Genomic DNA, 72089 nt, shown 5'->3' on the forward strand with positions numbered 1-72089 from the left:
CCGCGATCAGGGAATTCCCCGATATGTTCCGAACATCGTTGCAACGATACGTGACGGAACGGGTGTTTCCTGACACGTGGAAACGGCAGAAACTTGTTCTTCTGCCAAAGCCGGGTAAGCGTCCAGGAGACCCATCGGCATATCGGCCGATCTGTCTACTGGATACAGCGGGTAAGGTCCTGGAGAAGGTGATTCAGAACCGACTTCAGAGATACACGGAAAGTGAGGGCGGACTCTCGGGGAAACAGTTTGGTTTCCGTCGAGGTCGCAGCACCGTAGATGCCATCCGCTCGGTCATCGAGGTAGCGGACAGAGCCAGGCTGACCAAGAGGAGAGGGCTCCGCTTTTGCGCGGTTGTCACTCTGGATGTGAAGAACGCCTTCAACAGTGTCAGTTGGACAGCGATTGCGTCGTCGCTCATCCAAATGAGGATCCCGGCATATCTGTATAGGCTTGTGGAAAGTTACTTCCACAATCGCAAACTGCAGTATATGACCGGCGAGGGTTTGCGAACACAAGAGGTTTCGGCGGGTGTTCCACAGGGGTCAATTCTCGGCCCGGTTCTGTGGAACATCACTTACGACGAACTCCTACGAACGAGCCTCCCATCGGGAGCCGAACTCGTAGGATTTGCAGATGATGTAGTCCTCTTGGCGAGGGGCTCCTCAACAGCGGAGGTTGAGCTACTGGCCACGGTAGCTATCCAGGAAGTGGAACGCTGGATGCACTCCAAGTGCCTGCGTCTAGCCCACCACAAAACCGAGATGGTGCTTATCACCAACCTGTAATCACCCCAAACTGGTACCATTGCCGTTGGACCGTGCAACATCGTGTCTAAACGCGCAATTAAGTACCTAGGGGTGATGATTGACGACAGGCTCAGCTTCACGAGCCATGTCGAACACGTGTGCAAGAGAGCGGCAATGGCCACGGCCGCACTCACACGAATGATGCCGAACTCCTCGGCTATCCAAAGCAGCAAAAGGCGGATCATTGCAAGTGTGACCACTTCGATCTTGCGGTACGGAGCAGTGGCCTGGAGGCAGGCCCTGGGAGGAAGCTGTAACCTGCAGCGACTTAGCAGCGTTCAGCGGCTGATGAACCTGCGGGTTATCAGCGGATACCGGACCATGTCGTCCGAAGCCGCCTGTGTAGTAGCGGGTGTTATGCCCATCTCGGTTTTGCTAGAGGAGGATGTCTATTGCTACGACAACAGAGACACGCCCAACGTTCGAGATCTCGCCAATGAGGACTCGATGTCCAACTGGCAGCAGCTGTGGGACAGCTCAACGAGAGGAAGGTGGACCCATCGTCTGATCCCGCACATCGGGAGCTGGATCGGAAGAAGGCACGGTGAAGTGGACTTCTATATGACGCAATTCCTGACTGGTCATGGATGCTTCATGAAGTACCACTACCGGTTTGGACATGTGGCTTCGCCATATTGCCCAGATTGTGGTGACGTAGAGGAAACACCCGAACATGTGGTGTTTGTCTGTCCGAGGTTTGCGGCGGTACGTACTTCCATATTTGCCGCCTGTGGGCCTGACACGACAGCAGATAACGTTGTACAGAGGATGTGTGCGGATTCCAACACTTGGCACGCGGTCAGCGATGGGTTCACCCGGATCATGACTGCCCTGCAGAGGAGCTGGAACCAACGGCAGTCCGCGAACGGTGTAGGATGACTCCATCGGCGGGGAGCATCTGAGTAGTGTGCGTCCGATCCCTTGATCGAAGCTACAAAGATAAGGCAAGATCTTCTGCGTAGCGGAGGTCAGGGGTGCGCCGCGAACGTGTGTAGGATACCCCAATGTCGGGGGGTATCCGAGTAGTTCCGCTTCCTAAGAGGGAAACTGCGGGGATAAGAATTTACCTTCCTCGTAGCGGATCTCGAGGGAAGAGGGTTAACCACTGTCGGGCGATACCCACGGGTAGAGAGGCTCTCGACGCCGGGCGAGCCTCTCGAGTCGGTGTAGGATGTCGTCACCGTCGGGAAACATCCGAGTCGTAGCGTTCCAAGTCCCGAATGTGTGCCGTGACAGGCGCGAGTCTAGGATAAGCTGCTCTCGATTTGGCACACAACGGGCAGGAAAATCCGCGGGCCAAAAATCCTAGGGTTGCCAACCAAGGGGGATAAAGAAGACCGGACAACAGTCGGAGTAGACTGACCCCATCGACGGGGGGCTGTCGAGTAGAGTGCGTCCGACCCCACGGTTTGAAGTTACAAAGATAAGACAATACCTTCTGCGTAGCGGATGCCGTGGGTGCGCCGCGTTCGTGTGTAGGATGCTCCACCTTCGGGGAGTATCCGAGTAGAGCGGTTCTCAACGACAGAAGCTGCGGGGATAAGACTTGACCTTCTTCGCAGTGGAAATCGTTGGGAAAGGGTTATTCCACGTTCGGGGAATACCCACGGGTAGAGTGGCTCTCGACGCCGGGCGAGCCATTCGAGTCGGTGTAGGATGACGTCTTCGTCGGGAATCATCCGAGTCGTTGCGTTAAGTCCCGCGCGTGTGCCGTGACAGGCGCGAGTCCAGGATAAGCTGCTCTCGATCTGGCACACGACGGGCAAGGTGGCAAACTTCGAACCCTGAAGATAAGAGGTCGGGCTTCGAGTCGTTAGAGGAGAGGTCAGGCCTCAAACCTTCAGGCGGAGAGGTTTGTGTGGTCAACCCCGAGTCTTTATGATAGGAGGTCGGGTCCCGAGTCGTAAGAGGAGGGATCAGGCCCCTTACCAACAAGAGGAGGGGTACAAGTGGTCACCTCGAGTCATTACGAGGAGAGGTCAGATTTCAAGTCGTTAGAGGAGAGATCGGGCCTTGAATCGTGCAGAGGAGAGGTAAACCTCGAGTCGATGCGAGGAGGGGTCGGATCTCAAGTCGTTAGAGGAGAGATCAGGCCTCAAGTCGCGAAGAGGAGAGGTTTGTGTGGGAATCTCGAGTCATTGCGAGGAGATGTCGGTTCGCAAGTCGTTAGAGGAGAGTTCAGGCGTCGAGTCGTAAGGATGAGAGGTTTTGCTGAAAGTGGTCTCGTTAATGAGTATTGCCTTTGAGCGCATTAGCGCGAATAGACCTCCCACTATTGAAGCATAGTGTACTAAACAGTTCGAGGTGGGAACCAGGTCAGCGGCCCCAGGTGGAGTTTAGGGAGTAGGGGGTATACACGGAGTATATCATGAGTCTGCCCATTGTACCCATGGACCCAGAGTAGCAAACTGGGGGGACGCGGTGGCTCGCCGTGCCTTGGAATACAATCCGTAAACCGGGATTTACCACCTGTGGTTACCAACTAAAAAAAAAAACCTTAAGACCTGACGACCTTAAGACCTGACGACCTTAAGACCTGACGACCTTAAGACCTGACGACCTTAAGACCTGACGACCTTAAGACCTGACGACCTTAAGACCTGACGACCTTAAGACCTGACGACCTTAAGACCTGACGACCTTAAGACCTGACGACCTTAAGACCTGACGACCTTAAGACCTGACGACCTTAAGACCTGACGACCTTAAGACCTGACGACCTTAAGACCTGACGACCTTAAGACCTGACGACCTTAAGACCTGACGACCTTAAGGCCTGACGACCTTTTTTTAGGGGACGATAAAAAAAGTCTAACGATGGATTTTGATTCAAAGTTTAAAGATATTTATGTGACTTATTTTGCCCAATTCCCATGATTGCACTATATGTACTCATTAATGATCTTCAAAGTAGCAAAAGTGATTTATATGTACGTTGTGAGGAGTTTAATAGGGTTCAAATAAAGAGCACAAAAGTGCTCAAAACGGGATTGGTCTTGTGGTAGCGTGATCTATTCTCACCACGAAGGCCGATTTTTTTCAAGCTACATATCTCTGTTATTTTTCAACGAAAAGCATTAAATAGCACACCAAAACGCATCGAAATTTAACCAGCATTGAAGAATGTTTACACCATAACTGATTTATATGTTAAAGGTTTAAACTTTATTTTAAATATATTTTTAATTTGAAAAGCTGGTTGAGTTTCGATGCGTTCTGAAGTACAATTTTATTCGTTGAAAAATAACAGAGTTATGTAGCTTTGAAATATTGTTTTTTTTTTACATAAAAGTCTAACCAAATCTAACTCAAAAAATAAAATTTTAAAAATTCGTCAAAAATACATGTGTTTTTAGTCGTAAAAATGAACTTCATTATCTAATTAGGGAAGATTCAAAGACTCCCGGCGTCTGAAAAAAAAATCCCTAAACTGAAGAAATATATTTAAAAGTTGATTTTAGGAAAATTTGGCTTTCAGCTTTTGATTGAAATCAGGAAAAAGGGTTTTGATTTTCTTTGGCTATATAAACCCCTTGAATAAGGCCCTCAACCTTTTTTTAAAAAAATAAGCACGTGTGACGAAAAAGATAATAACTGGGGAATGATAAAAAAAATTACAAAAAAATATTTTGAAAGCGACTCCCCGTTTTCCATTTAAGATTATATTAACTTAAATGAACGAATTTTTGTTGTCTCTTAATTTTATGTATTTCTCAAAAAATCAGCCCACTTGGAGGGAGAGCCAAAAAAAGTGTTTAAAAATCGATTAAACTGGAAATCTGGACAGCCAGATTTTATTTTTTAATTAGTTTCATTCAAATCCATAAAATAAACCATCTGAAACTAAATGGGAGCGGAAAAAGCTGGATTTGAAACAAATATCACGCAAACAGTCCAAAACTGTCCCATAATACGGTACCTTAAGGTTGCCAGAATTTTTCCTGGTCGATTCCGGACCGGTCAAATCCGGGCAACTTTACCATAAAATTCAGCACAATCAGAGCATTTTATTTTATATTTTTCGTCAAAAATCCGAGCTACATCCGGGAATATTTGATCAAACCCACAGAATTATTTAATAAAAATCACTTAAAAATTTCTTCTCTCCATAAAATCACATCAGCAGATTAAAATTAAGACTTCCAACAAAACCATGATTCTTAAGATGAAACTAGTCAAAATAACGTTTTGGAACGTAAACATCCAAAATTATAATTGATAACTCAATTGTTGAGTTTTTCAAATCAAGTAAATAAATCCTGACAAAATCTGGACATTTTTAAAGAAATTCTGGGCAACCAGGTCGGATAGGACTTTCAATTTTTTTTTGTCAAATATCCGGGGAAAACCGATAAATCTGACAACCTTACGGTACCTACTTCGATTGCGATGCTTTTTATGTGAGTGTAAGTAATTACTGTATTACTCCAAAGAAGGTTTATAATTTTCACCTGATAATAAACAAAAAACCCCGACTCACTCTTTTTAGGGAATGTTATCTGTTTGGTTTGAGAGACAAGTTGTCCCCTTTTCAGATATTTCGTTGTTGCCCAAATAGAAGCGAATTCCGTTACCCTTTTTGGTAAATTGAAGCTTCCCCAGCTATTCCAGTAATCAACTAAATTAAATAACTTTTTGACCAACTCCCAATTGTTTCGGCTTTCGATAAATGGAAATGGAAAAGTTCTACTCCCCCTACTATTCATACAGTTGGAGTGGTAGAACATTTGTACAACACACATGTGCATCACCGAATCGTGTACAACTAAATAAATATGTATCTATACGTTCAGGACGTTTGCCAGCTAGCAAAATCATGCAATCCACAAACTCATCAGCATTTACAGCTGTCACCGGAGCGTTTCCATAAGTTGAGTAACTCCCCCTGATGATTCGTACAATCTCTACTTTACTCTTCTACCTTTGAAAAGGTTAAGTCAACCACCACCCAATTGGAAGATGGGTGAGGCATCTTCGGTTCCTCCCTTCCGCCTGGATGTAGACAAACTGAACAACCGCAACCCAAAAACCTCGAATTTCTCGACAACCACCTTAATGTTTAATTTACAGTAACGACTATTGATAGTTGGTTTAGCTCGAAGGTTTTGGTGCCCAGGTGCCCAAGTTAGATGGCTTGAGGGTGGCTGTGGGATGAAGTTGCTGAGTGTGTTACGTATTTAGTTTGCCGGTATGCATGTGCTCGTTCTGATACATAGATGCAATCAAGGGAGTCACTTTGCAGAATATGGAATTTTATCTCGCATCTTCGCACCTTCCACAGTGTTAAGATTAGCCCAGTAAAATGCAAGAAACTTGATAGATGAGTTTCATAAATATTCAGTGTTCTAAGCTATTTTGAACGCCTGTCATATTATTTTAATTTTCTTTTTCTTTGTAACTTCTATGCTTAAAATTTCGAATAAAAGTTTGGCATTTACGAGAAACCGTCAATCTGACATCGTAATGTCGATACGCCCTGCCTTAATTCCATGCATGGCAAATTCATGTTCCGGCATCATGCATTTTTTTAGAGGTTTCATTTGGATTCTTCAGATATCTATGAAAAGTCGTCATCAAGGTTGCCAAAAAAATGTTGTGTTTTGGCGATAATAAATTCTGACTATCGGTGAGTTAACCCAAAAATTATGACTATCTGTAATTTTACTTAAAAATTCTGTGAAAGGTTTCTGAGTTAATATTTCCTTAAACTTCATTGAAAGTTCATGAAAAATATGATTTTTTTTAAACATTTTACTTAAGGGGGGAGGGGGGGGGGGGGGGTTTAGGGTTTAACACTTTCAAAAAATAGATTTTTTTTAATTTTATTATTGTAAAACATTTCAAGAATGTTGTGTCAAATTTTCAAGTCAATTGAAGCAAAACTGTAGAAATTATAGTCCTTTATCTCCTTCTATCTAATACTGCAAGAAAGCAAGAGCAGAAACTTCAAACGAGTTTTTCTCGAAAGCACATTTTTAAAGTCCGCGGACATCGTCATTTGAAAACTACTTATCCGATTCTTTTCAAATTGGGAACATATTTTCTACATATAAAATACCAGACCCCAACGTTTTTCTTTTTCTTTTTTACTTTGGGGAGATTTTACAGATGAACAATGGTGGATTTTTTCGTGAAAAATCGTAGTTTTTACTTCAAACAACCACAAAAATTTCATAAAAAATTTTTTAAGTTAAATAAAAACGTTGGGGTCCAGAAAAACATCTATTAAAAATATTTTGCTCTGATTTTTTGTCTTCAGATGATTCTGTGCTGAGATACAGTGTCCACCGTAAATCCTGTTTTCTAAAAGGCATCCTCGAAAGTGCTCCGTCACCGGCTCATTTTTCAATATTTTTCTACGAAAAAATTACTATATGTTCTTTCAACAATGCTTTATATAATGCAAAAAATTTGAATACATTTGTTTGAACGATAGCTCTAGAAAAAGTCGTAAAAATGGTGTTTTTTTTACCCGTTAGACCCTAACCACCCCCCCCCCCCTTAGCAAACCATTACTTCTTATCAAATTTTTTCAATCTAAACTTAAAATCGAAATTTTGAAATTGTTGATATTGTGATATTCTTGGTTTTGTAACACAGATTCAGTGCAACAAATTTGCTCAAAATTTTGTGAAATTATAGATTTTTCTGTGTGTATTTTTCACCATCAATATGAAGTAATAGTTTTTACCTTTATTTCCCCCTGTTTTCTTGAATTTTATGACTATGCGAGAGTGTTTAACCCTTATTCGCTCTTGAGTGTAAATATGAAAATATTGGAAATTTGGCAGCTTGCTTCTTTATTCCGGCGCATCCGAATCAATTAAAAAAAATTCTGGAACTCTCAATGAATTCATGAAATCCTTTATTTTGCAACATTACATTTTTTACGTGGACAAACCACAGTGGTTCAAATCCCTAAAAAGCTGGAAAATAGTCCATTTCAAAAGTCAGCGCCAACAATGTTTTTTATTCAGGATTCGAGTTTTCGAAATTCAAGAAACGTTTTGCTGTAACTAGATATTTTCTAGAATATTCTTTACACCTTGGAACAAGCTTGAATCACATACGAAACACAAACATAAAAAATTGGATTTTTTTATTTTCAACTCCAAACAATTCAAAAGATATCTATATTTTTAATTTTTTTTTCAAAGAATTTTAACTACCATCGTGTTTCTTTCCTAATCTAAATTTTTGAACATTTATAAATGTCTGACATTTAAGCTTCCATTCCTCAGCGAAGTTCCATTTGAGTCATAATATTTTGCGCACTAAAATTATCACCACATGCAATCAGATGATGGAAAAATTTTAAACATCATTATCTAGTCAAAAAAAAGTTAATCACATTTTTTTTAAGAAAAAGCACTAACTACTTTCTGGGAATCATGTTAGGACACAATAGGAATAAAATTATGGTTTGAATATTATATGATGCTTGGCGGTGAAGGATTCGTTGTCGATGCTTATCTAGGTTTTTTTTTTTCAATTTTTCTCACTTATACCCAGGGTTGCCAACAATTTTTCCCAAATTCAGGGAGCCTTGAGAAGAAAATCAGGCCAACATTAAATAGTCAAACTTAACGAGCCTATAGTAAACAAACAGACGAAATGTCACGATTGGAATTTTCGATTTTCTGCCAGTGTCATTCCAATCGAGCAAAATCAAGCAGTCTTAAAGGCAGCCCCAGCAGAGTTGCAAGCTTATCATTTCAAAAGGGACCAGACTGCGCCTCTTTGTATGGAGTCTCTTCAGTCAACTGATGACGATCATAAAATCACCAATAATGAGTTTGAGACCTTATTTTATAGGTAGGATTGTATGATTCAAAAAAAAAAAGCTATAAAAAAGTCATCACCTATAAAGTTCGTAATTCAGACTTTTCCAGATAAGCTCCATTTTTTGGAGCCATCATGAGTACTTACTATTGAGGAGGTATTGGCATAAAGAGCACCCGGGGAATAATAAGCACTCCACTTTCTATAAAAGTAAGAATTTTCTTTAAAAAAAATCATGATTTCCGTTCCTCCTATAGTATTAATTTTTCATCAATAAAAAAATCTCCTTATCATTTTTACAGATTTTTTTTAGAAAAACCAACTCGGTTCTCAAGTGACGAAAATGTTATAATTTTTGAGCACTGGAAAATAAGCTTTTATGATCGTTAAATAATCTTAATCTATAATGTACGCACTGCAACACGATGAACACATTGTCCCTCAATTTTCACCATCATTAAATTTTTGGTATTTCACTATAATCAATTTTCAAACACGTTTTTACTTTAACTTGTTGACTCGGGGCGAACAGAGCACAATTATTTGAGGCACGATAAGCGTTTTCTGCCGTAGCATCTAGCTGCGAATTCAACTCGATGTAGTCAACTGAATGATAGAGCTTAAGCTTCACCATTTTACATCTGACGGTTTGGCCTATTGGTTAGATGTCGAGAAGGTAATCAGTAGGCTCGAGTTTGATTCCTGTTCGAGGAATTTTTTTTTTCATTTACCGTTCATGATCGATTATTTTGATTGTTGCATTTTATGACTAATACCATCTTGGCGGGTGATGCAGAGTACCAAACACATAATGTATGAGTGTATGAATTGCTTATATTCTACAAAAAATCATACACTGCCGACCAAAAGTTTGGGATCACCTACTAAAAAACATGCAAATTTTGATCGTTCATATCCCAGCCGCTATTTCGGAGGTATTTTGCCCAGATATAATGTTTTAGTTTTGTACTTTAAACTCAACCTAAAGTTAGAAAATTTTCAAAAAATCGCACTCAATGTTCAAAGCCGATCATCTCGGGATAGGGTGGACCAAATTCCAAAATTTGAGTTGGATTAGAATCCTTATTCTTTACTTCTCAAAACACTATTAAAAAATTGTGCATAAATTTAAGAATGTACTTTCAATAAATAAAATAGGAACTTAAGTTATCGTCCAAAAGTTTGGGATCACCCCTTAGTATTGTGTATCGGCCAGAAGTTTGGCATCATTCTTTTAAAAACATGCAAATTTATCTCATTCATATCTTTCTCATCTAACATCGTATTGCAGATCTGAAGAGTTCATTTAGCAGCTTAAAAATTGTTGTTTTTACATAAATTCATTCAAAAATATATTTCATAGTGAAATGAGATAAATTTGAATGTTTTTTAAAGAATGATCACTTAATCGAGATGAATTCGCAGCTAGATTCCCGGCAGAAATCGCTCATCATGCCCCATAAAATGGTGCTTGTACTGCCCCAGGGGTGTTCTCATTATGCCCCTACAATGACTGGTTTTCAGCTTTAGGCAAAAAATTTTAAATTGTGTGAGTGTCTGAACACGAAATGTAATTCGCATATTATAGCTGCTCTCTATGAATAAATAAGGGTTTTCCTTAAGGTGGCCATTACGCTCTTGGCCCTTATTCTGCGCCTCGCGTGACGTGACGATTGTAGAGTCACCCAAGTCACTCTATTCCAGCAGTCGGTTTAGGTGAGGAACGTCACTTTGGATGAACTTTGTGAGTTCTTACCCTATTCTCGTAGTCACCGTGAGTGAGAATCGTCGCATTCGGGTGACGATTTTAGGTGACAATTGTCGGTACCTTTTCAGGTGGCGACAAGATAGAAATTCAATGAAAAATTTATGAAACAGGGAATAATTTGGCTCTAAAAGTTCAGCACCATTAAATTATGACCATTTTAAAAACAATTTTCACGAACAAATCCATAGATTCGCTGAACTAATCGATGAGGATTGTCGGTACCTTTTCAGGTGGTGACGAAAAAGAAATTTAACAGAAAATTTATGTACATGGGAATGAAAGGCTCTAAATAGTTAATTGAATGATAAAAAATGATAGTTTTGAAAAGATGGAAGCAAAAATGTATGGTTTTTTTTTAGCAAAATCCGGCTTATTTCCGTTCTTGTGTCATGGCCTTTTCTTATCGGAAAGTTTCATTTGGTCGGTCGGTAGTTTGGGGATGTGGAAGGAAGTGATGCCTTCTAAGATACAGAAAAAAGGCTTCGATCGGGTTCTATAATAAAAAAAATCGGCTGAAGGCTTTTTCCACGGAATACCACGACTTTCCTGTGGCGCAGCCTCGAAGATGACGAAGTCATGTTGTAAGTTCTTATTCAGTTGCGACCACTTTTCCAAATCTAAAAAATAACAATAAAATCCATTAGTAAAGAATCAGTACGCCACAATCAATTAACGGTTCGGATCGGCAATTTCCGGCTTGCCACGGTGGTAACCTCGGTTGGGGAAAATATATAAACCGGCACATTCGGAGCCGTCGGCATCTGATTTTTTTTCGGCAATAATACCCAGATCCGAACCCAGCTTTAATGAGCGAAATTTCTACTTACGTCGCACAAATCGTCCGTTTATCATCCTCAAGCAGCTTGCTGTGACCGTACAATCCGATGATGGCCATTTTCGAACCGAAATTCTAACCCGTTACACAAAAAACTAATTCGGAAAATCCGAAGCGAGAGCAAAATCAAAACAGCACCAGCTTAATTCTACCGTTTTGACAGATGTGTTCATTCGGCCACTCACCTAGAATGAATCTCTGTCACTTTACCCACATCGACTCCGGGAATAAGGTGACAAATCTCACGGTGACTCCGAGGTGAGGTGACAATCATCACGTCACGCGCGGCGCAGAATAAGGGCCCTTATCTCCCCTATACATTATCAATGCCAGACACCATTGTGGAAATGTCGAAAGTAATAAGTTCTATGCTTCATTCTCTGCTTTACATCCTTCTTCGTAGAGCTCCTCACTTTTCAATTACTTATTCGAACCATTTTCCATAATTTTTTCACGGAAATTCCATATTTTTACTGTTTTGTGAAAAATGTCATGTCCAAACTCAAAAGTCTGGAAGAAAAATCAAAAGTCTGGAAGTCTGGAAACCTTTAAAAACTGTCTGACGAAAGTCCAAATAGTTATTAATGTAGATATAGATCAGCTACGGGATTCTAAAAAAAATCATGTTGTTCTAAGAAAATTGAAGTTAGAATTGTTATATTTTGCACAGAAGGGTATTTAATTTTTTGAATAAAAAATATAAAAAAGAAAAATGTACAAACACCGTACTTTTAAATCAATGATCCGTCAAAATTGTTTATTTTTGAGTCGTTTTTGCCACCCAATCCCACTCAATTTCAGAATCAACAAGCAGCTGATAGCGTTAGTTTGCGCTTACTTATGCAAGCACACAATATTATTTTTCATATTTTGTAAGGTATCGCAGCGCTAATGTTATTAAACCACTAGAATCAGTAGGAAATTGACTTTCTGGTGAGTATAAATTTATTATGGAAATCTCATGTTAATGTACTCAAAATCCTATGCAAAATTGAATTTAGATGCAAGAATATCAGATAAACTGCAAATTGACAAAGAGTTCAAAAACAGCTATCTTTAAAATTTCGTCAAAAATCTGTGTTTTGTATTTTAAAAATCTAAAAATGTTAAAAAATGTGTCAAATTAGGTCAGTTTTCCAATCCTCTTTTCAAATTTTTTTTTGTTGTGAATAAGAAAATTTTGCGATTCATTTATTGAAAAGTATGGTTTTTACATCACTTTTTACATTTTTTAGCTTTCTGTAGCTGATCTACAGTCTATTTTTCCAATGGATGTTTTTCCGGATTGTTTTCTTGGACTTTATGTAGCAGAAATTTAAAGCATTATAACTGGATTTTGTCTGAAAAACATATTTGTGTTACGTTACGAGATTTACCAAGCTACGAATTTAGGAAAAAAAAATTGTTAGGAAACTAGAGAGATATATTGGTTTTAGTAAGTTTGGAAATGTCCAGTTTTTTTAATTTTTCATTAATTTTTTCCATATTCAAACCTTTAACATCAAGGTCAGATTATTTTTCACATTTTCCCAAAAAAACTTTTCTTCGCATTTCGTTTGCTTGTCCAAGACATACCTTTTCGATAGACTCATTTTTTCACATAAAGAAACTTTTTTACGATTTCTACGCATTTAAATCACTTAATTCTTAAAAAAAACCAGAAATTACTTGTCGCTGAATGCATTCCACAATCTTTTCGAATGTTTAGATGAAGGAATGAGATTGATTACAATTAAAAGACAAATATCTGAATTGAATACATTCATCATCTTTTTGAAATGCTAGTAGGGGAGAGGCGGGCTATATGCGCATATTAAAGAAAGCACTCATTTTCTCGCATATTCCAATAGAAAGGAGTCTAAAAACTTTATACACATAAGCGGACATCTGTTTTATATACATTAGAGCAAATTTTCTGTTAAAATCTCTTACACTTTTTGTGAAAATAATTTATAATAAAAGAAGTCAAAATAGTCGATTTCCGAAACTGGCGGGCTAAATGTTTTATGTTTTTAGCTATATTTCATTAACACTTGCAATATTTTCAAATTATTTAATTGAAAATGGTAAAAACGGATGTTAAGCATACGTCAAGGCTGAAATTTTGGTGAAATTTTTTACATCACTAGTTCTTTTGCATGAAACATAGTTAGTTATGCCATATGGCCATATTTCATGGTGATATTTTGTTCTTATCGTATTTTAATCGAATCAGTATGAAGTTCTTCTTTTTTCGCTGTAAGATCGTGATTTGAGCGTAGATTTAATATTTCAATGATAAAAAGTAAAAAATTTATAAAACAAATCTATTTTTCTTGATATGGGCATTTAACCTGCCTTGATATGGGCATTCAGAACCTGTCTCTTATTCCAATATCTTATCATTTACAACTATGCTAAAAGCTTCAATTTGTTGAATTTCCGATTTCCAGATGAATAAGAAAGAAAAACCACTAAAATTTTTGTTTACAGAATCTGTACGCACGATAATTAAAGTTCAATATCTTATATATATAAAAATGAATTTCTGTCTGTCTGTCTGTCTGTCTGTCTGTTCCCTATAGACTCGGAAACTACTGAACCGATTTGCGTGAAACTTGGTAGGTGGGGGTATTGGAGGCAGGGGAAGGTTCCTATTGTGGTTTGGGACCCCTCCCTCTCTCATGAAGGGGGAGAGGGGCCTCCCAAACAAAAGACAATTTTTTGCATAACTCGAGAACCCATCAAGCAAATGGTATCGTATTTGGCATGGGGTGGTATTTGGGAACGAGGAATATTTCTATGAATATTTGGTACCCCTCCGTCCTTTCAGTGGAGTGATAGGAAGAGGCGAGGGGGGCCACCTTACAATTTTTCATGTAACTCGAGAACTAATCAAGATATTGGATCCAAATTTGGCATGGGAAGGTATTTGGATACGAAAAATATTTCAATGATTATTTGAGACCCCTCCCTCTTTTCAGTTGAAAGGGGGAGTGGCCTCTTTCATTTTTTTTTATATAGTTCAAAAACTAATAAAGGAAATGGAACCAAATTTGGCATGGGAGGGTATTTGGATACGAAAAATATTTCTATGATTATTTGAGACCCCTCCCTCTTTCCAGTAGGGAGATATAAAGGGGGGAGGGGCCTCTTTTATAGTTTTCAACATAACTAAGAAAGTAATTAAGCAAATGGAACCAAACTTGGCATGGGCGGGTATTTGGGAACGTGACATGTTCTAATGATTGTTTGAGACCCCTTCCTTCTTACAGCGGGGAGGAAGGAAAGAGGAAGGGTAGTTTCATACAATTTTACTGCATAACTCAAGAACTACAACAGCAAATGGAACCAAATTTGGCATGGAACGATATTTGGGTACGAGAAATGCTTCTATGAATATTTGGTATCCCTCACTCTTTCGAAGAGGTGGATGAAAAGGGGGAGGCGTGGTCTCCCTTACAATTTTCAGTATAACTGGAGAGCTGATCAAGCAAATTGAACCATATTTGACATGTGAGTGTATTTGGATACGAGAAATGTTTCTATTATAAATTGAAGCCGTACCTTTTAAGCGGTAAGATATAAAGGAAGAAGGGGGGTTTCCATTTTACTACTTAAATAAAACCAAATTTGGCATGGCATGGAATATAGGAAGGGAAGAGGGAAGCTTACATTTAACTTTTATTTTACAAAATGGACAGTACTTAACATGGAAAATCATTTTGGTATGACTCTATGATTATTTGACACATCATCCTCCTTTCAGTGAGAAGGTACATGGGAGGAGGGAAGTGAGCCCAATACAATTTTGTAAGCATATGTTCTCAATTTATGCTTACGAAGCCATCAAATGGAAACAAATATGGCATGGAAAGGTACTTGGTTACGTGATATGTTTCTACGATTGTTATAGACTCTTATGCTTTACAGTGTTGAGAGGGAAAGAAAGAAAGGGGCTCCATACAATTTTTGTTGTAAAGCTTAAATACAACCAATGGAACTATATTTGATATGAAAGGATTTTTGGGAACGAAAAAATGTTTATTAAAGATTACAATCTCCATTCAGCAGGGAGTTAAGGGAAGGACAGGGGGGGCTCTCTAATCAGTTTTTTAGCATAAATCCAGAAAATATCAAGCAAAAACAACCATACTTTAAAAGTTAGATTATTTGCGAACGATTAATTTGGGACCCTTCTTTTTTAGGGCGAAACTTAAGGGAACAGATGAAAATTATCAGATCTTTAAAACAAATTTCTAAATCAAGATTCAGAATATAAGTTATGGTTTGTGTTGCAATTTCTCATTTTATAGTGGTTGCTTATTAATTTCGTCATAATTTGATTTAAAATAATACCAAAAACAATAAAAATTTGAATGATTTCTGAAAATATCATTTGATTCTGAAAGGTGTAGCAAAGCACACCGGGTCAGCTAGTATTATAATAAAACTGACAAAAATATCGTTTGAATTTTTGATTTTTTTTGTCTTTATATAACCATCAAATTTCTTCATGCCATGTGTTAAAAGCGTACTACCCTCAAACTGCACTGATTAGATACGTTGAATCTCCAGCCATATCGTCATTCGGCTGTATGCGCATATTACCCAACATGCGCATTTAGGAACACTTCCCCCTACATTGGCCGACGTGTGTCGGAAGTGTGAATTTTCATGTTTCAAATAATGTCATAATGCATGCATTCAAATAAACAAACAAACATATGTACATAGTAATTTTACTATTTAAATCAAGCTCCTCGCTCCTCCTAATCTTTATCATAACACATACTAGTTTCATCATGAAACATATTTATTTTACTAGGCACGAAGTAAAACCATGCATCATTTCATTGACAATTTTACTAAAACGCAGTCGAATTTACTATGCGCAGCCAAATTGAGCACATGGTAAAATAGCTATGCGTAAGGGCATCCGCAGCAATCGCGAGCAAAGTGAAAATGCTCACGAGTTTAATCACTTTGATACCGCACCGGGGGTTAGTATCATGGTAAGTAAAATAGGGCCGTTGCCGTCGGGACCGACAAAATCACCAAATTTGCTCACAAGAAAGGGGCGAGAGCAAACATGCACTGAAAAAATTCTACCTTTTAATGCTGAGTTAACGAACTACGTTCAGCGTGTAGAATTTGTTGACATTCAGTTTAGTTCAGTTTGCCACGGATTAATTTTATAATTTTGAATCGTCGGCCGACGGACCGGTGCATTCAGGGCAAAAACGCTACTCTACCGATCGAACTTGGCCCGCCCAAGCTTCCCCCGCTTCCGAGTGGTGCCTCGGTCGAGAACGACGACAGCAGCAGCAGCTCATCGTCGAGAAGAGAAAAGTGAAAAATTTCCCATCACCGCAGCAGCATGACCACCAAGCACTGTACTGTTAAACGATCCGTCAGCTCACACAGTGCTCCGGTGCACCAAGAGTTCCCGGCGACAAGTACTGCAAAGAACCCCTACATATGCTCCAAGAGTCGAACGACACCTTCGAACAGTCGGGCTCGTTTTGCCTTCATCCGCCTCCCAATGTTTGCCGTTCAAACGAAAACGCCTGGTAGAAACTCCCCTACCTGGACACGCTCATGAAAAAAGCCGCAATTTGCTGGAGTGGATATCCGATGGTGGCTTTCTTCCGGCTAAGGTCAATGACACGAAACAGTGACCAACTTCAACACAGGCTTAGAAACCGCAGCCAGTCATACCGGACAAAAAAGGAGCTGGGTAAGGATGTTTCTTGTCTATTTTCAACTAAAAATGACGACATTGTTCTTTTTCAGGAAACGTTCGCTGACCAAACATACTACCACCGGAAGCGGTGATGTTTTTGAGGATGAAAGTCGAAAAGACTTCCACCGACTCAGCTGGCACCGCGGTCTCATTCATGGGAGTTAGTCTTCGAGCTTTATCCGCCCGCTACGAAAAGCTCAGAGTTGTTGTTTTTAACAAAAATGTAAATTCTATTGACAAAAGCAAAGCAAAACACTTATTCATTCTTCCTTTTTTCCAGATTCAATTACACGGATACCTCCCAGCATTGGCACTACGTTAGCTGCAGCAGTAATTTACAAATAGAAGTGTCAAGAGAAAAAAGCTTCAATTATAGACGAAAACTTTTAGAATAAAAATGGTGTGTTATCGTATGAATAAATAATCAAAAAATTGATATAAATATTTATTTTTATTGTTGGTTACAAGTTAAAATGTAGCTTGACTCGAAGTGTTTCTTTTTTTAGAATAGATACGATTCGAATAATCTAACCCGGGCCGGTGGTGAAGATTCACAATCCGGTATTAAGTCGTTCCACACTTTATCTGTTTCTGACAGAGACCGTATGAGTAACGTTTTGCACTTATCGGTCGTCAATTCGCTGAAACTGTTGCTAGGTCTATGAGCAGTATCTTTAGCAAATAGGTTTGACCGAGGCAATGGCGCATACAATCCTCCTCGCTGCGCTGCACTAGGGCAAACGGTTCCGACTCACTGAGGCCGAAGTCTTGGGACCAGCGGCGGCTCCTGCTTGATGGTGGAACTTCACAGCAGCTGGCATATTTCGCGCAAGTTCCGCTGACTTTCGGATGATTCCGGCTGTTACTGCCCAGAAGTTCTTGCTGCATCCACCACCGGACCCGATTGCTGGTCGCTCGAAGCTGCTTGGACCTGTTGCTGCTGTATGGCATGTTCAACCAGCATGTCAACTTTGACGTCATGTAACGGATTGCAGTCAACCCGTCGAATAACCGCCATCAATCACCATGCATTATAATAATTATTAATAATAATGATAATAATCAAAATTAAAGTGAAAAAACTATCGACTCTAACAATTTACTCGATCAGTAAAATTTAATTTAAGATTTTCTGCAAAAAAATTTCTCGGTGTACTGCACAATTTAAAAATATAATGCTTCCGCCCGGTGCGCAAAAGAGTGCGTATACCAAAATCGGTCCGCTGAAATGAGCAAAATCGGGCCGCGTATACTCCCGTGTTGGTGCGTTTGCTCTAAGGTATTATAAACAACAAAACATATTGACTCAAAAATATGGTCGCCTGTTGTTCGTTTAAACCACGAATTTAGTAATTTTACTATGTTTTTTTTGTGTGTACACAGAAAAAATGACAGCTATGGCAGCACAACAACGTACACTCCCCTATCCACAGATCCAACAGAAAAGATTCTCAAACGTATCAACACTATGTTGGATTCGAAGAAGGAGAATAAATACATTATCACTTACACCAAAAACAAACTAAAATTGTTCAACTGCCCTCCGCCGAGAATTTACGGTCTTCCTAAAATTCATAAACGTACGCTCCGACTCAGTAATCGAACGTCATGTGCGCTTCGATTTTTCGTCGGAAATCACGAATGTTCAGGTACCCGAAGGTTGTATTATCTACTCACTGGACGTCGTGTCGCTTTACACGACCTACCAGTACAGAATGTGTTCGACATAATAGAGCAAAAGTGGCGGGAAATCAGCGCATACACGCCGATACCTTGGACTGAATTCAAACGTGCCTTAACCACAATCCTTGGGGCGTCGTTTTTTCAGTACGGCGGTAGAATCTTTGAGCAGACTTTTGGCACACCGATGGGCTCCCCTTTATCTCCTGTAATAGCGTCTCTCTTAATGGAACAACTCGAAGAAAAAGCTATCCAGAACCTACGAGATAAAGGCATCACCCTCATGATGTACAAACGGTATGTTAATGACTGTTTGATTATAGGCAATGAAAGTGAAATAGACTGCGTACTGGCCGAATTCAACAGCCAATGCCCTAGCATAAAATTCACTTTAGATAAAGAAACTGAAAACTCATTACGTTTCTTAGATCTTAAACTTTTCAGGTGTCAGGGAAAAGGAATATTTAGACTTTTTTTTCAGAAAATCCATATGTTCATAAAAAGAACACAGCAATTGCGCTGATTGATCGAGCCTTAAAACTCAGCGACGTGGAAAAAGGTGAAATGAGTATCAGTAAAGTGAAAAAAATACTGCACCAAAATAACTACCCGGCTAAATTCGTTAAAAATGTTTAAAAAAACAGGGTAAATGCCATTTATAATTCACTCAGCAATCAAACCATGGAAAAAGAAGGAAAGTACGTTTCACTTACTTACATTCCAGGTTTGAGCGAAAAGGTCAGCAGACTACTTAGAAAACATGACCTGATTGTGTCTTCGAGACCAATCAACAAAATCAAAACTTGCCTATTTACCAAAACTAAAGACCAAATACCAAAATTCAAACAAACAAGTGTGGTTTGTTCAATCCCATGTGAATGCGGCAAGGAATACTGTGGCCAAACATCACAAACTCTGAAGAAAGGGATTAAAAACCATAAAACAAGCCTCAAACAAAGCGCCAGAGCCACAGGACTAACACAACATGCCCTAGAACAAAATCACAAATTTAACTTCGAGAGAGCATATATTTTTGAAAGAGTAAATGAAGAAGGGAAAAGGAAAACAGCTGAATCATTACACATAAAACTTGTAACTGATAGAAAAGCAGCGGCTAGACCAGCCAAGGCAAGGTACTCTAAAAGTACGGAACCTCAGGGCCGGCTGGCTACTGGGTAACCAAGGACTATTCGGGTAAAATACAACAAATCGGGAAATTCATGTTACTATGTTTGCTTTTATTAATGTTTTTATGTGGTGTGTTGTCTGTGTGTATAAAACAATGTTTTGTGTCTTGTGTGGCGTGTAAATTCTCACTAACCGTGGTTGTGCTGCTGGCGATTGCTGCGTCGCGACGTCGTGGCTCCGGAAATCCAGTTCCGGAAGTAGGAGGGCCGTTGATTTTTGGCGTATCAACGGGATGCCGAAACTGTCGGCGCCAGCGGGCGTTGCTGGACTCAGTTGTTGCAGGCGTCTTCCTTCATTGGCGTTTAATCGGCCTGCCCACGAGAGTGCCCCGTATCCGGACAGGCCGAGAAGGGAAGTCCTCCTTGAGAGTTAGGGATCCGCAGAACCCGAGGACGAAGATGCTGATCCTTTACGTTAAGGCGCGAGATCACAAGGATCTGCGGGCCGAGCCGTGGGGAAGCCAACCGGCGTTTCCGGGCGAATTCCTTGGAACTTCACAACACTAAACGGGGACTAGACTTCACACACGGACGCCTGATATAGAAGAGCTCGAATTTTTCTGAAGCAAGCTTCCTTTTCGCCTTCCATGTTCTCTTTTTCTTTCCTCCTTTTCCTCCTCTGTGAATTGACAGCAGCCAGCAGTAAAATGTAGCCTACTGTGGTGCTATCTTGTTGTGAGACTCGACAAGGAACATGAATTTTCTAGAGCTAAATATACAATACTACAAAAATGAAAACAAAAATCAAACGATTTGTAACCAACCGGTTACACTATCCACCACTCCAATGAAAAAATGTGAAAATACGAAGTGTTTTGCATTTTTTTGTTTCCAGAACAATCCTTCGCATTTATCGAATTGTGGCAGACATATTACATTTAAAACGACAAAGCATAATTAAATTTTTCATATTTGCAATGCATCTTAAGGGCTAAACATGCATAAAATAATAAATAAAAACAAACTTTAATTCAACGTGCACTGGAAATTAAAATTATTTTAAGACTATGGTGAATAAATAAATAAATAAATAAATGATAAACAGGCCAAATTATAAATAAACGTGCACGCATCATTAAAAGTAACTTACAACTAGAGAATAATAAATTAACATGAATATCACAGATCATATTTGAAAACGCACATTAAATAAAAATCCAAACGTGGTAATAAATAACACACAACAGGTTAAATTCATTTAAACGTGCATCACAAATATAATCTAAAACTATTCACTTAACTTATATCACTATTGTAATTACATGCACAATCAAACTTTCAATTTCCACTTTATTTGTTTCACCAAAATCAACATATTTTTAATTCAACAAGCACTAGTGTTAAAAAAAAACAATTTAAAATAAACTAAAATACTTATCACTATGTTGCGCAACACTTAAACGATCGATCGTACTAAATGACTGTTACGACAAAAATAATTTAATAAACTAATAATTACAGTACCCTATAAATAATAAGTATATACAGCACCCTATTCGAAGATCAGATCACTTTTAAAATGATCCTCACGAGCGGGCAAATCGTTGGCGGGCAATATCTCACTGATCGGATTTTGACCGATCTGTCAGTCAGAATATCCCAATGCGTGTTTGTTTATCTACTAGCATATTTTTGTTGAAACCTTTATTTTAAGTAGGTGGTTTATGCTTTTACAAGCTGTATTGCATCGCTATGCTGAGGTGAGTTTTTCTATTTGATTAGGACGTGTCAGGGTACGATTTTTTTTTCTAATTTTAGGTTGACGATCATCTTCAAAGTTGGTGGCATTTACTGCTGCCCAATAAACTCTTTTGTCCCCAAAAGAGATATGCAGCTAAATGTAAAATTTTACCAGAACACCGTTTTAATATCTTTGCAGCGAAAGATGAAATAGGTGAGTACATTAAATATTCAATTACCATCTTAGAATGGTTAAAGTGATTATTCTTTTGATCAGTTTCAGAGCTGGCCAGTGCTCGTAGGGTAATCCCTTCACGCTCACACTACCTACCACCGCACCATGGAAGAGCCACGACGGGTTTCCTCTTCCATCGTCGACGGTTGCCTGTGCCGTTATGAGTTCCCGGATTGATTCTCCAGGTAATGTAATTTAGCAATTTTAATAACATTTTCTTTATTGTGTGACTTGACACCCGCTTTGACTTAACGACTAGCTAAGTTCTCTAAACTCTAGTCTCATGCGTGGGTGTGTCAAGGCCTAGATAGCCGATTCCTTATTAATTTGTTTGTGTTTTTCTTTTTCACAGGATTTCTATGAAGTCGCGCCACCGACTCAACGTTGACTTTACAATTCTTGCAGGCCGTGGCGTACAAAGCCATAAAGCCACTCGAATTAAAAGCCAAGTTGGTCCGTGCTTTTTCAACTTCAATGAAAAACCCTTTGAACCTAAAAAGAACAAACATGTATAAAATTTAATAAATATCACAAAATAAATAAACATTTATATCACAGCATTTTTTTATATCACATTCCGAATTCAATAAACCTATTCCAAGCCGTTTTTTTTTAAATTTAATTAATGAAGTGTGCATAAGTGCTTAAGCATGTTATGATTTCTTTCGAACTTTGGAAGATTTGGCCTTTTTGAAGTAGGGTTCCAAGCGAGCATCTACAAGACACTCAATCATTCGCATCATTTCTTCCTCTAACTTGTTGTAGCTCTCAGGCTCTATGGTTCTGTAACCGGAAGTGCTTGAATCGTAATGGTTTTTGTTGGGAGGGTTATGTTTCAGGTAACACCCTTCACTTCCGGATCCCGATCTTGAATTCGACTTATTGTGTTGGGTTAATTTACTAGAGGGTTCAGATAAATCAGAATAGGAGTCATAATTTAGCGAATTGGAATCATAATGTGAATGTGTAAGTTTGGGGTAATTAACCGAAGGTTCATGTTTCTGGTACTTACAAGTGGCGATGATAGGCAGATGTCTAGTTTCTGCATCTTTGCACAGGACCTGAAGATCCTGATGTAAAGCTTGTATGAGCTTCCGACTTCTTACCAGATCGATCGGCCAAAGTTTTCCCTGGGATTTCATCGCGCTCCATATGGCCAGTGATGATTCCAAGTCGGCAGCTAACGATCCAACCGGGTAATTGGGATGCGATGAGTTTACCGGACACGGCATTTCCGCAGACTCATCGCTGTCCGAATCATCAGCGTCGTAGTCCGTCGATTGAAATTCCACCGGCACATATTTCACTTTAACTTTAATTCTTTTTCGTTTCACCATTCTTGTTTTTTTTATGTGATCGGCAGTTTGACAATTTGCTATGTGCTGCAAAGACTACAGGTGTGGGTTAAAAGTGTTGCCATAATATTCGATTAAAAAAAAACATGTAAAATAAAATTATGCTCTGCTACAACATTAACACTCAACATAGATTTTATCTAAGCACGCGAACAACCAAAACCATCGAATTCTTCGATGAGAAAAATGGTTTTAGAAACGGATTAAAGTCCTTCTTCTGGTCGGGACCTTGTACAAACACAAAACATCGTATCAAGCACTTTTTAACACTAAATTGATGGGTGTACGGCGACAGCCATTCGTGGATCGCACGAATCCCTGCCACCTCCCGTCAGAAAAAATCCTTAGATTTTTGTATTCTACGCGGTCGTCTCTTGGTTACCTTTCGCGGACTTTTAGTTGGGCGCCATTTGTAACGGTTACTTGAGCAGCGGCTAGACCAGCCAAGGCAAGGTACTCTAAGAGTACGGAACCTCAGAGCCGGCTGACTACTGGGTAACCAAGGACTTTTCGGGTAAAATACAACAAATCGGGAAATTTCAAGTTTCTATGTTTTCTTTATTAAAGTTTTCTTGTGGCGTGTTGTCTGTGCGTATAAACAATGTTCTGTGTCTTGTGTGGCGTGTAAACTCTCACTAACCGTGGGTTTGCTGCTGCTGATGCTGTTGCGTCGCGACGTTGTTGTTCCGGAAACCCCGTTCCGGAATCAGGAGGGCCGTCGATGTAATGGCGTATCGACGGGGTGCCGAAACCGTCGGCGCCAGCGGGCGTTGCTGGACTCAGTTGTTGCAGGCGTCTTCCTTCATTGGCGTTTAATCGGCCTGCCCACGAGAGTGCCCCGTATCCGGACAGGCCGAGAAGGGAAGTCCTCCTTGAGAGTTAGGGATCCGCAGAACCCGAGGACGAAGATGCTGATCCTTTACGTTAAGGCGCGAGATCACAAGGATCTGCGGGCCGAGCCGTGGGGAAGCCAACCGGCGTTTCCGGGCGAATTCCTTGGAACTTCACAACACTAAACGGGGACTAGACTTCACACACGGACGCCTGATATAGAAGAGCTCGAATTTTTCTGAAGCAAGCTTCCTTTTCGCCTTCCATGTTCTCTTTTTCTTTCCTCCTTTTCCTCCTCTGTGAATTGACAGCAGCCAGCAGTAAAATGTAGCCTACTGTGGTGCTATCTTGTTGTGAGACTCGACAAGGAACATGAATTTTCTAGAGCTAAATATACAATACTACAAAAATGAAAACAAAAATCAAACGATTTATAACCAACCGGTTACAAACTAAAGAAAGGAAATGCAGTAAACATCAAACAAGATTCCAGTAAAATTTCGAAAATATATAGCTCAATAATAAAAAAAACTAAGAGAGACGCCTCAATTCAAAAAGAAAGCGACTAATTCAAACACGACGACCTCAAACACGAGGATTCCAGCTGATATCACGACGACGACGACAACAACGCCGAGAATGCTGGACACCAGCTGTTAGAAGCAGTTAAAGTTTTGGATTCAAATTAAATAAGACAGCCGTAACGGAAGCACGCGGCGATATAATTTGTAAGTGCAGAAAAGTGAAGTAATTTTAAGACATATTGTGAAAATTAAGTGTGTTAATTTAAATTTTGTATATTTTTTACCTGAATACAGTTTTTCTGAAGATGGCTGAAATTGTCCAGTAGGCCGAAACGTTAAGAAATTGTAATTACTTTGGCTCAACAATCACCGAAAAATATCAACTTAAAAAGATAACAACAGCTGGCGGCATGCGCGGATCTACGGGGGGGGTGATGGGGGTGATCACCCCCCCCAAGCGGAAAAAATAAATCATCAGTAAAATGATCACAAATTTTTTAACTCAATTTAGATGAAATATAACTTTTTCATGTGTCAAAATATCTTAACATTGACATTACCATTTTTACGCGTGACTAAAAATTCAATAGCTGTTTAAAAATATGCTTGAATTGAGTATGCGCTACATAACTTTGTGTTGGCGTGCGAAAAGGATAAAGCTTGCATGACAGCAAATTGTTTTTTTTTTATTAACCGATATCCAGAGTTGTTGTAAGCGCCTGTACCAGAAACGTCGGTTGTTAGTGACTAATTCTGAATGATTTCTTGAAAAGTCCTGGAAAAAGATAATATTTATTTTCAAAGTGATCATAAAGTGATTTCTTATTTATGCATGTTTACCATACTTGATGGTTTTCTTAAAAAAAAAAAAATATTGTGCCCACAGACGAAAATTTTTAATAATTGTTCTATTTACGGCTAGAAATATTCGTGACCTGACCTTTTCAGTAACGCTTTTTAGCTGTGGGAAAGTAACCTCAGAAGCGATCATGTCCTTGAACGAACATTGAAGTTTTGTTAACTAAAATTTGGGAGACGTTCACATCTACTGCAGACCCACTAGTCTATGAAATAGATATACATAGGTGCTGTTTTAAAGGCTCATCCTAAACCTTACTCAACTATTGATGATATCACAAAGCTTAACGTTTTAACTACACACTGGGTACCTCCACCACAATTTTTGTTTCCATACTCCGAGCATTTGAAAAGTCGAAGTGCTCAAAAAGAAAAACGATACGCAAGTGCAATGCATTTGGAAACATTCAAAAGTTGGCTAGTTTTTTTTCAAAACTGAGCAAGGTTATTTTTGTAAAGTCTGTCCACTCTTTGAAGTCAACCTCACTGGTGGAGTTAAAAAAACTGTTCAAATGTTAAATCTTGTTACTAAGCCACTGACTTATTTTTCAAAACTCACTGAAAAAAAGCTGTAAGTATTCGATAAGATATAAAGAGACGAATCTATTCAGCAGACCTCTATAAAAAAATTAAATATAATGATTAGCAATCTATATTTTATTTGTCTAGATTCTTGATTATTTGTGTTTTTAATGGAACTTCAAGAGAAAAATATGTAAAATAATTATTAAATAAATACATTGACGGGTTTCGATAAGCAATGAAGCAGCATACGGGTTAAAATTGGAACTCAAAAGATAAAAATTTTCGATTCGATATAATTGAAACTAGTGTAAATGGCTTTTTACCCGAATATTGTAGTAGTCAAAATTGATAAGACGTAGTTTTAACCGTAAAACCCGAGATGCTCATTGGCATTAGTTGAAATCATACAACAGATTTATTTTTGACTGAAAATAAATAAAGTACGATTTTCAAAATTAAATTGCTTACGGATTTCTTATCTGATAACAATAAACAAATGGTCATTCCATATCCCCAACTTGATAAATAAACGTAAATTCAACTTCATACCAGTGAAAAAAAACATTTGTCTGTTTTTTGCCTAAGACTAAGCCAGCCACAAACAGATGTACAGAATTCTTTGAACAATTTTTCTAATTGTCTTTAACATTATTTACATAATGCTGAATTTTCTTCATCTTTATCAGCAACATTTTTCCTGTCACAGTTTTTATTTTTCCCAATCACTCAAAAAATGTTGGCCATATTTTTCGAAAATTTACTAAATCACCCCCCCTAAGAGCAATCTCTAGATCCGCGCCTGGCTGGCGGTGAACAAAACTCGTAAACATAAAAAAATTGGCTTGTGATATAGCTTAGTTGGCAAGTCTGTTGTCTCCTGAGCCGATGTCCGCGAGTTCGAGCTCAAGAGTAAACATCGAACACAGTTGTACCGGATAAGTTTTTCAATAACGATCCGCCAACTGTAACGTTGATAAAGTCGCGAGTGCCATAATGATGGTGAAACGACTATAATCGAAACAAAAAAAAAAAATTTAAAAATCGTGCCATAGATTTTCAATTTTTTACATTTTTCAATGCCGTTAAAAAGCTTTACCCAGTAAGACGGATTGGCCTAATGATATCACCTACAAACTTTCTATTGCTTTTATTTTTCTATACCAACACTGTTGGTGTAAAAATATTTTTCGGACAATCATCATTTTTTTTAATTATTTTTTTTTATAATTCAGTAATCAGTCTTGGCTATACTGCATCAAAATGCAAATTAAAGATGCACCTTTTAAAAACTCGTTTTCATATGCTGGAAAATGATTGTATTGTATCATGTGTTTGTAAATTTCAAAATTTTATCTATCCAAACATTAGTTTTTATGATTCCAGCTAGAATAATAGTATGTTTTATATTTGTTTGTATGCAGCACCCTTATGATTTTTCTTAGAAAATAGTTTTGACAAAAAATGTTAAATTAAGTTCGAACACAACCGAAATTTACTTCAATTGGTTCTTATACGTTATGATATCACGAATATATCAAAAACTTGTAATTTTCAAACGTTTTCATTAAAACCAAAGTTTGTTTTTCTTAGTAGGGCGAAACACGCATTTTTTTAATTTAAAAATAACTGGAAATACAAATAATTGTTCTGACAACTACAATCAACTTTAAAACTTTTGATGTACAACTGGTTTGATTATCTGTGGACATTAAGTTTTTAAGAGCCATTGAAATTGAAAAGTGTTGCAAGATTCCCCAGTTGACGATATGTGTATTGTATACTTTCAGCATTCAGAACTATTTTCACATGAGTGTTTCGAAATCTTGATTCTCGTCGTATGATTTTGAAAGTTTAATTTGTAAAGGAAACTTAAATGTTTGATATAATATGTAGGAAAGCTCAATCTCCAGCAATGTAAGCACAAGAAGAATTTTAAGAGCACTTAGACTGAAATAGACAATTGGAAAGGCACCTTCTTCTTGCTTCCATCAACAGAAGTAAAACACAATCTCAATATATCCCCAGTAAAAGGGGGGTGTGAACAAATAAAAGTAACTGATTCCCGCTCTCCTTATATCTAGTCTTGTAGCAGCAGAATGCAAAAGTGAATTCCCGAAAGAAAGCTTATCACTATATTCTGTTCCGGGAAAATTCGCAGAAGAAGTGTGGCGGTTAAGAAAGATCCGCACCTCGTCTTGGCCCGTCGACCAAGACCGAAACCAAGATTGTTGGTTGGTTAACTTGCTTCTACTGTGAGTTTTCTGCCACTAACAACGACACGCGTGGGTGGATGGATGGGTGAATGGAAGGTGGAAATCCGTAAGACAGAACTCAGCGCAGAGTGGTTTAAAAATAAATATCTGAGCAATAAAAATAAAGCTAATGGCGATGTTCAACACGATTGTTTGCGAAAAGTAAAGTCTTGCGGAAGTGACAGAGCAATGAGTGGAAGTTAAATTGATGCAGATCAAGATGTTACCGTTAAGTGCAGGAGTTGGGAAGCGGTTTTTTGGAGAGTCGCTTCGATGTCAGTTTAGTGGATATGTTCCGGCGAAAAGGAAAATTGTTTCCGACGAACCTGAGCTATCATTTATGAAAAGTTTTTCAAGTTTCACTCGATGTGTGGCATGAAATAAATTGATTTTTCCTATCGATCATCAAATGAACCGAAAAGCTATCAGATCTTTAAAAAAAGTATATCTACTAAAAACAAGGTACTCGAATGAACGATACAATATTACTCACACTCAACAAGCAGCAGTAAATTTTCCACTTCAATTTTCCATAACGTTTATTTTCCACCCAAGAAGAGCGAATCGAGAACATGGCGAATTTGTGCAGAAAAAAAAACACCATGGTGCATTTTTCCAATATTGTTCGCATCAAACGCAATCGAAATGGAACACACACACAATTCAGAGAACCATAAGTGTAACTACAGATTGTCTCCTTTTGAAGCATTTTTCTGCTTTTTATCTTATTCCTTCTCTTGCAGTTACATGGACTCGATGGAAATGGTGCTTAGTATTTTCCTTTCAAACCTTGAGGCGCTCTATGGAACAACAGAACATTTATGGAGAAAGAAAAAATTTGCTACAAAGAATTCAATAGATTTGAAAGTGGTTAAATCGTTCGAACATCATAGAATAACAGTTTTAAAATGGTTAGGGTTTTCCTCATCCTGTAAAATTTTGATAATATTCGTTGCGTATTTTTTGAGGTTTTGCATTTGGAAATATCAAAAAAGGTCCGATGTTGATAGAGTTTATGTATCTCAGGTCACAAATATATTTATTACAAACTTCAAATTTCGTATAGGACAATAGTATGACTGTGTGTCTACCGTTCGTAGAAAAGTGCGTGGCAGTGAGCAAGTGTCTCATTTTGTCCAGAATTATGAGCGAAACTGTACATTCGTGTGGTGCGGATCGCTGCTGTTAGGAATTGGCCGCGATTGTTAAAGAATTCGGCCTCGGTGTAGAGCTGTATACTACTCTGGACCACCTTCTCTAGCACCTTGCCAGCAGTATCTAGGAGACATATCGTCACATGATGGCTTTCTCGGATTGGCAAGACCACACTGCCGCTTCCAAACGTCTTGGAAGACCCTCTCATCCACATACGTTAGGGATGCCATCCGAACCAAGAGCTTTGTTCAACTGGAGAGGCTTAGCAATGTCCCTGAGTTCATGCAGCGAAATCTGCTCCTTCTCACGCGTATCACAGTCATATGGGAGAATTCGTTGACGATTTCGCGTAGTTTGTTCGGGCACGTTTTCTGCGACTCATCCCCGCTCCGCGTCTTGGCGATCCTGTAAGCATCGCCCCAGGGGTTGTCGTTGGCGTCCTCGCAGAAGTGCCTGAAACGTACCTTTTTTCGCATTGATTTCCCTGCAGAGGGCAGACCTCACACTTGCGTAGGGAACTCTTCGCTCCTCCCTCGTTCTTCGCATATATCGCCTAGCCCGTAGGCAGCTAGTACGAGGATCCGCAACTTCCATCGCCTCCCAGTAGACGGGTTGCCAAGTGTCTTTCCGCCCTCCTCGTCATCGCAGCGTCCGCGGACAGGTTTTCCAAGTTCCGCTCCCAATTCAACACTTTGAGAAGGACGTTTCGGTCGAATTGGGTTATTTTCCAGAGGCGTGCTCCTGTTGTTGTACCTCTTCTACTTGTCCGCGTACTTGTGCCCACACGATAACGGATCGCAAAGTAGTCGCTATTGATGAACGAATCGCTCACCCTCCAGTCACTCGCTTAGACCGGACTACAGAAAGTGACGTCTATGATGGACTCGCTTTATTCCTGTGGTAGGCCCTTGTATCACCTAAATTCTCTAGGTAAACGTTCAGTCTTGCTAGGGCTTCCAGTTGAAGTTGACACGTGGGGTCTATAAGACGACTATCCCATTCTACGGCTTCTACCCGTGAGACCTTCAACGATTATGTCCATCATAATGCCGAACCTCTCCAGGGAGCTGCTACAGATGCAGATCCCTTTGACTTTGGCTATCACGAAGCCTTTCTCTCTAGCCGACGCCATCTCTTGTATGGAGTATCTTCTTGAAACCCATATCGCAGCCAGTTTGGTATCGGTTACCCAATTATTCCCATCCAAGGTCCTGCGACACGGGTCTGCCATAACCGAAAGTTTCCCGAACGCCACCTGTGTTCCGGATTTGAGAGGACCTTCCCGCATTCCGATCGAAATCTGGTCCGTTTCGATCTTGCAGGTCCTTCAACGCGTTTTGACCTCTACCTTTGTGGCTATTTCGTCAAGATTCTTAATCCTGACGGTAACCGTGGTGCTCAAGGCACAGATTCCCGCCGTCTCCCCGAGTATCTCCTGCGAGAGCACACCATACTCTGCACTTTTGGTGGTTGAGCCACGTCTGGGCTCAGGAATCATCTTGCCGGCACGTGTGCGGCGGATTTTCCTTACGTGCTCTCCTAGGCCCTCCAGCCTATCACTCGCCCTCATTTGGCGAAAAACATCGACGTAGGTTCTTTCCGGTGACTTTACCACCAATGTTTTCCCCTTGCCCCAGATCTGGTTTGGTTTTGGGTTTGGAATTGAGTTTGACTTTCGTGACCTTTCTTCTTTCTCGCTCAACTGTCTGCCACCACTGGGTGGCACCACTGGTGCTTCGGGAACTTGGCCTCTCTCCTTGTCCTCTTTTTTGGCCGAATTCTGCTGGACCTTAGGAGATTCGGATGGTTCACAAATTTGATTAGATTTGTCATCTGTTTTAAAGTAACCCTTTTTTCAAACTGTAATCTTGATAGAAATGCTCACTACAAAAGTTTAATGTATCTCTTGATTTATATAGAAAGATTTAGGTATTTAGTGTTTTAAATTTATTAAATGAAAAAAAAAAGTTCAATTAGATTCACTCTACATTTTTGAATACTTGATATCTTTGATTGATGATAACTTATCCCAGTCTAATTATTATGATTTTTTTTTAAATCGCTTTTAGCTGACTGTGTATTGACAGTACACAGTCCAACTGGCCTGCTGTGTTTAGGAATGTGTTGATCAAAAGTCGATCACGCTTCCTATACAGAGTAGTCTGTTGTACGGCAAAGGCGTACCACCACACTTTCATGCTTTCCAATAAAAATGCCCTAGACTTACAGTTTCAACACCTATCCAAACTTTATCCTACGAAGCTCATCTGATGCTTGCCTATCCGCCTATTCTTCATGCCTTTACAAATTCTTCTACCTAGCGTTTCATCTCGCCGCACGTGTCAATGAACATATAAAATTAATAAATTTATCGGCGATTAAAACTTATCATCAATTTTTGTATTGAGAAACATGCAGAATATATTCGTACAGGTCGACGTATATTATAGGATAGCTCGTACTAGACTAACTTGCCGCCAGGCGAATTCTATCTCTCTGACCTACAATTCGGGCTATTCTAAAATTTCTCCTAGCTTCCATAATTTTATCATTCTTTTGTGACAGCATTATCAATTTGGTGGTAATGAATCTAAAAAGGGGTGTTCAATTATTTGATTATACCAGTTGGGGAGAAGTGAAAAAGCCCAACAAATAGTTTTCGATAACAGAGGGGTCACCACATCCTCTTCACTTGCCTTCCTCCGGCGCCACCGCTCAATTCGCCATGACGAAAAGTACCATCACGTTGGCGATCTTCTCGCGGACCTCCGTGTGGATCAGATTACCTCCTAACGCATTCCACCAGGTCCTGAATGCCCGCAACCGCTAATTCGGCAGGACCTTCAGGGTCCTGATGCTTCGGGGAGCTTTGGAGTTCCTCGCTCGCTCTTTTTGTTTAACCCAAAATTAAGTATGACCGGGGTTCAACACATAGTTCGATTCTATGAACTTAAAGTTGAGTACCCTTTTTCCTCCTTGCGATGGTTCAAAACGGAGTTCGAACTGCGAACTCATAATTGATCCCTTTTTTTTCCTTCGACGAGGGAGCAAAGCTGAGTTCGACCTTATGAACTAAAAATTGAACTCTCTTTGTTGAACTGAAAACACTTTGCGAGTTCACTTCGAACCGGAACAGCAACCAACGAGCACGTTGCAAAATTTTGTCACTCTGGAACAATTACCGGAAGACTGTATGAAGGAACGTCATAATGGAATGTCCACCGTGTCAGCATGAAATTCTGTCCGTCATTGTCATCATATGGTGAGCGGCTTGGAATATCCGGAAACTTCCGGATGTTATTTACTTCCCGTGGGAAGTAACATCCGGAAGTTTTCTTTGACCAGGAGTGTCAAAACTTTCCACTGCTCTGTTATTGCAATGCAATGTAACGGAACAGCAACATCCGGGTACAAAAAAATTTAACCATCCTTTAATTCCCTGAAAATAAACAACCCTCGTAAAAAAGGGTAAATTTTAGTTCGGCTGCCGAACTTAGTATTTAGTATGCCTATCAGAACTTAATTTTGCTATTGCCCAGTCGTACTCAAAGTTGAGGGCTGCCACTGAAGTGCTGTTTTAAACCAAAATTACTTAATTTTGAGTTTAAATAAAGGAGCGTGCGACTGCCTGCTGGACTTCAACGAAGGGGTTCGCGGTGTATGTCGAATGTCTCAGTAGATAAGTAAGCAATCATGCCAAAACTGCGGCAATGATGCCAGTTTTTTTTTTTCAATGAAAATCAATAAAGAAAAGACATAAAAAATATTCAGTATTCTTTGAATCATGTGTAGCATTCTGTGTAATCTATATATATAAAAAGTAATTTCCGTTTGTTTGTTTGTTTGTATGTTTGTCTTCAATAGGCTCAGCTGCCTTAAGAGCTAAAGAGCTGAAATTTGGCATGCGTGCTCATTAGGACCAGGAATGATGAAAAATGTTTTTAGATTATCGGATGACCCCTTTTGAAGGGGGTCGTCCATACAACAACGGTTTTATTCCCATGAACCAAAAGTCATGGCACCCATTTTTTTAACCGACTTTCGTTTCCGTTTGTTTCTTTGGCGGGATTATTTTCACCATCACTATGGGCAGGCTATTAGAAACGACCATCCAGAGCTCACATGTACTGGATAGCAAATCGAAGCTTGCTGAGCATTAAAAATTCGAAAGTGAAAATTTTGGCGGGTGTTTTTGTACCTTCTACTGTTCAAAGCACATGCTACCGGTTCGAGATATTTGGAAACAATTATAAGCCTACATTTTGATTGAAAAATACAACAAGGAATATATTGACTAGAATAGTAGTGGCTTTCAAAGTGCTGGGGGGCTTTGAAGGTCAACAATTTTTATATTTTTGGAATTCCTCAAAGAGAAAGAAAAATTTTTTAGATTCAAAGTTTATAAGTTCAAGGCTGCGATTTTAACGCTTCAATTGGAATTTTAATGGGGGATTAGAAAATTGATAAGATAATGAAATATGAGGTTTTGAGTTTTTTTTTTATACAATTCGATTTCACTGACCAATTTCTAACGTTTGAGTGACCATAGATGACCAATGTGGTCGATTCTACCATCTATTAATGGGATGTTTGTGCCCATGAAAAAAAAGAACTCATAAAAAACCTTTTTCATAATATAAAAATGGTGTTTTCGAGATGATTTGTTTTCGATATCTTCAAAAAACTATTAGTAGAACTTCCAACATTTAAGAAAAACTAATAATAAAACAGTGCGAAATTGAAAAGCGAAAAAAATACACACATGCAATTGAAAACATGCAAAGTGTGTTTCCAACATGCTCATCAAAATCATCCATATTAAAAAGTGGGATAATCTTCAACAGATATTTTCATTAGATAAGGGATGGAAAAGATAAAAAAGCAGTTTAATCTTATGAAGATAAAACTATTAGGCCACATCTATTCAAGCTTCCCAAGAAATTATGTTTGTAAAAAAATGAGGTATCAAATTCAAACTAAGGGGCCGGCTAAAGGGGTCCTCTATATAAAATTTTCAATAACTTAGTCATCTTGCCGTTTTTATACATCGGATTGGGTTGAAAATAGGCACAAAGGAGTTATTTGGGACAAACAATTGAATTCACTTATCCGATCAATCGATTTCAGGTATTGAATTCAGCATAAGGAGCCGGCAATGGGGTCGTCCATATTAACCTATCAATATTTTTTAAATATCGTCGTTATTATGCATCGGATTGGGATGAAAATTTGCAAACGGTAGTTTTCAGAGACGGACAATCGACTTCAGATATCAAAGATTGTATAAGAGGCCACCAAAAGGAGTTAAACTTTTTGGCAATAATTACGTTGTTATGCGACAATCGACTCGAAATTTTTACACGGTTTTTTTTCGGCACGGGCAATCAATTTCTGATTTCAAATGAAGTAGCAGACAACAGAAGAGGTGTTCGTCAAATATTTTTGCAATTATTACTTTACAATTAATTCGGAAATGCATCTGGAAAATATTTGGCTATTGACTTTCATACAAACTGTTCGTGACATATTCCAAGTTGAAAGCGAAACGAAGTTCGTATGGGATCAGCTAGTCTATATATATAAAAAGTAATTTCCGTTTGTTCGTTTGTATGTTTGTCTTCAATAGGCTCAGACGCCTTAAGAGCTAGAGAGCAGAAATTTGGCATGCGTGCTCATTAGGACCAGGAATGATGAAAAATGTTTTTAGATTTTCGGATGACCCCTTTTGAAGGGGGTCGTCCATACAACAACGGGTTTATTCCCACGAACCAAAAGTCATGGCACCCATTTTGCGAACCGATTTTCATTTCCGTTCGTTTCGTTGGCGGGATTATTATCACCATCACCATGAGCCGGGTATTAGAAACAACGACCATCCAGAGCTCACATGTAGGTATTGGATAGCAAAGCTTGCTGAGCATTAAAAATTTGGAAGTGAAAATTTAGGCGGGTGTTTTTGTACCTTCTACTGTTCAAAGCACGTGCTACCGGTACGAGATATTTGGATACAATTATAAGCCTACATTTTTATTGAAAAGTACAACTAGCCTGTTATGAATATATTGTCAAGAATAATAGTGGCTTTCAAAGTGCCCTTTATCGCCGCTGGGGGGCTTTGAGGGTCAACCATTTTTATATTTTTGGAATTCCTCATAGAGAAAGAAAAACTTTTTAGATTCAGAGTTATAAGGTCAAGGCTGCGATTTTAACGCTTCAATTGGGATTTTAATAGGGGATTAGAAAATTGATTAGATAATAAAATTTGAGATTTTGAGTTTTATACAATTCGATTTCACTGACCAATTTATAACTTTTGAGATATCATTGATGGGCAATGTGATCGATTCTACCATCCATTAATGGGATATTTGTGCCCATGGAGAAAAATAAACAGAACTAAAAAAAACCTTTTTCATAATATAAAAATGGTGTTTTCGAGATGATTTGTTCTCGATAACTTCAAAAAGCTATTAGCAGAACTTTCAACATTTAAGGTAAACTAATAATAAAACAGTGCGAAATTGAAAAGCGAAAAAAATTCACACATGCAAAGTGAGTTTTCAACAGGCTTCAACAAAGTTCGGATGTTTTTTTAAGAAATTTCCAAGTAAATGAAACTTAATAATACCATATTACAGGGATATCATCCATATTGAAAAATGGGATAATCTTTAACAGATATTTTCATTAGATAGGGATGGAAAAGATATAAAAAGCAGTTTAATCTTTTGAAGATAAAATTATTAGGCCAAATCTATCAAGCTTCCTAAGAAATATTGATTGTAAAAAATGTTTTTCATGAAAGGATGGGTTAGCATACCAGGATTTTTTTTTAATTCCCATTAATAAAAATCTTATAACTATAAATTTTTCGATAATACGAAAACGATGAACAGTGAATATTCTCAATAAAAAACTTTCAAAAGACTAACAAAACTAATATGGCCAAACTTGGGCCAAATTTCTTATAATGATGAATATAAAACTTCCAAAATTTGGAAAAGTCAAACGATTCATTTTGATTTATATTTTATGTGAACCCGAGCAAGGCCGGGTAAAATCAGCTAGTACATTATAAAGGCTAGAGGGGAGTGGAGTGATACATGACATTTAAGGCAGCATTTAACGCTACCACGTTCAAAGTTACACGCTGGGCCACGTTGAACCATAAATGTTTGAAAAATAACCATAATGGCAGTTTTGTGGGTTAAGTCATCTTATAAGTTTTTAGCGAAAATTCATAAAATGAGATTTCAAGGAGAACTCGCATTATGGGTTTTTTTCAACCGCGTTCTACAAATCTTGAAAAGTAGTCAGATTTGTACGATTTTTCTCAACTTGACAATGAGACCAAACAACCTCAAATTTTGATCATTTATAGAGAAAGGCTTTTCTGTGACTGCAGTGAGCAGGAAGACCATTCCTTTAACTCTCCTGAACGAGCCCAATCAGATCAATTTTGGCTGGCTTGAAACTCTCTTAAAGTGTTTATAGGAAGCGTCGAGTTTAAAGCTTCCGAGTACAATAGTCGCGTAGAGTACATCCTAGGACGGTGGTAAATAGCTTTCAAACAGCGGTTTTGAGCAGCTTGAAGCTTTTTCAAATGACTTTTTGCTGATGCACCCCAAAGAAAAACTTGATACTGCAGCTTCGACTGAAGGAATGCTTGGTACATCAATGACAGTTGTTTTCTTGGGACAAACCTCTTCACTTTCCACAGTAAACAACATGTAGCACTTATTTCTGAATGCAGCTTCTTTATGTGATTGACCCATTTCAGTTTGCTATCGATTGTCAGCCCAAGATATGTATAGTTCTCCACTTTTTCTATAGGTATCGATTCTAATATAAGATCTTCGTGCGGCTGCTGAGATCTATTGGATGTAGTTCTAATCATATACTTGGACTTTTCGAGATTTAGTGACAAGAGGTTTTCGTCAAAGTATTTCCGCAATACTTCTAAATCTTGACGCATGCTTTCCTCTATTGAGTGAGCGCTTCTTCCAGTCAGCAAACAAACGTGGCTTACCAATTAGATTGAGATTAGACAAGTCATTGATGTACACCAGGAAAAGAAGAAGACCAAGGTTGCTGCCCTGAGGAATCCCAACTCTCAGTGATTGATTGCAGCTTTAACTCCATTTACAGACACATATTGGCTCCTATCGGTGAGAAAGCTTTCCAGTATTTCTAACGGCTTACCTCTGATCCCATAGAATGCAAGTTTTTCGATCAACATTTCGTGGTCGATGGTATCGAAAGCTTTCTTAAGGTCGAGAAATAGGAGTGGAATGGAACCAAATTTGGCGTGGGCGGATATTTGGGAACGTGACATGTTCTAATGATTGTTTGAGACCCCTTCCTTCTTCCAGCGGGGAGAAAGGAAAGAGGGAGGGAAGTTCCATTAAATTTATGCATAAAGAGAAATGGACAAAACTTAACATGGAAAACCATTTTTGTATGATTCTATGTTTATCTGACTCACTCCCTCTTTCCTTTCTCCCCGCTGGAAGAAGGAAGGGGTCTCAAACAATCATTAGAACATATCACGTTCCCAAATATCCGCCCACGCCAAATTTGGTTCCATTTGCTTGATTAGTGTTTGAGTTATGTAAAAATTAAAAAGAGGGCCTCCCCCCTCTTTATATCTCCCTACTGTAAAGAGGGAGGGGTCTCAAATAATCATAGAAATATTTTTCGTATCCAAATACCTTCTCATGCCAAATTTGGTTCCAATATCTTGAATAGTTTTCGAGTTATATGAAAAATTGTAAGGTAGCCCCCCTCTCCCCTTTCTATCACCCCACTGAGAGGAAAGAGGGGTACCTAATATTCATTGAAATATTCTCCGTTCACAAATACCACCCCATGCCAAATTTGATACCATTTGCTTGATTGGTTCTCGAGTTATGCAAAAAATTGTCTTTTGTTTGGGAGGCCCCTCCCCCCATTCCTGTTAGGGAGGGGGTCCCAAACCATAATAGGAACCTTCCCGGCCTCCAATACCCCCACCTGCCAAGTTTCACGTAAATCGGTTAAGTAGTTTCTGAGTCTATAGGGAACAGACAGAAAGACAGACAGACAGATATTCATTTATATATATAAAGATTGGTTTTTTTGACCTAAAAACTTCAAATCAAGATTTCTCGAAAATTCGACTAGGGATTTTTTTAAAAATTTGCCCAGAGGTGTAGAATTACCTAAGAAATCGAGCCCTATACTTGGTTTTTCTAGTATGAAAACTTGCCTTATACTCTTTGGAAACATCTTGAAATTGATATCCCACGTAAGGGGATTTTCACTACATTGATACTCACGTTTTTCCGATGGAGCCGACAACTCAAATTTTCCTTTATTTTATGATTGGAACCAGTATACAGAAAAAAAAAAACTGGGAAAACCTACCCCGAAAAAAATGAAGCGCTGCAAAATTATCGAAGAATACAAAAACAAAGTATTTTTTTCAATTATTTGATTGCTAAAATTTAACAACTTTTCCAATTTTCTGAAGAACGTTCTAAATGGTAGAAATATAACGATTGGCCATGGTTGAAAAACAACAATTTCCGAAGTTCTAACAAAAAAACCATAAAACGGCTGAAAAAAACTCGAAAATAGTTATAATAAAACGAGCGTGCAAATCCGCTTTGCGCGATTCTTCCGAATCCGCTTTGCGCAGAGATACCAATATGCCTGATTTTTCAAGATTTGCCTAGTTTATCGATTTTCAGCCTGACAACCTGCTAAGTCATTTAATTTCCCTGAATTTTGAAAATATGCCTGAATTTGCATGATTTGTCTGAATGTGATGAAAAATGGGTAGTAAGGATCTGGATAAGGTAAAAAAAGGTCATACCTTTAAGCAAAATTTGCGTTACTTTGACGTAGATAAAATTTAATGCTTCATGAAAAATTATTAACAGTTTCTTCAAATAGTTACAGCCATTCAGGGTCGATTTTCGAGGAAACAATATACTTGGTTAGAAAGAAGAGACGAAATAAAAACCCCATCTAAAGAAGGGTTTGGAAAAAGCGACTACACAAATCGGCAAATATGCAACGAGTTTAGATTTTGTGACAGTTGAAATATCTCAGTTAATAAATTAAAAAAAATAAAAAATAAATAAATTATATCTATCTGTTTTTAAAATTGGGATAAAAATTTAAATGTGTAAAAATTACAAGTGAAAAAGTACTAAACATCGTGGTTTTAAGCCCCTGTGGTTATGCAATTTAAAAAAAACTGTTGAAAAATTAACTTCAACGATACTTTTTTTCCTAGAAAAAAAGTATAAAACAAATTAAAACTGAATTATTGTGAATTTTTCAGCGAAAAAAAATCGGACACATTTTTATCTTTTTGAATCTATGAAGAACTAAAGCCAAACCAAATCCATTAAGGTTTTAGAAATCAAAATGCATCAATTGATGTCGCGGAGTTGATAATGTCAGACTTTCTTAACCTATCATTTGGACACCTGAAGAAGATTTGCTTTCTGAAAATTGGTCCTCAAGATAGGCCCACTGGCCAGTAGTTAACACTGCAGAACAAACTTCGTCAAGATTGCAGTGTGCTATCAGAATTTTTAAATCATTTGAAAGGCACTCTATTCTTATCAAACAAACAAAACTTGACCACAGGAAAAAAACGAGATTTACTGAGTTATTCACATAATTGCGCATCAATCGCTGTCGTAAATATAGCAAAATTATGAAAAAAAACTTATTAGTTTAACGGTGGTCCAAAATAGAAACCTGGTGGTCCAAAATACCGACCAGAATAATGATCGAAGAAACGCGTTTTAGGCTTAAATCTGACTACATTGCATTAAACGACGTTAAGTTTCTTGAGAATAAATCTTTGATCTTCGATTTGAACGGATAAAGCAGGAAAAATTGTAACATGTACATTTTTATTTCAGAAAACTGCAAAGCCACTTCCCAAAGCGGTCCAAAATAGGTCCGTAACCCTAGAAGTTTTCTTATTGCTTATTTTTCCAGTTCTGCAAAATACAGGGATTTTGACGATATTTTTAAGAACTTTTATACCCAACTAGCTGACCCGGTAAACTTCGTTTTAAATTCAAATAAAAGGTTTATTTCATCTACACGTACTTAATTTCATCGTGCTCGCGAAACGATTTTTGTGAAAATCGTAACAAAATTGTACGGCTCGTGTCCCATTTAAAGTTGATTTGAAAGTTGTTGAAAAACCCTCGGACACCAAATTTCACTTAATTCCAACCGACCGTTAATGCGTGGTGGTGTTACAAAGAAAACGCCTTTTTTATATACAAGATTAAATCTTTAATATTTCTTATAGCATAAGTGAAATCTTTTCGCAGCCTTCAACAAAGATTAAAATCTTTAATATGGGCTTGTGATATAGCTCAGCTGGCAAGTCAGTTGCTTTCTGAGCCGATGTCCGTGAGTTCGAGCCCAAGAGTAAACATCGATCACAGTTGTACCGGATAAGTTTTTCAATGACTTGTCCACCAACTTCATCGTTGATATAAGTCGCGAATGACATAAAGATGTTAAAACGACTATAATCGAAACAAAAAAAAATCTTTAATATCAAATACTCAAAAACTTTCTCCAGTGATGTCAAAAAAAGTTTGATTGTTATGAATAAAAGTTTTGAGACAATGTAGAAATTATTTTTTCAAGGCGTTGTATCTCTGAAACAAGAATATCGAGGCCAAATATTGGTCCTTGATTGAATGTAAGATGATAAAAGGATTCAGTTGTTGGTTCATCGAATTTAAATGATCAATTTTATTTGAAATCTTTTAATTGGAAAATTTCCACACGCCATATAACCAAAACAAAATCCGACAAATGCATCGAGTTCAGGACGCCAAAATCTTTCAAAAACAGTCATTAAAAGATAGGAACAAAAATGCTGTTCCTTAGTGTAATCTGTACACTATTGATTACCTCGACAGGCTTAGTTTGAGTTCCTGAAACAAGTTCTTGTAAACAGTGCTGAATTTTTCATTTCTGGAGAACTTGAGTAACCTAAAGACTCTCAAAAATTTAAAATTTGAACGGCACTTCTCTTGATGTACAAATTGAAATCAAACCCCCTGTCAACAGAAGCAGCCAGTAGCATAATCAAGATTTCACATTCCCAGGGCAAACAATTTGCCACCGAACATAACCTTCTACATCCCTTTTGGAAATTAGAGTTTGCAAAAGATTTCACTTTTCAACAAAACATAAATGTTGAAGCCAGACCATAGTGTGTATCTGGGGGGAATATGTGCTGCACTACTGTACAAGTACTTACAGAAGAAGACAGTTTACTTTTCCATCTGTTTGTATCCTTTTGATTTTTTTTTCTTGCGTTGGCTACACTTTTGATCCCCTGAAACACGTCGAACAAAGTCGAAACATCTTTTACTGTACAAACGATTTTTGGGGGTAGGGCCCGATCCCATTTCATTCACCCATCTCAGCCCATCCATCCACCCACTCGGCCGAAAGACGATTCGCAGCACAGACAAAAGTGCAACTGGGGATTTGAACTTGTCACTTTTGGTCTTTTGGCTGCAAACGATAAGATTGTGTAAATGTGTACCCAACGATGGGATTCGAAGAATTCCAGTTTGGGGAGCACATTTAGAACTCGCTGTTGTTCAATTGGACGTTTGCTGAATTTTATGCGATCGTTTGTTTACAGTTTTAGTGCCACAGATTTATTTTAAATTTTTTGAACAATTTTTATTAAATCAATTTAAAAAAGTATCCAAACACTCAACAATCCTCAACATTTAAAAATCTCTTGTCTACGCGTTAGATGTTAAATTATTACCACCCACCGATATCAATCAGCATAGTTTTTCACCTCTCGAAATTCATCAAAACGGTAATTGGAATAAACTCTCGAGCTTCTGTGAGTCAAGCACCTGCACTGAATCAGACAAACATTCAAATAAAAACATAACTGCAAATTTGTCGCAATATTAATGAATCCGATAGACTGGTGCTTCAAAAATGTCGTAAGCTGCAAAAAAGAAACAAATTGAACGGATCCAAAAAGCAACAGTCGTAGTTTCAGGGAAGACTAGGGCTCCGGTGTGAATGAAATGATTTTTTTTTTTTTTTTACAATGCATTTATTTGAAACGGCTCGTACCGTAGGTTTCAAAGAGCCAATGTCTGGTTTGTGTAATTACATTTTAAAGTATCCAAAGATTTAGATAAAGTGAAAAAGAAAGTAGTAGTTATAAACGGAGATCAATAGCTTTTAGAAAGAGGTAGATTTCGAGCATGTAATCAATGTCTATCGCAGCTAATACATGAAATGATTATAACGATTGTAAAAAAAAATACAAACCAACAAATTCAACTGAATATCTGGATTCCCAAAAATAGCTGCAAAACATTTGCCTAGGCCGCGTGCTGGCTCCAATCGAATCGAATCCCCCCTCCGGGTTTCCAGTCGAGTGGAAGAAAAGTTTGCATCGATGAATTCATCAGCTATCCGAAATCATGAGCCGCCGCCGCCGCCAGCAACGACGGACACAGTGGTCCAAAAAGGCCTGAAATGGAACTTTTTTCCTGGTGACTTTGTCTTTCATTTTAGCTACTAGATGTCTTCAGAACATTTACTAGTAAGATTGTTTCCCATAACGTGAAAGTATCAAAAATTAGTCACAGCCTACTACGATAAAAATAAAAACACTAACTTTTTTGTTTGAAGACATAGAGACCAAATTTGTTCTACAAAGTTGTAGATATCATCAAAATATGAAACTTTGCTGAAATAACAAAAGCTTTATCTCTATTCAGTGCAGAGTTATAAAGCTTTTAGTTTAAAACATACTCAAAATTTGTTTTTTGTACTTAACTATTGTAAATTTTGAACTTACATAAATATGATGTTCACAACATTTATTGCGATACTCAATACGCACATTTTGCACTAGATCTCAAGTCTTTACGACCTTGTCTTCCGAAGTTATCGCAATTTAAAGTTTTATTTTTGCTTAATTTCACGAATTTCTAGGGTAAAATGGGGCAAGTGGATCCAAAAACTAAATACCACATCTTGAAGTATAATTCAAGTTCTACAAACTCAGCCAAAAACTACTTGTCTCCACGCGCCCGTTTTTGAGTGCGGTCGGCATAAATTTGATAAACTCTTAGATTTTAACGAGAAAATAGAGTTTTATTGTCATCGTTGAAATAAAAACATGCTTAAAATGCACATAACTTTATCAGTTTTCAACTAAAATCATCAAATAGCACATCAAAACGCATTGAAATTTTATCACCTTTTCAAATTTAATATTTTAAAAAAAATTAACAAAAAGCATTTCCAGTTAAAACCGTAAAAACGCTTTAAAAATTGTTTAAAGGTACAAACGGTATCATCAAAAATTCTCTAAAAAATACCATTCAATAGCTCGTTTGTTGTTGCAACTTTCATTTGAAAACATCAAAACAGATAGTTCATTCCTTGAGAAGATATGACAGAAATATTAACAATCAATCTCTATTTTCTCGTTAAAATCTAAGAATTCAACAAATTTATGCCGACCGTACTCAAAAACGGGCGCGTGGAGACAAGTAGTTTTTGGCTGAGTTTGTAGAACTTGAATTATACTTCAAGATGTGGTATTTAGTTTTTGGATCCACTTGCCCCATTTTACCCTAGAAATTCGTGAAATTAAGCAAAAATAAAACTTGAAATTGCGATAACTTCGGAAGACAAGGTCGTAGAGACTTAAGATCTAGTGCAAAATGTGCGTATTGAGTATCGCAATAAATGTTGTGAACATCATATTTATGTAAGTTCAAAATTTACAATAGTTAAGTACAAAAAACAAATTTTAAGTATGTTTAAAACTAAAAGCTTTATAACTCTGCACTGAATAGAGATAAAGCTTTTGTTATTTCAGCAAAGTTTCATATTTTGATGATATCTACAACTTTGTAGAACAAATTTGGTCTCTATGTCTTCAAACAAAAAAGTTAGTGTTTTTATTTTTATCGTAGTAGGCTGTGACTAATTTTTGATACTTTCACGTTATGGGAAACAATCTTACTAGTAAATGTTCTGAAGACATCTAGTAGCTAAAATGAAAGACAAAAGCACCAGGAATAAAATTCCATTTCAGACCCTTTTGGACCACTGTGGGATGGTTTCCAATCTGTTCGAATATTCGAGCCCCCGGGCCAAAATTTGTCAAGAGCGGGATGCAACTGCAGTAACTCGAAACAGCAAAAAGCCTTCTCCTTGTTTGGAAAAAAGAGGGAAAAATAAAAATCCTCCTTTTTGCAAACTCCAGTTATGCAACTAATTGGAAAATATCGATGGGGTGTCAATTTGAACAAGGCCCTTCTCCGTTGCAAATTTGACATGGCTGCCGAATGCGAACTGATGTTTCGACACAGTTTGCTCGTTGGCTTGTTTGTTACATCGACAGCGGAATGTGCCAGGCAGGAGAGTAAGATTTGGAATCTGGGTTTCACATAATTTTATTTGTTTGGTTTGGTATGCTGAAATAACTTTTAACGAAGCCACGTAAGGTACAAATCCAATTTCATAATCCCTGTTAGTCACTATTCTTTTGACGCAAAATTCACAGAAGTTAATATTTTTATGAGAATCCTTTCTAAAACTAAATTAAACACATAATTTTGTTTAAAGTCTTTTCATGTCATTCGTTTGAACCATGAATGATGATTACACCTAGTATATTTGCAAATTTAACTACAGGACCATTTTTATTTTGAACTAGCTGACCCAGTGTGCTACACCTTCCAAAAATTATTGAAATTTTTGGTACCTAGTCATTTACTTTTCATTTACCTATGACACATTCCACGCGCTTGTACCGCTCAAAAGTGATTTTTCTCCCTTAGCGTATCAAAAAATCTCTAAACTGTCTATAATTTTGATAATTAAAATCACACAAAACCAACGGAAAAAAGAGAAAAAAGTTTTTTTACACATGTTTTAGATGATTTTGAAAATCAGTTTTTTTGTTGAAAAAAGTGGTGTTTTTGACAACTTTTACAAAATCATTAATTTTAATATATGGATGATTTTTTTTTTTGGAAATATTTTAGTATGTTCAGAAGCCAAAAAACACGGCTTCATTTTGTAGAAAAAAGAATTTGTTTATATCCAATGTAGTTGGTTTGAAAAGCGAACAAAAACAGTCGCAAATGAGTGAATTCACGTCACAAAATATGTTTTTTGTTAAATTTTATACGAAAAATGTGCTGTGAAAGCTGTTTTGACCCTCCAGATGGTCGGATTTTTACAAATCGGACATAATTTAGTTGATTTTTTTTAATAAGTTCATTATTTCGAAATAAAAATTCAAAAAGATTGAAAAAAAAATTTTTTTTTTGTGAATCTTTATATGAAGACAGTAGTAATTTTAACATATGATCCCTCAATATGTTGCTTTTTTAGTGCTAATCAAAATAAGGAAAATGTTAGGTGCAGATACTGAAATTTAATGATTGTTAAAGTCGGAACAACAGAATATCGTTTTTGAAAGTGTACATAAAATTTGAAGGCTCCAAATAATGGTTCAGTATAACCACAGGTATAACTTTATATACGTGACGTGAATTCAGTCAACTACCCTATTCTGTTTGAACTGAGTGAATTCACGTCACAACTTCAAATAAGCACAACTTCGGTCTTTGTTGTTCAATCAAAAAGCTACGTATATCAAATTGTGGGTAATTGTTTTCTTTACAACTCATTTGAAAACATCGATATTCTATTTCCACTGAGAGAACAGAAAATCAATGATGTACCGTCAACTGGGGCAACATGCAACAATTTTCAACGACAATGGCTTCTAAAAAACTTATATTCACAGTCTATCGTATCCTTTATGCATCAAAAGTTTTAAGGATGCTGAGGCATCAAATTGGCGTAGTTAAAGAAATTATTGGTTTCTTCAGTTATTTTTAATTTTCAAAAAACATGCGATTTTCACCCTCCTTAGAAAATGGGGTAACTTGCAACAAACTTTGTTTTTAATGAAAAATCTTATGAACACGTACGAAAATTCATAGTTTTTAATATATTTGCGATGCCTTAAAGACCATTACGCATGACAACACCAATTGCAGTAGTTTTTGGGTCTGTAAAAACAAATTTTCACATTTTTTTCTGAAAATAAGGATGCTGCATACATTTAGGGGCTAAATAATACTACGAAAAATTCTGCAAGCTGAAATCATAAAAATAAATGTTTGGATGAATGAAATTTAAATGTTTACAAACGCGTGATGCAAAACATTCATATTCCAACACATGGAAACGAGATTTACAAGGTATTTCTTTGATTTGCATTTTGTTGCATTTAACCCCAGACACCTAACTGAATTTTAAAAATATTCATTTAAAAAAATTGGGTGATTGTTCGAAAAATTTTTTTACACCAACAATGTTGGAATAACATGAGGAAACCTGTAAAAAGTTTTAGGCAATTTTATCAAGCCGATCCGTCATACTGGGTAAAGTTTTTTTCGACTTCAAAACATGTTAAAATTTGTACATTTATTGCTCGATTTTTCAAATTTTACATAAAAATAAAAAACTTTAGACAACTAGCTTAAGATGCGAGAAATTATGTCATCATCATTTTGTTATCATTTAAAGATAACTTTATTACAATACATTAAATTAAAAACTGATTCAATGTAGTGTTATATAAGTGTTGCATCGAACCCCGCTGTTGCATGATGCCCCGTTTGACGGTATGTACTAAGAGCACCTGCAACGGTTCAGGCGTAAATATTGGTTTTAAGTATACCAGTTTTAGCACAATTTGAAATTTTAGGATCGGCTAAAACACCCACTCCCCACCGGTGTAGGAGCAAATTTAAAACGGAAACACTTTCATTGCAGACACTCAATAATTTAGAAGAAAAAAACCATTTTATTAGAAAAATTGCATAAGTTTTGAGTTTCACGGTTAATTGTCTTAAAATTAATTCTACGAATATTCTTTTTGACAGAACAATGATTTCAACTACTCTACCAGGATTTCATTAATTTAAAAGCAAAAATGACTACACAACGAGGGAAAAAGGTCAATTGAAACAATTCTTCAATTAATTCAATCAAATTGCTTTGAATCAATGGAATAAGGTTTTGTTAGAACGAAATGAAAAAGCAATTTTTTTTCAAGTTATTGCTGACATTGATAAAGGAAACGAGAAATGTTCATCCCAAAGTCAAAGGAAATTTTCTTTTGATTTGTCGACATTTTTGTTTGACAAAAACATGTTTCACTATTTGTAAATTTATGTATGGATACAGAAAAATATGCTGATATTGACGAAAACTCCGGGCAATCCATACGAAACTAAAAATCTCTCAATATCTCAAATAAAACAAAAATTATAGAACAAAACAATAAACATTTATTTTACTTCATCGAAGAAGTATTAAAATTTTCTTTTCGTTTATTTTTTTCAAATTTTAGAACGCTGACTGGATTCACTAATTCGCCGAGCCCAAATGAAAAGCTTTTTTTAAATTATATTAAATCGAGAATAATGTGACATCTATTATTTATACTTGATATGGTTTTTATTAACATCTATTCTCAATTTATGTTACGTATAGGGTGGTTGAAGCGAAAAAAACATTCAAATAATATCTCAAAAAGAAACTATTATCACACCAAATGTTACCCAAACATGTGTGAAAGAAATCATTGTTGGCTGAAATTTTCTCACCGTGAACTAAATCGGTCTGTCGTATATTTTGAAATCCTGTTCCAAATTTGCATGAATTTGGAACAAAGGCGTATAACTGTTGGGAATTTTGAAATCGATAACTGTGCTAAAACAGCAATATACGCCACCGGTGCCAGCCGAAATGTTTTAGCGTGGTCGAAAACCGTGTTTTGCATCTACCGTTGGGACAGCCCTAAAGTCGGAAATGGGTAATTCTAGTGTGAATTCACGTCAAAAAAGTAATTAATCACAACAAAAACAACTTAAATTTTAAAATTACCAAATTATATTCATTTTGAAGGAAATTCAATTTGCGACCGTTTGCTACAATTTTTTTCATTTTCAAGTAAATTGGTTGACTTCTAGAATGATAACAGTGCAGAAAAGTCCGGAAAAGCGATTTCACGTCATGGTGGAATGTGTCCTATGCGTCTAAAACGAAATTTTTTGAACAGGTTTTATAAAAATTACCATGAGAAGATTTTTGAAAGCGTAAAATACGATTTAAAAACTGCTGACGAAAAAAAATAGTTTTTCGTGTTTTTTCCTTGATTTGTATTTAGTAATTCTTGGATTTGGACCAGTTTTGCCCGGATATTGCCCGGAATTTTGGTCGACATTTTGGAATCAAATGCCCGGATTTTGCCAGGTTTTTAGATGAAAATAGCCCAGATTTTCCGGCCCGGGTACGTGCTGAAATAATTCTGGCAACCTTAGTTAGGACCTAAAGTGAAAATCCACCAATCGTTTTAATCATAAAATGTCGATATTTGGAGTTTCCCGAAACCGTCTCAAATTTCTAGGAGTTCGTTGAAAAGCTGGTCGTTTAAAAATAATTTTACCATTAAATTTTTTTTTTAATTTTATTTTCTAAACTAAGTAGCAACCAGTGACTGAATTGCATACTTTACGGGTGTGGAAAAAAGAAATAGGGGAGAGTGGGGATACTTGATCCCCTTTTCTTATTTTCACCATATCTTTTTGGAAAAATTTAGCAACTCGCCGTCTTTGACATTTTCTGACAGCTTGTAACTTCAAGTTTCTATGCTCCAAAAATTAGAACGATACTTGAACCCGTTGATGAACTAGAAGCATTTTCGTGGGAGTAAAAAAAATGCGATTTTTTTGAAGTTAGGGGAGACTTGATCCCCTATTGAAGGAGACTTGATCTTTTATTCAGGAAGCCCTAATACTTGTATAAAAATCAAACAAAACCCCAAGTTAGAATGTTAATTGACTATTTTGGTCATGTTTGTTCTCATTTCACAATTTATAGCAGACAAAAGAAGAAAATTCTATAACTTTGTCTCAATGCTAATAACATTGCATACTTAAAGGCACTTTTTTTATAATTAAGAGAAAATTGATTATTTTTGCTCTTTTCTTAAGACAATTGTTTGATAAATATTAGTTTTTGGATAAATATTAGTAATTTCGTAATCAGCAATCATAACGATCAATTCAGAAGATAAATATGCCGTTTGGAAGAGGGATCAATTGTACCCAACTCTAGGGGATCAATTGTACCCATAATCAACATTTTAGAAAACATTTTCTAAAAAAAGTTGAGATTTTTCCATAACTTTGAAAATATGGCATTATGAAGTTCATTTTACGCTCAAACGATTGATACATTGGAACAAATATTTTTTCATAATTTTCCCATGTAAGGAACATTTTAAAGTGATGAAAAAAGATCTTCAAGTTACATTTTGTAAAATTTTTCAAACAAAGTTCACTTACTCAAACGATTATTTTGTTAAAAAATTTTAAACTACAAGCATTGTTATTTTGCTCATTTTGACACATTTTTCTAGAACATTTGATCTTTGTAAGACATTCCAGTTTCGAGATATAGCTAAGGAATCAAGTATCCTCATTCTCCCCTATTTATGTTATGGATTATTTGATAAAAACGATTAAAACAAGTAACTGTTAGTTAAAATAATCTTAGTTGGCCTTGATGATTGACCACGCTTTGCATACTTCTTGTTAGGTTTCGGTAATATGGTAAAGTAGTTCTTTATTTCCCTAAATTGAAGTTTCATTATCTTTTTTTTTCAAAAACGTTCACAAACTCTCAATAGAATTAACTGTAAAGCTTAAGATGGCCTCTAGAATGAGACGATTTGGGGTCATTTTTGAATTTCCCAAACCCTAGGGTCTTGAAAGGTTAGTTTTGGTTATAAATTCATGAGAAAATTAATATTTTATAATATTTTGTCCTGAAAAATCGACATCATTTTTGTTTCTTCTGTGGAATAGAGTCTGCTTATGGTTTATGTGACAGTTTATGAATTCTCTAATGAAAATTTTCCGCTGAACAACTTTGTCGGAAACCGTAATTTCGTATCTTATTAGACAGAAAAGTTATTAGGTGTTGAATTTTTGCATTGAAATACAATAAATAAAATTGACATCACTGCTGGATGCCCAACAAGGTCTTGCATGACTGCTTTTCAAATAACTTAAGCATTCAACTAATGTCTGCAAAAGTTACTGAACAAAAATTCTACTCGCTCATTTTCACCATCTTTCATATCTTCTAACGTTCTATCCATCTATAAAAAAAAATCACAATCTTTAGATGTCCCTACTAAAGAGGACATAACTTTTCACTGATAAGGCCGATAAATAAAAGTAACAAACAAAAATACCGGTGATTAATCTCTTCATAAAAGTTGCAGATAATTTCATAAGAGTTGTGTGTGCCATTTTTGCAAATTGTGAATGGGAACTCGAAAAGAAACCCGCTAAGACATAATGGTTATTCAGAGGGAGAACGGGAGTTCATAGGGTGAATATAAATTTCTTGATGATTGAATTTATGATAATATATGACAAATGAGATAAAAATATGACGGAAATCTGAAAAATATGAAAAAGATGACAAAATTATGACATAACTTTGACAATAAAATGGCAAACATCCGACAAAACTATATCGTAAATATGACAAATCTGATAAAAAAAATGACAAAATACTTGAAAAAAATATAACAATAGTATTAAAAAATGTGACAATTATAAAAAAAAAATTTAAAGAAAAACGACATTAATATATGTCAAAAATCAGACAAATATGGCAAATGTGATTAAAATATAACAAAATAATGACAAAAATAAGCCAAATATTGCAGAAATTGTCATAACTGTAACAAAAAATTGATAAAACAATGACAAAACATGACAAAAAAATACAAAATCATGACGAAAATCTGACAAATATGATAAAAATTTAAAAATTATGACAAAAATACGACAAATTTAACAACAAAATAACAAAATTTCGACTAATCATTGTCAAAAATATGACAAATCGTGGAGTGTTTATGGTAGATGTTTAAAAAAAAAATACAGTTACTCTATTTTTTTCAGAAATGGAAAATATAGCCTTTTCTAAATCATTATCAGGCAAAATTAAAATATTTGGTCGATGAATCCCCATACCCCCAATTTGTTTTTTTAAGATTTGTAGTCCATAATTAGAAATATTTATCTGTACAATATAATTTTTGTTTTCCAAAGTGCGTACCCATATACATCAGCCTGCAAATATTGTGGAACTATTTTGAAAAAAAAAGAAAAGATTTTTAATATTTTGTTGGAAACAAATCAAATGGTGTTTTACCGTTCTTATTCATGTATCATTATTTTTTTTTTGACCAGACTACAATTTTTTAATTTTTTTCCTCATACTGATGGTGTATAAATTTTCTTTTAATTATTCGAATTTCATTTTTGGTTAAGAACTGAAGTACTGCTGATATTTTCGAATTCATGATCAACAAAACGAAGAAAAAGGATTTTTGAAGAGAAATTTCAATTTTACCGACGGTTTTAGACCAGATGGTATAAAAAGTTAAAACTAAGAAAAAATGCACCTCTGAAATTATAAAACACTTAAAATATATTTTTTGAAGAATTCAAATAGAAATTTTCAAAAAAATATTATGTATGGGGGGTCACCGACAAAAAAAAATTTTCGGTGAAAATGAACCGGAAGAAGCTCTACTTTTTACCCATGCTAAAATTAGCGTAATTGTTTTTTTTTCTTTAAGCCCTTCTTCGAAACACACCGTGAAATGTAATAAAAATGAGACAGAATTATGTCATTTATCTGACAAATAAAACAAAATTATAACAAAGTTTACAGGAAAATGACAAAATAATGACAAATGCGGTAAAATTATGAAAACAATCTGACAGATAACACATTTGTCATGTTTGTGTCCCTTTGTCATATTTTTACAAAGTTTGACAAAGTCGAATTTTTGTCATTTGATTTAAAAAATTTTGTCATATTTTTATCATAATTTGGTCATATTGGTAAGATTATTGTCAAAATTTGCCATGTTTTTACCACATTTGTCATAATTTTGTCATTTTATTGTCAATTTTTTTAGGTTTAAATTTTATCACATTTGTCTGATTAATGTCATAATTTTGTCTTTTTAATCACATTTGTCATATTTTTGACAACGGCTGTTGCTGACAGCATATTTAGAAGCGTAGTTAACGGGCGATCCAAAGATGATGGAATAATCACAACAAAAAACAAAAATAGTAAATGAAGGACAGATGAGCATGAGGTCTAAAACGTTTTTTAACAAAGCATAGTTTTGCGGAAGAAAGTGAATTTATTGAAATATTGTCACCATAGTTCATAATTCGGGTTTATGACATAGTTGCTAGAGAGTAGAACCTGGAAAGACAATTTGGTGGTAAGCAGGAGTTTTGGGACAAGAAATTCATATGAATTGTAGTAGAATTCGAACCTTAGAATTTATAAGTTACCCGCCTACCCAAGTAACAATTTAGGTTTTCTAAGGGACTTCCAACGAACTATAAATTAAAGCTATAAAACCACGGCCGGTTATATAAGGATCAATAAAACTGCAATACAACACTTAGTAGCACAAAAAGGCCCTTCTGCAGTAGGTTCTGTAGCGCAAATTATAATACCTTGGTAAGCCAAAACAAATTCAAAAGCTCTTTATAAATTGCGCTTATGAAACCAATTGATTATATTGTTTACATCTACAAATAATTCTGCTCCGGAAAAAGGGTCCTGGTAATAATTTTTAAAACAAATTAATCTCGTTCAAAATAAATATAAAAATAAAATAAAACACAAAGATAATACCTGTTCATCATCATTTTATTCAATAAATAAATGTAATTTTCTCATCCTAAATTTTCTTAACCTGTTGATTTTTCTCTTGCGCTTTCAAATTTACCGCAAATAGGTATGAGATCATTTTCTGAAACATATCACATATGCACTTTTTCTGATCATTTTCTGAAATATATCTTAGAAAATTATAAATTCATTGCGGCTCAGAACAAACAGAATAATTGCATCTGAGGAGGCTCCAAAACAAAACTACGCACGCAAAACAGTATGCCACCGTTCCGGATGATTGAAGAAATGAATTTCATCCTTTGTTGTTCTCATAAAAATAATTGAACACAATTATTCATACTGTTCACTTAGAAAATCACAATATTCTTGAGAGACAACCTTATTTTTCGATTATTTTCACGTAAAACTGCAATTATCGGTAATCAGAACAAATTCCAGTGAGATGTACATTTCCAGTGTATAATTCCACTGAGCAGCATTCCATTCCCTTTTTGACAAGGGACGACGTCAATTTCATCCGTTGTTGTGCCAGGCAAACGCGAAAACACTTATTCCTTCCTTAGCTTTCGAAAAACATCCTATTGTTGACGTTTTGGTCGATTACTGCATAACTTTCTTTTATAAAGCCTTTATCTGGCCAAATACCCCTTACAAGCTTATTTTGGCATATACATAGAGGGATTTGCTCCATATAAACGTTTTAAAAAGGCTACAATCAGTCAATAAGTAACATTTATAAAACTGAAGTTTCTTGCAAAGACCTTATAAGAACAAGGGTACTGAGAAAGTATATAAAAAGGCTTTTATAAATCAAAACAGGGTTGAATGAAGATATTTCTTGACTTTTTCAAAAGGTAAATATTTTGAGATATAAAAATGTTTTATAGCATGCACAAAGACTCAAATAAAAAATTAATCAGAAAAATTTATTGCTGTTTCATAGATTGACTTTATAAGACGCTTGTAGCTGTCCTGGAGTGAAGTCGTGAAAAGGTTTCCAATGAATACATTTTAAAATAGTTATCGGTATTATACATCACTTTAAAACTGCTTGCAAAAATTATAAAACCTATTTTACTTTTGTGTGTTACTTGGGTAGTTTTGAAAACCACACAATGTTTGCCCCTGCAGTAAAAGTAATCAGGAATTAGTGCGTTATGTGAGTTTAATCGATGTGATCAAGTCAAGGATCAATTCCAATTGCATAACGAATGCTAGTAAGCTGTAAAAATATTCTGCAGCATCCGACAGTCGGAGAACACAATTGTCAAAACGTGCCAGAAACAGAAACAGGAAAACAAATAGTATGTTTAGTATTTAAGCTGTTTACTAACATTTAAAATATATTTTTTAGCTATTTAAGCATCATCTCTCAAAATGGAGTTTTCTTTGCAGCCGTTCTCAACAGGCGTATAGGAGTTTTGTTATTTTACTGACAATTTTATGTCACAATTTTGTCATTTTATTGTCATTTTATTGTTATATATAAAATATGACAAATGATTTTTGTCACTGTACTGCCAATATTTTCACATAATTATGTCAAATTAATATTATATTTATCATATTTTTGTCAAAATTTATTATGCCACATTTGTCGTATTTTTGGCATATCGTGGATATAGTAATTGTGTCGATTTTTTTTCATTTTATTGTAAACATTGTGTCATAATTTTCAGATTTTTGTAGTTTTTTAGCCATACTTTCATAACATTTATCATGGTTTTATCATTTTATTGCCAGTTACTTTGTCATATTTTTGTTATAATTTGTCCCCCACACGCACCCTCGTCAGCGTTCTTCTCGATTTATTCTCAACCTTCCCACCCTTTCACACCTTTTGTAAAACATAGAATGTCTGAATTACTGAAAATTGAATGTCTTCCAATTTGTATCGTCTGCAGTTTAGCAAAAACTTGAGCCGGTTTTCCATGCGTGCCATTCTGGTCGATGTTTTTGGAAAAAAATTCACAGTTGATTCCATTTCGTATCCGTTTTTCCGTTATTTTTTTCACGAAGTAGTTCGTGAAATATGTTTTTTTCATCAAACTTTTGTATCTTTAAATGTTTATGTCACCATTGTTGTTATCTTCTCGTTTTTGGATTGATTTTTTTCGGTGATTCAATGATTTAACTGCCGTGTAGTTAAATTTAATGATAGTTAACCCTCATCCGCATTAGGGTGTCATTTTGACACCATCGCAAGTTTGAAGGCTTGTAACTTTTTTCAGAAGCTTCAAAATACAAAAACTTCTTCGGGGACCCTAACTGAATTCAAAAGTTCTTCAATATTGCATCTTTACTTTTTTTTTATGGACGAACGCCTGGACAGCCTGGACAAAAAAAACTCCCTTTTCCGACTTTTGGTGTCATTTTGACACCACAAAAGTAAAATCTCTTTAAGTCGTTTGAATTATTATGAACTTCATATAAAACTTATATCAATAAAAACCTTGTAATGTCAGTAAAATATGTTTAGAACATTATATACAGCTAAAGTTACAAGTTTTCTCGTTATTCAGCATGAAAGAAAAAAAATCCGAAAAAACATGCCTCACGAAAACTGATGTAGTTCATATGTTACACGTCCAAAAAAATATTTGCCTTATGCATATGAAAGCTGTCGTTAATGCCTACATCATGAAGACAAGAAAAATTTTTTAAAATTTTTTTTAATGAAATGGTCACAAAAAGTTCAAAAAAGTAATCTAAAGAACCTACTTTTCATTCGATTGCTAGTAAATACTGTTTGAGCGATGGTAGAGTTTTAATAAAAATATGACTACGAAATCTATTAAAATTCCAACATTTTGCTGTCTTTAGATTTTTGATGCAACAAAAATTGAATTTACTGGAATTTTTCAAAGTTCACTACTTTGCGCAATTTTTTAACAAATTGAAATTTCATCTGTTTTTGTGGTCCACCGTCAGGTTGTACCTGGATTTTCGGTGCTTTTACTTTGTTTGGACCAATCAAAAGTATATTCATTGGAAAGCACATTTAATCAACATTCTAGTGAGGTGCAACAAGTAACGCTGTGAGATTTCACAAAAATATGAAAATTATGAACGTAAAATCATTCCTGAATTTCTAGAACTACAACCAAAGTCCAGCAAAACGTGTTTGTTTGCTCTCCGAGTAGGTACGGTGGGTGGTGATTCGGGCAGAGAGCGAAGCCGACAGACGAAGAAATGAACGACACACATCGTTATTTCGTCTGTCGGCTTCGCTGATTTTACGTTTATAATTTTCATATTTTTGTGAAATCTCACAGCATTACTTGTTGCACCTCACTAGAATGTAGATTAAATGTGCTTTCCAATGAATATACTTTTGATTGGACCAAACAAAGTAAAAGCACTGAAAATCCGGGTACAACCTGACGTTGGACCACAAAAACAGATGAAATTTCAATTTGTAAAAAAATTGCGCAAAGTAGTGAACTTTGAAAAATTCCAGTAAATTCAATTTTTGTTGCATCAAAAATCTAAAGACAGCAAAATGTTGGAATTTTAATAGATTTCGTAGTCATATTTTTTTCAAAACTCTACCATCGCTCAAACAGTATTTACTAGCAATCGAATGAAAAGTAGGTTTTTTAGACCATTTTTTTGAACTTTTTGTGACCATTTCATTAAAAAAAATTTAAAAAAATATTTCTTTATTTCATGATGTAGGCATTAACGACAGCTTTCATATGCATAAGGCAAATATTTTTTTGGACGTGTAACATATGAACTACATCAGTTTTCGTGAGGCATGTTTTTTCGGATTTTTTTTTCTTTCATACTGAATAACGAGAAAACTTGTAAATTTAGCTGTGTATAATGTTCTAAACATATTTTACTGACATTACAAGGTTTCTTTTAATGTAAGTTTTGTTTAAATCGGTTCAACACGCTAAAAGTTATAACGATTTGAGCTTGTGGTGTCAAATTGACACTCCTAGTGCTGATTAGGGTAATGAAATCTAATGCGGATGAGGGTTAAATGATAGTTCTTTCTTGATATACGGCTAAGACTTAATTTTTTTTTCTAAAAACTGTTTAAATTAAATTTGATAAAGAAAAAGTGTTTTCGTTCGAAAACTTAGTGTAGAAGTAAAAAACGACAAAGAATCCGTAGAACGAATGATCAAGTTGACCAAGTTAATTAAAAGCTATTTCCATTTGTTTGTTTGTTCGTTTGTTTGTTTGTTTGTGTGTTTGTCTTCAAAAGGCTCATCCGTCTTAAGACCTAGAGAGCTGATATTTGGCATGAATGCTCATTAGAACCAGGATTGTCTATAGGGGTAGTCAATACAAGACAAATATTGTTTTATTGATATTCGCGCTATTTTACATCGGATTGTGATGAAAATTTGAGAATGAGTGTTTTAAAAGATGAGCAATCGACTTCAGGTATCGCATTCAGAATCAGGGGTCGGCCAAAGGGGTCGTCCTCATAAATTGTATAATGTTTTTACGGCATTGAGGTTATTTTTAGATTGGATTGCGATGAAAATTTGCATTTTTTTGGTCTTCTTTAGGTTTCGCTTGAAAATAGCCCAGTGTTTCTCAATTGGGCGGAGCTCTAGCGGTTTGGGAGGGTTCTTGTCCTTGGGATGGTTGTTGGCAGCGTACCACTCCATGGCCTTTTTACCGTAATGGAAAGATGCCAAATCCGGCCAAAACAGTACGGAACAACCGTGTTTCTTCAGGAAAGGCAGCAGACGTTTATTCAAACGCTCTTTCACGTAAATTTCTTGGTTGACAGTCCCGGAAGCTATGAAAGTGCTGCTTTTCAAGCCACAGGTACAGATAGATTGCCAAACCAGATATTTCTTCGCGAACTTTGACAGTTTCATGTGCTTGAAAATATCTGCTACCTTTCCCCTTCCTTTTGCCGTATAAAACTCCTGCCCCGGAAGCTGGTTGTAGTCGGCTTTGACGTAGGTTTCGTCGTCCATTACCGCGCAGTCAAACTTCGTCAGCATCGTCGTGTACAGCCTTCATGATCGCGTTTTGGCCGTCGTATTTTGTTTATCATCGCGATTTGGAGTCACTACCTTCTTGTTAGTCGATAGTCCGGCTCGTTTTTTGGCTCGATGCACGGTTGTAGACGATACACCCAGCTCATTTGCGGCATCTCGGAGAGAGAGGTTGGGGTTACGTTTGAAACTACCGGCAACTCTCTTTGTCGTCTCAGCGGCTTCCGGTTTTCGATTTCGACAAACGTTCCCCAAACACTTTAAATACATTTGTAACGGTTGATTTGGCAACTTTTATCGATTTTGCCAGCTTCGCGGGCGAGTAGCTCGGATTTTCGAGATGCGCGAGCAAAATTTTGATACGCTGCTCTTTTTCCTTGGACGGCATTTTGACAACTGAAGAGTGCATTCCAAAATCAAAATAGGAGCAACATTCTACACACACACACCTTCAAAATGAGGGGTGTTCAGGTTTTTTAAATGCAAAGTTGAAAGAAATACATCAAGTTGATATTGACCAAATTTTGACCGTATCACTTTTTATGGATAACCCTGAAGGTCTCAAACACATTTAACCCAGTATGCAAAACGAAAGCCATTCCAGTGTAGCTTGAATATCTTAAATTGGAATCAATATAAAATGCTTAGGTATTGGGTAGAAAAAAAAATACAGAGCAGTGCAGTAAAGCAATTTATTGGATCGTCCTTATCATGGAATCAAAACGTTAATCTGAGAATCTAGGACCAATATTCAAATAAAAATCTGCTCTGATTTAAAAGAGAATGGTTCATCAATCTAAGCTTAAACTCTGTCATCGGTCATTCTGGGTTCCAGAATGAAAACAGACACTTTCGAGCGAATGCAAATCAAAACCAGTTGCATGGCTTGGCTACATTCCAGGCTGCAAGCTGACTAATGTCGATAATTGGCTGATGGATCAGCTCGCAGTGTCGTCCTAATAGAGCCCTTTCAACGGCAACTGGCCACGGTGAAGCATCGCCAAGAAATTAAAGCTGCCCGATTTCTTGAGGGGGTGCGGAAAAGTTGCATTCTTCTTCAGGTGAAGCTCCAGCAAACTCCAAACGAATATAAATCACCTTCTTAGAACATAGACAAATTTATTTTTGTTCCTGAGGGCAACTTAACAGCAAGGCACAAGACATTTGAACACTGTGTGTAAAAATTGGGAATACTTCCAAAATAAAAGTTCTCATTGAAAGTTGATTTTAAATCATTTAAAGATTTTTGACGTACTACTTAAAGCTTATAAATTTTAGATTATTTCCGTTTTTTCCATTTCGCATGAATGCAATTTCAACCAAACTTGGCCCCGCTCCAGAATTGCTCAGCTGATTTGTTTCAGTATTTATATCAACAGTGACAAATTAAATTTTGCTCTTTTTGTGACTGGCTCCTAATGGTTTTGTTCGGTCGTTGCTCGTTTAGTTACTGCCCCAGTAGCGTGTTGTCTAGTGTAGTAATTGGGTTTACGTTTATGTTTCATTTTTTCTCTTTTGCGCGCTGTGTTTTAATGTTTCGTCTGTTTGTTTTAAATTTTGTCTGGTCTAGCCATCATCGGATTTCTATCGCTTTGAATAACGAACTCCATTCCCTCGGTTTCTGACCAAGGATATTCGCCGTTTTCTTGGTTTCGCGTGGCTGGGGGATGAAGAATTGTTGTTTTGAATAATATGGCAATATGAGCCATTCTTTTTGCTGCTCGAGGCATCAACAAACACAAGCTGACTGAGAAGTACGACCGCGAAAATATTTGTGGAGAAAAAGTTCACTGAACAGAGAGGGCTTGAAAACATTTAAAAGTCTGTGTATTTATTACAGTTTTTATGGATTTTTGGTTTTAAGATTCAGGTCAAATCTTAGTAACACATAGTAAAAAATCATACCTAAACTTTTGCAATTCCAAATCGTGCAAAAGAGCTCAAAAACTCAGAATTATTGCGCTCGACTAAACATCTACATTATATGAATTCAGAATTTGTTTTCTTTTTGTCTTTTTTGTCTTTTTTGTCTTTTTTGTCTTTTTTGTCTTTTTTGTCTTTTTTGTCTTTTTTGTCTTTTTTGTCTTTTTTGTCTTTTTTGTCTTTTTTGTCTTTTTTGTCTTTTTTGTCTTTTTTGTCTTTTTTGTCTTTTTTGTCTTTTTTGTCTTTTTTGTCTTTTTTGTCTTTTTTGTCTTTTTTGTCTTTTTTGTCTTTTTTGTCTTTTTTGTCTTTTTTGTCTTTTTTGTCTTTTTTGTCTTTTTTGTCTTTTTTGTCTTTTTTGTCTTTTTTGTCTTTTTTGTCTTTTTTGTCTTTTTTGTCTTTTTTGTCTTTTTTGTCTTTTTTGTCTTTTTTGTCTTTTTTGTCTTTTTTGTCTTTTTTGTCTTTTTTGTCTTTTTTGTCTTTTTTGTCTTTTTTGTCTTTTTTGTCTTTTTTGTCTTTTTTGTCTTTTTTGTCTTTTTTGTCTTTTTTGTCTTTTTTGTCTTTTTTGTCTTTTTTGTCTTTTTTGTCTTTTTTGTCTTTTTTGTCTTTTTTGTCTTTTTTGTCTTTTTTGTCTTTTTTGTCTTTTTTGTCTTTTTTGTCTTTTTTGTCTTTTTTGTCTTTTTTGTCTTTTTTGTCTTTTTTGTCTTTTTTGTCTTTTTTGTCTTTTTTGTCTTTTTTGTCTTTTTTGTCTTTTTTGTCTTTTTTGTCTTTTTTGTCTTTTTTGTCTTTTTTGTCTTTTTTGTCTTTTTTGTCTTTTTTGTCTTTTTTGTCTTTTTTGTCTTTTTTGTCTTTTTTTTTGTTTTTTTTTTGGCTTTCTTTTCCGTTGAATTCTTCTAGATGTAAAATTCATGCTTCTTGAGAAACCCTTGTGGAGCGAATCTCCTTGCTTGGCGAAAATGATAACGTTCTTGTGTTTTTGCACAGTTTTTCATGAGGTATGCCTCATGTGTGTCCAATTAGCAAACTTGAGCTGGAAATTATCTACTACCTACTGGGAACAAAGCTGTGTGGAAGCTAATAGCTTTAATTTTGTCGTTCAAACTCTAACGTACATCATTCTGAAAGGAGCTCGTTGCCTAAAGTCTAACTTTCAGCAATTGTTCAGCCCTGATCCTGTTCGACATTTTGCGTCCAGCCAGCTACACAGAGCAAACGACATGACATAGAGTGAGGAAAACGCAAAGACCACAACGGGAAAATAGTCGAAATTTGAGTGACGATCGTATGTTAGTATTTTAACGCTTCTTTGCATTCGTGTCACATGCAGCAGCAGCATTCTTTTCTCGTCTGAAGCTTTTTTTTTTGGTGCTAGTAGCTATTGCCTCCGGGGAACGATATGGCGGCGATAAACAAGAGGAGGATAAAATGGAGAGAAAAACATGCTATGATGTGTGTTTCCTAGTCTGTAACACATGTGGCAATTTAAACATTGTTAAGTTAAAACTAGCCTTCAAAAGTGTCGTTTGACTCGCTTCCTTAGGACAGGAAAAAATAGAAAGAGACCGAGTTTATTTTGTTAGAAAATTGAATCAATTTACTTTGGAATAAATCTAGTTTTTTTTTTATAAATTGACCGTATGAATAATATTCCTAATCGAACTGTACTGTAGTGGATCCAAAAAAACCTTTTTTTTTTAAAAAAACCTTGATATAAAATTTAAGCTTATTTAAATGACTAAAGGGGACATTTAAATTTGTTTGGAATCCATGCACCCTTTAAAAAAAAGGACAAAAATCATTAATCAAGCTTTGAGGTATGTGTACTTACTAGTTGAATTCTCTGAATCTCACTTCAAGATAGCTTATCTTAAATTATTTGACTATTCCTTTCCATCTTAAACCATTATACCCGAAATGCTTCATTAGTAGTTTTCAAAAATACAACTATATTTAACATTATATAATATCAGATCCTATCGGCTTCCCTGAAATTATGGAGACATCACACTAGCGCCAAATAAGGATTAACGGGTTGGGGTTCAACCTATAGTTTGAACATTTTTCACGCACACTCGTGCACCAGCGCAATTAAAATTACCGTAAACAATATAAAAACAAACATGGTGTGAGTGAACTGACGTTGGATGTTCAATGTTTCAGTGCGATGATGTGCTTTTACTCAAAGCTTGAATGCAAAGCTGCAATGCTTGAGAAGAAAGTTGCAAAGCTTGGATCCCATCTCGCAGAGTGGCAGCACCATAATCAATGTGTCGCCAACGATTTGTTTGAGAGAACAGCCCGACTATCTTGATACTTAGAGATCTTTTATAATATCCAATCATTCAATGCATCTCGAATTCCTTGATCGCTGGCGTGGCTAAGCAGAACAAGTTTCACATCGCCAATGATTGCTATTCCGTGATTGATCGAGGACATCAATTTTGTGCAAAATCCAACAGAATGTTGTTTGGGATTGAAAGTACATTCTTAACGAACAAAACTCAAGCTTTCCCTTTGAAAAATATCAATAACGGCTCCGGCAACGTCCTATTAGTCAATGAAGGACAGAGGAAAGAATGTTTGTTAGATACTCTTTAGGATCAACTTGCATCCATTTTGTTAAATGTTTTTACCCTTGAGTTTCTCTAAACTATTTATCTATGTGTAGAGGTGAGAATTGGTTACACTAGGAAAAACAAACAAAAAAAGTCAATCATTGATCTATTCTTGCAAGCGACAGACGTGCCTGAGTGAATTTCGTATTGAGATTGAGATTTGTAAAATCATGAAACTTTACTCTTGATTGTTTGCTATTGAAACTCCTGTTTGTATCTGTGAGGCCCTGAAATACAAAATAAAATCATAAATAAAAATTTTTTTTTAATTAATTTATCAAATATTGAAATTTAAAATCTGATTTTTTTTTAAATTCATTTCCGAATGTTTATTCAGATATCAGATTATCAATTCATATTCTAATTCCATCTACATTCAACTGAAGGTTGGGTATCGAGAATAAGATGTTTTTTTGATATCGAAAATTTGATATCGAATTTTAACACTAAACATACCGACACTTTGTATATACCTATTCATACCGCGAGCGGTCAAATGACGGCAAACACCATTTTCGCTAAAACTCCCTTGTTTCTCAACCGATTTCTACCAAATTTAAAGTTTTGAAAAGCTTATAACTCGACTCAAATATGTTTCTCAGACAATTTTCAACTACAATCAATAACTTTAAAGTTATTTACAGTACAAGAAAAATTTTATGAAAAAACATGCTTCAGGAAAAAGGTTGTAAATCAGTTATTAAGTACTCGAAAAAAATTTCACTTAGTGCCTGAAAAAGCTGAAGTTAGAAGCTATATGTTGCACATATGGAAATTTTTTTTAAAAATTTTCTAAGATCATGGCCACAAAAAATATAAAAAAGTTGTGTAAAACCCGTACTTTTCAATCAATCAACTGCCAAAGCTGTTCCTGTTACAGTAGAAAATTTTGAAAAAGTGAATTGAAAAGTAGACGTAATTTGTCACATTTTGGCATCTTTAGATTTTTAAAATACTAAATACAAAATTTTTGACGGCTTTTCAAAGGTAGTTGTTTTGCGAACTTTTTATGAATATGGATTTTCTGAGACAATCCCTACATCCAAAATCAGCTTTGCACTGGATTTTGAGTACGTTAACGTATAGTTTAGGCAATAAAACTATATGCAAAAGAAAGCAAATTTACTTCCGGTTCTAGTGATGTAACTGCATTGGCAGTGCGATGCTTGACAAAAATATAATAAATATATTTCTGAAAGTAAAACCAGAAAATTTGAGCGAATGTTCGTTTGTTTTTTCGTTTCCTTTCACCCGTCTTCGTGTGCAAAATAGCTTTGAGATATTACCACCCACTGCGTCCGTCAGCCAAGCAAGAATTTGTGCTGACTTCTCAAAATTCAGAAACTAGTTCACTGTTTTATTTATCATATTTTTGCCAAGCATTGCATCACCAATGCAGTTACACCACTAGAACCGGTATGAAATAAGCTTTCTTTTGCATATAGTTTTATTGCCTAAACCTTACGTTAACGTACTCAAAATCCAGTGCAAAGCTGAGCTTAGGAGTAGGAATTGTCTTAGAAGATCCCAATTGATAAAAAGTTCGAAAAACAGCTTCCTTTGAAAAGTCGTCATAAATTATGTACTTCGTATTTCAAAAAATCTAAAGATGCCAAAATGTGACAAATTACGTCTACTTTTCAATTCACTTTTTCAAAATTTTCTACTGTAACAGGAACAGCTTTGGCGGTTGATTGATTGAAAAGTACGGGTTTTACACAATTTTTTTACATTTTTTGTGGCCATGATCTTAGAAAATTTTCAAAAATATTTTCCATATGTGCAACATATAGCTTCTAACTTCAGCTTTCTCCGGCACTAAGTGAAATTTTTTTCGAGTACTTAATAACTGATTTACAACCTTTTTCCTGAAGCATATTTTTTCATAAAATTTTTCTTGTACTGTAAATAACTTTAAAGTTATTGATTGTAGTTGAAAATTGTCTGAGAAACATATTTGAGTCGAGTTATAAGCTTTTCAAAACTTTAAATTTGGTAGAAATCGGTTGAGAAACAAGGGAGTTTTAACGAAAACGGTGTTTGCCGTCATTTGACCGCTCGCGGTATGAATAGGTATACCACATACGTTATTCGTAAACCGTAACACTTAAAAAAAATTTAAAAACGCAAAAATACTTGCATTTCAAAAACAAAAATAGTCCTGTCGTTAAATTTGCGAAAAAACAATTATATAAGGCGTAATCATCGTTTAAAGTTCAAAAACCGTCATTTGACCGCCTCCGGTACGTTTAGTGTTAATTAAAACCGCTGGCTTTTTCTATATAAATCCAAGATAAATCTCCAAATTTTTAATCAATGTCAAAATTTTTATGCAAACCAGATAAAGATTAGAAATAAAACGAACAAAAATCAAATTAGAGACTTAACCCTCCCCTGCATACTGCGTCTTTATATGTTCTCAAAGTTTTTTTTTCACGCTTTTTAGGCTACTCGATCCCATTTCCTTATGTCGTCAAATCTTGTTGTAAAAATTTGCAGGTCGCCGTCATTTGCATTCATTGGAAGCGTGTTTTTACAAATTTGTATGCTCCAAATATTAGAGAGATGCAAATATACTATAATTAAATTTAATATTTTTAAAGTTTAAGAATACTTGATCCTTCATTAAAGGGGAAGAAGACTTCATCCTTTCTTCAAAAATGTGGAAAAAGGATAGTGAAATGAAATTAGCTGGTTAAAATCATGATCAGCTCAAGAAGTACAAATTTTTGACTAGAAGCCTGGTGTTAGGATCTTATTATTGACAAAAGGAACTTTTTCGTGACGAAATTTATTATGAAGGTACTATTAGAGGGAGACACATGATTTCTTTAGCAAAAAGTGCTCAGGGCACCATGCGCGTTTGTAATCTTAAATCAAATTTAAGGATGTTTCATTTTTGTTTGATGAACATATAAAAACTTTTCCAGTGAATAGATAGAGTCAAATTGTCTTTTAAAAAGATTTAGCCAATGGATTTTGAGGCAATTTTACCTAAAACACTACATAAATAGCTATGGCAATGTTTAAATGTTAGGGTGTGTCAAAATAAACAGTATTCTGGTTAAAACTTCCGTAAATATATTCCAACACTCAAAAATGAAAATAATATAAAAATGATTAGTTTTCAGGCATCTGGTCATTTCTCTCTTGATAATAAACTGAAATCAATAAAAAATGATGATTCACAATCCTTTCTTGTCGAGAAAGCATCCAATGTAAAATATTTAATAACAATGAGAATATTCTTTCTTAAAAACGCTTCATCTTTTGTGCATTTGAGACCCAGTTAATGAATACAGTGGTAGAAAATCGTATAAGTACACAAACATTTATATTTATATTTATTCTCATAAGAAATGTAATAATCAAAACAATAATTCCATTCGATAAATCTTTCAGAATTACACTTATTTTACCATAACACAACTCATTTCTATCGTCATTAGCTGAGATTAAATATAACATAAACAGTTTTGGGGTGAAAGTTCCTATAAACGCACTTCATGTTTTATTGAGAATTTAACCCTTTAATGCATGACTTTTTTCAATTAAGGATTGCAGTTATTGATTCAGTGAAATAATACTATTTTAATTTAAATAACAATGCTCAACGTTATTTTGAGAATTATAAAAGTTATGGCCCAACAATGTTGAAATTTTTTTTGAAATTCTCAGTTCATTTCAATACCATTTTGCTAATCTCTTCAAAACCTTGTTAATTTGGTGCAGGAAGGTGTTTGTGATTGATTGAGATTAAAAAATGTGTAAGAGTTTGCAAACCTAACAGTTCGTACGAAGCCATGGGGAGTGGGTATGGTGTAAGTCATGCATTGGAGATTTGTCGAACCTAATAATCTAAGAATGCATGTGAGCACATACTTAGGCAGAAACTGTGGTGAATCTGTGCACCCATGGTGGATAACCAACATACAACATACATACATACATTTATAAGAGAGTTACACCCATAGAAGAGGTTTCCAAAATCCAATGCCAATGCCAAAGATGATATGATTGGAAAAGCACTTCTGATATGAAAACTCGACCTCCTAAGCAAAACTATGTATAACCACTACATTCAAGCGAAACAAGGGAAACAGTTTATGCGATTTTCATACAATTGGACTATTCAACACAAAAAGAAATTATAGTGAGAATCGAACTCACTGCAACATCTTATCGCGGCTGTTAGTTCGATATTTTACCCACTGCACCATCTGAGTCATTTAGAGAACGAATGTTCATTGTCAAAATCATTCTGCCACCGCCGATTACCAATAAAAAACGCACTGCATTGACCGTCTGCCGTTGTTTGGCCGGTGGTTTTTGTTTCATAATCCTTTGTCAATTACGCGAAAGGGATAAGAATGGGGTGGGAATAGGAAACTAGAAACTGTTTTCTGTTGCCAGCCGATTTACATACACATGCACAGCTCATCTTGGCTGGTGGCTTTTCGCCATCGATTGGAAACAAAGAATTTTTTTCTAATGCCGTTTTCGTACACACACAGCGGTACCTACATCATTCGACGATATCGTTGCTGGCTGATTGTTTCCATCCCGCTTCGCCTTGTGATCGGATATGGGATGAGTAGCAAAAGACGTCTCCTTGCGAGCGTAGCACTGTCGAAACTACGATACGGAGGAGCGGCCTGGAGCACACATCGGCTGATAGCCATGCGTGTTACCTGTGCATACAGGACCATATCAGCAGATGCAGCTTTTGTCATCGCGGGCATGATTCCCATCGACATAACTCTGGCGGAGGATATGGAGTGTTGCAAAGTAGTGCGGAGTGCGTAAAATTCAGCAGAGGAGTGCGTAAAATTCAACGAGCAGCGTCAATGCTCAAGTGCCAGAAGCAATGGGACGCATCAAACAAAGCAAGATGGACGCATAGGCTAATCCCATGACTTTCAGACTGGGTAAATCGGAAGTATGGAGAGGTCAACTTCTACCTGGCGCAGTTCCTTTCGGGTCATGGGTGCTTTAAGCAATACCTTCATCGGTTTAAGCTTATCAGCTCGCCTTATTGCCCGGAAAGCGTAGAGACGGAGGAATCGGCAGAACATGCTATCTTTGTCGGTCCCAGGTTGATTTCTAGGCGTCAACAACTTCAAAATTTGAACGCTGAAAATATTGTGAGTGAAATGTGTCGCGACGAACAGTCGTGGCGTGCTATAGTCGACGAAATCTTGCAAATCATGCGCGATCTGATAAGAATCAGGAAAGATGATGAACGGAGAGAGCGAGATAGTCAACCAAATTTGACAAGCTAATGAAAGGTCTTGGGCCTCGTATGACACTTCAATTCAAAAGCAACGCGATCTTAGGGCGCGGTATAACCCTAATCTGGACTCATACGTGTGGTGGGACTTAAAAGGTCTCACGTACTCAGCTACGATCTTTCCTGCAGCAAAAGGAAGCGGAGGTACCATTCGGGGTGGTCGTGACGGGATTCTAGCTTGGCAGTTTCTCAATCGGCCATGCCTTGGTGGTAAGAAATCCTGCGAGAGTGGTTGCTGTGACGGGCGTGAGTTACTATGAAAGCGTTACCTAACCGGCACACGTTTCGAGGTCTTCCGTACCAGTTTGAAGTTGGCGATAGAGGAAAAGGAGAAGGGGAAAAAGACGATGATCAAGGAGAAATTGAGGAAAAATTGAGAAAGAGGAAAAGGGTGAGATGTATAAGTGCATGAGCACAGCCTACCCCTTGATGTAGTACCATAGGGTGAAACCAAGAGGCACATTTGGCACACGAAGCTCAAGGTGGTTTTAGTGGGGAACTGATGATATGGAATCTGCGTTGCTCCAATACTGTGAAGATTTTTCCTTTGAGCTTCATACGGACGTAAGTTACTCAACCATTTTGATGATACTAATGCGTCACGAACCAGTCTTAATTCTTCATCCTCCTCTGATACTGTTTCGATTTCTGACATTGTTAGTTCCATAAAACCGGTATCCAAAGTATAAAGAAAATGTTTTTCATCGTCTGCATCGAAACCATTTGTTTTGTGATTCTGTTACCAATCGAGATAATGTGTCTGCCACGTTTTGATTGCCAGGTATACGATGTATAGAGAAATCATATGGTTGTAACCTCAAAGCCCAAGCTTCGGCTCGAGATACAGCTCTTTTTCCGAGACGATGATGTGGATTAAAAATGTATTGATTGGCTTCTGAGTCGGTGCGAATCACAAATGTTCTAGCCAATAGATAGTATCTGAATCTTTCGACACCCCATACAACCGCTAGTACCTCTTTCTGGGTCTGAGGATAACGCATTTCAGAAGTACTAAGAGTTTTAGATGCGCATAAAAGTGATCAGATGTTGCCAATGTTCTTAGATGTTTTGTTTTCGTAGCTCGGTGAATAATGAACTTATCTGTGAATGTTATAAGTCCGAGAAAAGTTTTTACTTCTGAGCAACTGTTTGGCCTACGAAAATTTTTGATCGCGTCGATTTTTGATTCTTCCACCTCCCAACCTTGAGGAGTCAACTTGAATCCCAGAAAGGTTACTTTTTGGCTTGCAAATACACATTTATTTTCATTGATTTTAACGTTGTGTTCATTCAAACTTTTGAGAACTTTGGCTAAGTTATCGTCGTGTTCAATTTTTGTTTTACCGAACACGAGAATATCATTAAGATAATTCTTGCATCCTTGACATTCCTTTAGAATTTTTTCTTGTAGAATTTCTTGGAATATATCGGGCGCGTTACAGAGCCCAAATGGAAGTCTCACACATCTAAACATTCCAAATTCCGTGAAGAAATTTGTTAGATGTCTCGGTTCCTCGTGTAGATCGACGTGGAAAAAGGCGTTTGACAAGTCAATTGTAGAGAACCAATTTGCTCCTTCCAGCTCTACTAGAATTTTTTCCAACGTTGGCATTGAGAACGGTGTTCGGTGAATGTATTGATTTGGTCCTCTCAAATCAATTACCAACCGTATATCATCCTTACCCTTGGGAACGTACCCCCTACGCCATAAAGTCCACCTGGGGCCACTGACCTTTGTTCCCACCTCGAACTGTTTGACACACTTTGCTTCAATAGTGGGAGGTCATTTCGCGCTAGTGCGCTCCAAGGCAATACTCGTTTCCGAACCCTCTGTTAGCATAACCTCATTCTAACACAACTCGATGCGCGACCCCTCCTCTGACGAGTTAGGACCCGACATCTCATCGTGTGAATGAGGTCCCCACGTAGCGCAACTACTAACTTTGTGAATCCAGTCCAAGATCCAGAAACACAAAGCGAGTTGTCGACGACACTTTCTCTGTTCAAACACGCGGGTAGGGGGGGTAAGCCCCCTAGGCCACGTGTAGGACTCAGACTCCTCCGAACTCACAAATAGTGTTGACTTAAGTCACCACTCAGCGCAACTACCCGATCTTCAAGTCGGGCGCATGACCACCCGAAGCGCAGATCGGGCTATAGAACGCCCTCATCAGGTCACACTCGCGGTTCGGGTGCAACAATTCCCGAAACGCGTGTCGAACCCTGACACCTCCGGCAGAATGTGCCTCTCGGACACTGACGTGTAAACACGTCCCTAAGTGATCGGCCCACCATTGGCCACCACTTTGCGCATCTACTCATTTTGCGAATCGGGTCTATACCCACCGAAGCGCAAAACGAGTTGGCGATCGCTCTCCCTCCGGTCACGTCCGCATATCAGGGCCATGACCCCCCGAAAGCGTGTTAGACCATCACGCACACACCCAAGTACTGGTACCTAAGTACCCGGGTGCACCACTTCTTCCGCGCGGGTTGGCGGACCCGTCGACGGCCTCTAGTGGGTTTGGTGTAGTTCTCTTGGCCGTACATCTGCAATACGCCGGACTTGCAGACACGTTTCCACTCTGCACCACGGGGAGGTGGAACTACGTCGCAGAGCAACTGGGCGCTTGTAACCGCGTTGAAAAGTACACATCCTTTGGATGTGACCAACCATTCCACACTTGCGGCAATCTTTGTCTATCAATCTTTTTCCAAATGGTAGATACCTCCGCAACGCCAACATTTAGTTTCTCGAATGGGTTGTGATTGAAAACGTCCTCTGAATGTTGGTCTGCCTCTAGGTTGACGCCAGGAACCTCTGCCACGTTGTGGATTACGCTGATAATCCATTTCTCGAGAATGAAGCCCCACATTCGATCGAACTGAAGCTATCAAAGCCTGATCTTGATTGCCATAACGTTTCATCACGAATGCTTCGTTCAGTTTGATAGCTTCAATCTCACGTACCTTGTCTACCAGATCCGTGAAGTTTCCTTTTCGACTCATCAGCTTTAACGCCGTTGTCCGAACCTCCCGACTTTTGGCATGTTCAGCTACGGTGGCTACGATTTCCTCAAATTCTTTCTCGGGTCCGAATTCACAAAGTCGTGCAATTGAACCGACCCGCGTGATGAACGCCAAATCGAATTCGTTGGATTTTTGTACTAGGAGAGCCAGTCTTCGTCTCATAAGCATAACATCGCTTCCAGAACCAAAGTATGCCTTGAGACGGTGCATTGCGTTCGAAAATGGCGCGGCATCGACATCAGGTGCGTCTGGTTGGGATTTGGCGCTTTAAAATATTTCAAGCAAGCCTTTACCTTAAATACCGTAAATTTCGTCGCCTCATCCTCGATCCCTGCCAGTTTAGGGGAATCAATTAGCAAATCTTTCCACGATTCAAAAATTTGGCGATGTATTCCGCCATCATCTGCCGTCCCACATTCCGGAAGTTTGATTGATGACACAGCCAGTTGGTTCATTGAAGAAACCAATTTGGTTTCTTCCAAACTCGAACTTGACACCGTATTTGGAGTACTCGGTAGCACACCGCTGCGATTCGATTGGAGCTCGTCGTTCATCTTTCGGCTGCGATGAAGCTCCTTTTCCACCAGTGCACTCTTCGCTCGTTCCTTTTCAAGGTCTTCCATTAATTCCTTGACGCTTTTGGTTTTTCCGTGTTGTTTCCCGCTCGGTATCGGCGGCTTCTTCTTCGCCTTATCTGTGAAAAGAAGACCGACATATTTTGAAAATTCAACATATTTGTTCAGAAAACAACATGTTCTTTAGATTTTCTCAATAATTTAGTCCTATTTGTTGCATAACGTTTTTCTGAAAGAGACGAACCAGCCCGAGGCTGAAAGTCTCTATAATAAAGATAAAAAAAAAAAAAAAAAAACGTTTTTCTTTTTAAAAATTCTCCTTCTTTGCTTGCTTTTTTTTCCACTAGGAACCTGTATATGGAGACCTACTCGCCCTCATATCGATTCAGAGACCTACTCGCTCTTCAGACGCTTTTGCCAATAATACCGCATCAATATCTTCCAAATAGAGTCCTTCTCACTCTATCTTCAAAATTTTGAGACCTACTCGCTCGCATTTTGAATCAGAGACCTACTCGCTCTTATCGGACACAGAGACCTACACGCTCTTATAGAGACCTACTCGCTCTTGCCCATGGCAGCCTTCAGGCATCGATATTTTAACAGAATAGAGACCT

The 72089-nt window shown here is 36.8% G+C and overlaps 1 long non-coding RNA gene across 1 annotated transcript; it reads left to right on the forward strand.

The window, feature by feature from the left end:
* The first annotated feature begins 21384 nt into the window (after positions 1 to 21384).
* Positions 21385 to 22239, forward strand: LOC129739357 (uncharacterized). The gene is made up of 4 exons (XR_008735832.1): positions 21385 to 21486; positions 21545 to 21680; positions 21744 to 21886; positions 22054 to 22239. It is a non-coding gene; the product is annotated as an uncharacterized LOC129739357 (long non-coding RNA).
* The last annotated feature ends 49850 nt before the right edge of the window (positions 22240 to 72089 follow it).

Source organism: Uranotaenia lowii, chromosome 1 (assembly GCF_029784155.1).
Source record: "Uranotaenia lowii strain MFRU-FL chromosome 1, ASM2978415v1, whole genome shotgun sequence".
Classification (NCBI taxonomy): Eukaryota; Metazoa; Arthropoda; class Insecta; order Diptera; family Culicidae; genus Uranotaenia; species Uranotaenia lowii.